Source organism: Rhinoderma darwinii, chromosome 2 (genome assembly GCF_050947455.1).
Source record: "Rhinoderma darwinii isolate aRhiDar2 chromosome 2, aRhiDar2.hap1, whole genome shotgun sequence".
Lineage (NCBI taxonomy): Eukaryota > Metazoa > Chordata > Amphibia > Anura > Rhinodermatidae > Rhinoderma > Rhinoderma darwinii.
The window spans coordinates 11678397-11750485 of record NC_134688.1 but is presented as its reverse complement, the minus strand read 5'-3'; the positions used below and the strand labels follow the sequence as shown (position 1 = coordinate 11750485).

The 72089-nt window shown below is 41.9% G+C and overlaps 1 protein-coding gene across 1 annotated transcript; it reads left to right on the top strand.

Annotated features, from left to right (window-relative positions):
* Window positions 1–36946: 36946 nt before the first annotated feature.
* On the top strand, window positions 36947–67485 carry LRRC32 (leucine rich repeat containing 32). Its single transcript, XM_075849932.1, has 3 exons — window positions 36947–37044; window positions 49816–49909; window positions 65346–67485. The coding sequence occupies exons 2-3, from the start codon at window positions 49820–49822 to the stop codon at window positions 67236–67238; spliced, it is 1983 nt and encodes a 660-aa protein (XP_075706047.1). The 5' UTR covers window positions 36947–37044; window positions 49816–49819; the 3' UTR covers window positions 67239–67485.
* The last annotated feature ends 4604 nt before the right edge of the window (window positions 67486–72089 follow it).

Genomic DNA, 72089 nt, shown 5'->3' with positions numbered 1-72089 from the left:
CAATGGCCAGGGGTTGGCTGGCAAATTTGAGTCTGGGGGGGGCAAGCACACAGCCCTGGTCCAAGTGTAGCGGCCCATTCTGGGGGCACTGGGCAATTGGCGAGTTTGCCCCCCTAACACCGCTACGGAAGAACTCTGCTACCTGTCAACGGAAAAATCATCCGCCAGGAGAAAAAACGACTTTTGATGCCTCACCTTGGAATTAGACTTTCTTGCACTCCGCCATGGGGAAACATTTTTCCCTCTGGCGAATTACTTTTCAGTTGATAGGTAGCAGAGTTACATGAAGGGGAATTATTTTTCCTTGACCTCTAGTTTCTATTGTGGCAAATGTAATTTTTTTAAATTTTTATACTGCTAACTTTTTTTTGATAGGTTCTGCTGGACCGTTTGGACTACGTCGTAGATTCATTGGACTATTGCGATGATCTACTTTTGAAAAAAAAAAATAAAAATGGTGAAAGAGGGTTGCATGGGGGAGTTTTGACCTCAATAATTTTTTCGTTTCTTATGTCTGTTTTTTTTAATACTTTATTATGGCCTTAGTAATGGCAGCTTTCTGATTGACAGCGTTTAATTACTAAGGCTGGAGCTTAGCATTAGCCAGTAACAAGGCTATCACTAACCCCTATTATTACCCCGGTTCCCACTGCCGCCAGGGATACCGGGAAGAGTCGAGTATGATCCAGTACCCGACCATCTGAAATGACGGTTAGGCCGCAGGCTGGTATTATCAGGCAGGGAAGGGCCAAAAACCGTGGCCCTTCCCACCCTCGAAATGCTAGGCTGTCACGATCACAGGGTATGTGGACCCACTAGGACGCTCCGCCGTAGCGAAGAGGCAGCTGACCAGGTCACAGTCTATATGAAAATCAATAGTAACGCTTGGGTACCTGAACTAGTCCAGACGGTGGCTGTGGCTTCAGCATGGATGGAGGCCGGTGCAGCAGGTAGCGCCAGACGTGGCGGGCAGTATCCGATGTGGCAGAAGACACTGGACGTGGCAGAAGACACGACGTGGCAAACAACAGCAGGTGCAGTAGACACGACTCCAACACTGGTAGGCACAGAAACAAGAACAGAACGGGATACAGGAACAGGTAACAACTGGAACGGGAAACACTAAGGGACCATTTGCAAGACTGACATGGTATACACTAACAACGCTCAGGCAAGGATCAGGAGGGCTGGGGCCTTCTTACAGATCAGGAAATCATGGCAGTTGATGATGATTTCCTTTGTGCGCGCGCTGGCCCTTTAAGGCCGGGCACGAGCATGTGCGCGCACCCTACGGGACAAGAGCAGAACGGAGCGGAAGTGAGTGCTGGCGTCTCCTAGGAAGGAGATGGGGACCAGCGCTCATGGATCCACGGCTGCGGCCGTCGGGAGGTGAGTAAACCCAACGGCCAACAGGATGAGGGCCTCCAAGGTAGAAGGAAGGTCGCGGGCTGCCAGTTCGTCCTTGATGTGAGAGGACAGACCCTGCCAGAAGGTCGCCACCAGTGCCTCATTGTTCCATGCCAGCTCGGCTGCCAGAGTGCGGAAGGAGATGGCATACTCCCCATCTGTGGTGCCCTCTTGCTTGAGAGTCAATAGAGTGGCTGCGGCAGAGGATGTTCAACCCGGCTCCTCGAATACGGCACTAAAGCACTGCAGGAAGGTCCGAGGATAAAGGTCCTTGTTGCTCCAAGATTGGGTTCGCCCATGCGAGGGCCTTGCCAGCGAGGAGGGAGATAATAAACGCCACTTTGGCCTCCTTGGAGGGGAAGAGATGAGCCTGTAGCCTAAAATGAACCGTGCATTGGTTGATAAATCTTCTACATGCTCTGGGATCACCGTCGTAGTGAGGAGGAAGAGGCAGGGGAACTGTGGATCTGGAACAAACAGGAGGCGCAACGGGCAGTGGCACAGCAACAGCCTCAGGAAGAAGAACCGGGGGTGGAACAGTGAGTAGATCCAGACGGACCAGGATAGAATTCACCGCCTCAAGGAGTTGATCCTGACGTGTGCGTAGGTCATGCATCTCCGTCTGTATCTTCTGGACTGCGGTCTTGGGCTGGCCAGCGGGTTCCATGGCCTGAGCATACTGTCACGGTCACATAGTATGTGGACCCACTAGACCGCTCCGCCGTAGCACGGATGGAGGCCGGTGCAGCAAGTAGCGCCAGACGTGGCGGGCAGTATCCGATGTGGCAGAAGACACTGGACATGGCAGAAGACACTGGACGAGGCAGGAGACACTGGTAGTGGCAGAAGACACTGGACGTGGCAGAAGACACTGGACGTGGCAAACGCCACTTCACATGGCAAACGACAGCAGGTGCAGTAGACACGACTCCAACACTGGTAGGAACAAGAACAGAACAGGATACAGGAACAGGTAACAGGGCACGGGTAACAACTGGAACGATAAAACACTAAGGGACCTTTTGCAAGACAGACTGGGATAAACTAACAATGCTCAGGCAAGGATCAGGAGGGCTGGGGGCTTCTTATAGACTAGGAAATCATGGCAGTTGATGATGATGACGATTTCCTTTGTGCGCGCGCTGGCCCTTTAAGGCCGTGCACGAACGTGCGTGCGCACCCTACGGGACACAGCAGAACGCTACATAGGCTGCTACTGCTTTATTGTATCTGGCTAGTTATGAAAAATAGGGGGAACCCCACGTCACAATTTAAAAATTGAAAAAAATTATGTGAGATCCCCTCCATTTTTCATAACCAGCCAGATACAATAAAGCAGCAGCAGCAGCCTAGCATTACCAGGGTGGGAATGGCCATGGTTTTTGGCCCTTCCTTGCCTGATAATACCAGCCTGCGGCCACCCCAGTACCCTTCACTTCAGATGGTCGGGTACTGGATCGTACCCAGCTCTTCCCGGTACTCCTGGTGGCGGTGGGTACAGGGGTAATAATAGGGGGTTAGTGACGGCCTTATTACTGGCTAACACTAAGCCCCTTCTTAGTAATGGACGCTCTCGATCAGACAGCTGCCATTACTAAGGCGGTAATGAAGTATTAGAAAACAGAGACATAAAAAATGTATTTTATTGAAATGACAACTCTTCCACACAATCCACTTTAACCATTTTATTTAAAAAAAAGGAATGAAAACTTAAATCAGCGAAGTAGTCCAACGAATCTACGACGTAGTCCAAATGGTCCAGCGGAACCTGCAAAACAAAAATTAGCAGTATGAAAAATAAAGATGAAGATGGCTGCCCCCGCAGACGTACAAACATATGAATAAATAGTTACTTTAGGGAACGTATTAAAATAATTAGAAAAAATAGGGCCATAAAGTAAAACATATCAAATAAAAAAAATAAAAAAATTATAACACCTTTCCTTTAGGCCCCATGCACACGACAGTAAAAACGCCCGTAATTACGGGCCGTAAATATGGGCCCATAGACTTCTAATGGCCACAGGTACCTTCATGTTTGTTTACAGGAAAGTGCCCGGGCCGTTGAAAAATATAGATCATTTCAGACCGTAATTACGGCACGGGCAGGCCCATAGAAATCTATGGGTCTCCCGTAATTACGGGTGACTACGTTTGTGTACCCATAATTATGGGAGCGTTGCTAGGCGATGTCAGGAGATAGTCACTGTCCAGGGTGCTGAAACAGTTAAACAATAAGTGCAGGATTGAGAGAAGGGGCTGCCCTGATCGGCAGTAACTCTTTCAGCAGCCTGGACAGTGACTACCGCTGGACAGTGAGTAAAGACCTGCAACAAAATAAAGTTCATACTTACCCAGAACTCCCTGCTTCTTCCTCCAGGCCGGCCTCTTGGGATAACGTTTCATCCTATGTGACCGCCGCAGCAAATCACAGGCTGCAGCGGTCACATGGACCGCCGTGTCATCCAGGGAGGTCGGACTGGATGTCAAAAGAGGACGCGTCACCAAGACAACGACCGGGGTACGTATGAACTTCTTTTTCTTTCTATCGCTGCGTTCCGCTGTGGAAACTCTGCCCAAAAGGGCTGCCCCTTCCCTCTATCCAGCACTGATAGAGAGAAGAGGCTGCTGATCAGTGCTGGATTGAGAGAAGAGACAGCCCCTGGATAGAGAGAAGGGTCCGCCGATTAGTGCAGTGCAATATAGCAGAGAAAATGGATCTGTAAATATGGGTGGAATAAGGGTTACAACGGACCCGTATTTACGCCAGTATTTACGGGAGGGAAAAGGGAAAAAATACGGTCGAGTGCAGAAGAGAACCTTTCTTAAAGAGAACCTTTCACCTGCTCATACGTGTGCAGAATGTAATGGGGAGGGCTGCACAAACTCTGGGGCACTTTACATTTTTTCCTACCCTCTTCCCTTATTTAGATATCGGTGCCATAATATTTGGAGCCCGATATTTTAAAAAAAACAAGAACTGTCAATGGGGCGGTAATTGTCAAGGGGGCGTGTAACATCGCCGTGACACTGTTCAATCAGCTACGGACAGCGTCACAGCAAGAGCTGGAGAGAGGAGAGCGTGTGCGCGCGAGCACGCAGCTCCGCCACCACTACGGAACAGAAGAGGAGAAGAAGTGTGAATAATTCTTCTTCTGTTCCATGGCATCGGAGCTGTGCACGCACGCACACTCTCACTCTATAGCTCTCGGCAGACAAGGACGACAAGACTGATCTCTCACCTGAAATCACAGTCTTGTACTTGCCTGCCGAGAGCTGTAGAGTGAGAGCGTGCGCGCGCACATGCTCTCCTCTCTCCAGCTCTTGCTGTTGACATTGTCCGTAGAGGATTGGACAGTGTCACAGCGATGTTACACGCCCCCTTGCCAATTACCGCCCTATTGACAGTTCATGGGGTTATTTATTTATGGCCCCGATATCTAAATAAGGAAATAGGGTAGGAAAAAAAGTGTAAACTGCCCCAGAGTTTGTGCAGCCCTCCCCATTACACGCTGCACTCAAATGCACATGGGTAGGAGAAAGGTTATCTTTAAAGTGTAACAACTTTTTTACAAACTTTTGACGTCAGAAGTTTTGATCAGTGGAGTCCGAACACTGAGACCCCCACTAGTCGCTAAAACGAAGCATCAGAACTGCTCAGGTGAGCGGTGTGCCGCTTCAATTCTGTTTGGCTTTCCTTAGAGCAGTGTACAGGCTCAATAGAAAGTCTATGAGTCTGTACACCGCTCACTCGGCTGAAAGTCGATCATAAATTAAGCGGCACAGCGCTCACCCGAGCACTTCTGCTGCTTCGTTTTAGCAATCGTAGGGGTCTCAGTGCTCGGTCCCCCACCGATGAAAACTTCTGACATGTCACTACGACATGATAAAAGTTTAGTTACAGTTTAAAGGCTATGTACACCTTTAAAAACGTATTTAAATGTGTGTATATATATATATATATATATATATATACACACAACAAGAGCTTGAACAGCACATTCCAATAAAATAATACAAAACGTGTATGCAGGTGCAAGAACACCTGTGACTGCAAATATAAAGCAGACATAAAAAATGGCGACAGCACACTGCGAACACTAATGTAACCTAGACTGCGGTTTAGGTTACATTAGTGTTCGCAGTGTGCGGTCGCCATTTCCAACGGAATCAATAGTGCAGTCGACTGCGCTAATGGTGATGGAAACGGAAGATGTGGTTTCAGTTTGGCTTTCCGTTGCGGGGGTTCAGCCTTATAATGCGCTCAGCTTCCTGCCCCATCTAATTTAAAAGGGGTCGGCCAATGCTAGGGGGCCGGGAGTATACTGCAAGGGGGGGTCTGGGCGTTAAAATGACAGCAGAGGGCTCTATAGGGGGGAATTATCCCCCCCCCCCCATAGAGCCCTGACTAGTTACTATACTGCAAGGTTAGGGGGGTCTGAGCATCTGACTGACTTCTCTAAAGGGGGGGCAGAATCCCCCCTATAGAGCCCTCTGCAGTAAGTCAGACGGTCAGACCCCACCCATTCTTCCATTATAGTGATGGGGGGCTCTATGGGGTGGATTATTCCAGCCCCATTAGAGCCCTTTGCTGTCAGTAAAATATGTAGACCCCCCCCCCCCTTGCAGTATACTCACGTCACAGGTCCCGATCCCAGCAGCTTCGGCCGACCGAGTTAAGGAAGGAACGTATCTGTGCATCTCGTCACTTCTCCTCTTCGCTCGACCGGTTTCATGGGATAACCCCTTTAATGATTTCTTGATATGTTGATAAGCCTGCCCTAAATTCAGGCAGTATGGAAGGACGGTCATGGGCATCACAGGACTAATTGTCCATATAGGAGAATGCTCCTGATTCTAAAAATATTCTTCTATGTACAAGCATATAACTACTATAATACTGACCCCCTATATACAATAATATAACACTATAATACTGCTCCTATATACAAGAATATAACTACTATAATACTGTCCCCTATATACAAGAATATAATTACTATAATACTGCCTCTATATACAAGAATATAACTACTATAATACTGCTCCTATATACAACAATATAACTACTATAATACTGCCCCTATATACAAGCATATAGCTACTATAATACTGCCCTAATATACAAGAATATAACTACTATAATACTGCCCCTATATACAAGAATATAACTACTATAATACTGCCGCTATATACAAGAATATAACTACTATAATACTGCCCCCTATATACAAGAATATATCTACTATAATACTGCTCCTACATACAAGAATATAACTACTATAATACTGCCCCCTATATACAAGAATATATCTACTATAATACTGCTCCTACATACAAGAATATAACTACTATAATACTGACCCCCTATATACAATAATATAACACTATAATACTGCTCCTATATACAAGAATATAACTACTATAATACTGCCCCTATATACAAGAATATAACTACTATATTACTGCCCCTATATACAATAATATAACACTATAATACTGCTCCTATATACAATAATATAACTACTATAATACTGCATCCTATATACAAGAATATAACTACTATAATACTGCCCCTATATACAAGAATATTACTCCTATAATACTGCCCCCTATATACAAGAATATAACTACTATAATACTGCTCCTATATACAAGAATATAACTACTATAATACTGCCCCCTATATACAAGAATATAACTACTATAATACTGCCCCCTATATACAAGAATATAACTACTATAATACTGCTCCTATATACAAGAATATTACTCCTATAATACTGCCCCTATATACAAGAATATTACTATAATACTGCCCCTATATACAAGAATATAACTACTATAATACTGCATCCTATATACAAGAATATAACTACTATAATACTGCCCCTATATACAAGAATATTACTCCTATAATACTGCCCCTATATACAAGAATATTACTATAATACTGCCCCTATATACAAGAATATAACTACTATAATACTGCTTCTATATACAAGAATATCACTACTATAATGCTGCCCCCTATATACAAGAATATAACTCCTATAATACTGCCCCTATATACAAGAATATTACTATAATACTGCCCTTATATACAAGAATATAACTACTATGATACTGCTTCTATATACAAGAATATAACTACTATAATACTGCCCCTATATACAAGAATATAATTACTATAATACTGCCCCTATATACAAGAATATAACTACTATAATACTACCCCTATATACAAGAATTTAACTTCTATAATACTGCCCCCTATATACAAGAATATAACTACTATAATACTGCCCCTATATACAAGAATATAACTACTATAATACTGCCCCTATATACAAGAATATAACTACTATAATACTGCTCCTATATACAAGAATATAACTACTATAATACTGCCCCTATATACAAGAATATAACTACTATAATACTGCCCCTATACACAAGAATATAACTACTATAATACTTCCCCCTATATACAAGAATATAACTACTATAATACTGCTCCTATATACAAGAATATAACTACTATAATACTGCCCCCTATATACAAGAATATAACTACTATAATACTGCCCCTATATACAAGAATATAACTACTATAATACTGCCCCTATATACAAGAATATAATTACTATAATACTGCCTCCTATATACAAGAATATAACTACTATAATACTGCCCGTATATACAAGAATATAACTACTATAATACTGTGCTCCCTACATACAAGAATATAACTACTATAATACTGCTCCTATATACAAGAATATAACTACTATAATACTGCTCCCTATATACAAGAATATAACTAATATAATACCTCTCCTATATACAAGAATATAGCTACTATAATACTGCCCCTATATACAAGAATATAACTACTATAATACTGCCCCTATATACAATATAACTACTATAATACTGCCCCCTATATACAAGAATATAACTACTATAATACTGCTCCCTATATACAAGAATATAACTACTATAATACTGCCCCCTATATACAAGAATATAACTACTATAATACTGCTCCCTATATACAAGAATATAACTACTATAATACTGCCCCTATATACAAGAATATAACTACTATAATACTGCCCCCTATATACAAGAATATAACTACTATAATACTGCCCCTATATACAAGAATATAACTACTATAATACTGCCTCCTATATACAAGAATATAACTACTATAATACTGCTCCTATATACAAGAATATAACTACTATAATACTGCCCCTATATACAAGAATATAACTACTATAATACTGCCCCTATGTACAAGAATATAACTACTACAATACTGCCCCCTATATACAAGATTATAACTACTATAATACTGCCCCTATATACAAGAATATAGTTACTATAATACTGCTCCCTATATACAAGAATATAACTACTATAATACTGCCCCTATATACAAGAATATAACTACTATAATACTGCCCCTATATACAAGAATATAGTTACTATAATACTGCTCCCTATATACAAGAATATAACTACTATAATACTGCCCCTATATACAAGAATATAACTACTACAATACTGCCCCCTATATACAAGATTATAACTACTATAATACTGCCCCTATATACAAGAATATAACTACTATAATACTGCCCCCTATATACAAGAATATAACTACTATAATACTGCCCCCTATATACAAGAATATAACTACTATAATACTGCTCCCTATATACAAGAATATAACTACTATAATACTGCCCCTATATACAAGAATATAACTACTATAATACTGCCCCTATATACAAGAATATAACTACTATAATACTGCCCCTATATACAAGAATATAACTACTATAATACTGCCCCCTATATACAAGAATATAACTACTATAATACTGCTCCTATATACAAGAATATAACTACTATAATACTGCCCCTATATACAAGAATATAACTACTATAATACTGCCCCCTATATACAAGAATATAAGTACTATAATACTGTCCCTATATACAAGAATATACCTACTATAATACTGCCCCTATATACAAGAATATAACTACTATAATACTGCCCCCTATATACAAGAATATAACTACTATAATACTGCCCCCTATATACAAGAATATAACTACTATAATACTGCCCCTATATACAAGAATATAACTACTATAATACTGCCCCCTATATACAAGAATATAACTACTATAATACTGCCCCCTATATACAAGAATATAACTACTATAATACTGCCCCTATATACAAGAATATACCTACTATAATACTGCCCCTATATACAAGAATATAACTACTATAATACTGCCCCCTATGAACACTTTATATCTGACTAGAATTGCTCTGTAGTCACGGCAGGGCTTTGAGGATATTGATGAAATAATCCAGGTTTTTATCAGGACAGCAACAAGAAAATTAAACAAAATAAAGTAAATGTCAGTATGTGCATCTGTCTGGATTGTGTACAGTACATTACGATCAGACTGGAATACCCTTGATGCATCGACATAATTCCTGAAATATGTTCTGTATGTAGCGGTTCAGGATCCTCAGGGTGACATTACTCACTCTATTACATATACTGAATACAGAAGCAGTGAGAACAGTATAGAGGCATGTAGCAGAGCTGAATTAGCAATCTAAGCATCTCAATGGGAGAGATTTGTGAATAGTGTCGCAGGATGCATACGTTTAGGAGCCGGCAATGGTGCTGCTCTGCTCCACTGACATTCTCCCACTCTGCAGCATCTGTAAGGGCATGCCCCCACGTGGCGGATTTTCTCCACAACTGTCCGCATCAATGCCGCACCTAATCCGGGTTGCGGATTACGGCTGCGGATCTGCCCAAAATGTGCAGTAAATTGATGCGGACTAGCTGCTGCGGACTGCGGGAAAAGTGCTTCCCTTCTCCCTATCAGTGCAGGATAGAGAGAAGGGACAGCACTTTCCCTAGTGAAAGTAAACGACTTTCATACTTACCGGCCGTTGTCTTGGTGACATGTCCCTCTTTCGGCATCCAGCCCGACCTCCCTGGATGACGCGGCAGTCCATGTGACCGCTGCAGCCTGTTATTGGCCTGTGATTGGCTGCAGCCGTCACTTAGACTGAAACGTCATCCTGGGAAGCCGGACTGGAGACAGAAGCAGGGAGTTCCCGGTAAGTATGAACTTCTATTTTTTTTACAGGTTGCTGTATATTGGGATCGGTAGTCACTGTCCAGGGTGCAGAAACAGTTACTGCCGATCGCTTAACTCTTTCAGCACCCTGGACAGTGACTATTTACTGACGTCTCCTAGCAACGCTCCCATAATTACGGGAGCCCCATTGACTTCCTCAGTCTGGCTGTAGACCTAGAAATACATAGGTCCAGCCAGAATGAAGAAATGTCATGTCAAAAAAGCAAGACGCATCCGCAGCACACATAACATGTGCATGACAGCTGCGGACTTCATTGCGGAATTTAGAATCTCCATTGAAGTCAATGGAGAAATTCCGCCATGAGTCCGCAACCAGTCCGCCACTGCTCCGCAACAGACAGAGCATGCTGCGGACACAAAATTCCGCTCCGCAGCCTATGCTCCGCAGCGGAATTTTACTCAACGTCTAAACGAACACTTCTAAATTAAAGTGGAAGTCAATGGAGAAACGGCTCCGCTGCGGATTAACGCTGCGGAGTGTCCGCAGCGGAATTAAAGTGCAATTCCGCCACGTGTGAAAACAGCCTAACAGTACATATAGCTTATCTGATATATGATTAAGCAATACTCAGGGGCATTGCTAGGGTCTTAACAGATCAGGGGCATAAGCCCCGAGACATGTATTTACCCAAACCCTACCCCACGAAAAATATATATTTTTTTCTACCTATATAGCAGAGATAGCATATTTATAAGTCTAAGGCTCCTATAGATACACCGCTGGATAGAGGTGGATGCATTGTCTCAGCAGACAGTATCACACATGATAGGATTAGATACAGTGGCTCAGCAGACAGTATCACACATGATAGGATTAGATACAGTGGCTCAGCAAATAGTATCACACATTATAGGATTAGATACAGTGGCTCAGCAGACAGTATCACACATGATGGAATTAGATATAGGGCCCAGCAGACAGTATCACACATGATAGACTTAGATACATGGCCCCAGCAGAGAGTATCACACATGATAGGCTTAGATCCATGGCCCAACAGACAGTATTACATATGACAGACTTAGATACATGGCCAAGCAGACAGTATCATACATAATAGGCTTAGATACATGGCTCAGCAGACAGTATCACACATGATAGACTTAGATACATGGCCAAGGAGACAGTATTATACCTGATAGGCTTAGATACATGACCCAGCTGACAGTATCACACATGTTAGACTTAGATACATGGCCAAGCAGACAGTATCACACATGATAGGCTTAGATACAGCGGCCCAGCAGTAAGTATCCTTGTACTAACATATGTTCACCCCCCAAAAATATGTGTGCGTGTGTGTGTATATGAGACAGCATATCTGTAGAACTCTGACCCTATAGCTATGGATAGGATTAGATACAGTGGCTCAGCAGACAGTATCACACATGATAAGATTAGATACAGTGGCTCAGAAGACAGTATGACACATGATAAGATTAGATACAGTGGCTCAGAAGACAGTATCACACATGATAGGATTAGATACAGTGGCTCAGCAGACAGTATCACACATGATAGGATTAGATACAGTGGCTCAGCAGACAGTATCACACATGATAGGATTAGATACAGTGGCTCAGCAAATAGTATCACACATTATAGGATTAGATACAGTGGCTCAGCAGACAGTATCACACATGATGGAATTAGATATAGGGCCCAGCAGACAGTATCACACATGATAGACTTAGATACATGGCCCCAGCAGAGAGTATCACACATGATAGGCTTAGATCCATGGCCCAACAGACAGTATTACATATGACAGACTTAGATACATGGCCAAGCAGACAGTATCATACATAATAGGCTTAGATACATGGCTCAGCAGACAGTATCACACATGATAGACTTAGATACATGGCCAAGGAGACAGTATTATACCTGATAGGCTTAGATACATGACCCAGCTGACAGTATCACACATGTTAGACTTAGATACATGGCCAAGCAGACAGTATCACACATGATAGGCTTAGATACAGCGGCCCAGCAGTAAGTATCCTTGTACTAACATATGTTCACCCCCCAAAAATATGTGTGCGTGTGTGTGTATATGAGACAGCATATCTGTAGAACTCTGACCCTATAGCTATGGATAGGATTAGATACAGTGGCTCAGCAGACAGTATCACACATGATAAGATTAGATACAGTGGCTCAGAAGACAGTATGACACATGATAAGATTAGATACAGTGGCTCAGAAGACAGTATCACACATGATAGGATTAGATACAGTGGCTCAGCAGACAGTATCACACATGATAGGATTAGATACAGTGGCTCAGCAGACAGTATCACACATGATAGGATTAGATACAGTGGCTCAGCAAATAGTATCACACATTATAGGATTAGATACAGTGGCTCAGCAGACAGTATCACACATGATGGAATTAGATATAGGGCCCAGCAGACAGTATCACACATGATAGACTTAGATACATGGCCCCAGCAGAGAGTATCACACATGATAGGCTTAGATCCATGGCCCAACAGACAGTATTACATATGACAGACTTAGATACATGGCCAAGCAGACAGTATCATACATAATAGGCTTAGATACATGGCTCAGCAGACAGTATCACACATGATAGACTTAGATACATGGCCAAGGAGACAGTATTATACCTGATAGGCTTAGATACATGACCCAGCTGACAGTATCACACATGTTAGACTTAGATACATGGCCAAGCAGACAGTATCACACATGATAGGCTTAGATACAGCGGCCCAGCAGTAAGTATCCTTGTACTAACATATGTTCACCCCCCAAAAATATGTGTGCGTGTGTGTGTATATGAGACAGCATATCTGTAGAACTCTGACCCTATAGCTATGGATAGGATTAGATACAGTGGCTCAGCAGACAGTATCACACATGATAAGATTAGATACAGTGGCTCAGAAGACAGTATGACACATGATAAGATTAGATACAGTGGCTCAGAAGACAGTATCACACATGATAGGATTAGATACAGTGGCTCAGCAGACAGTATCACACATGATAGGATTAGATACAGTGGCTCAGCAGACAGTATCACACATGATAGGATTAGATACAGTGGCTCAGCAGACTGTATTACACATGATAGGATTAGATATAGGTCTCAGCTCGCTGACATTGCGGCTCCAGCGCTGGACCCAGGAAAGGTATGTATAAGAATTGTTTTGTTTTTTTATATGTTACTAATTATTTTTGTGTTTGTGTTTTTTTACAGGTTCAGTTGGTGGACTACGTTGGTTTCGAGGACTACTGTGATGACGGCTTTTTTTATTCCCAATAAAATGGTTAATGAGCGTTGTGTGGGGGGGGGGGTTTATTTCAATAAAATATTTTTTCTATGTCCTTGTATTTTTTTAAACTTTATTACTACCGCCTTATTGATAGCTGCTGGCTGATTGACAGCATCCATTACTAAGGCGGGGCTTAGTGTTAGCCGGTCTAGAGGCTAACACTAACCCCCATTATTACCCCGGTACCCACCGCCACGAGGGGTACTGGGAAGAGCCGGGTACGATCCAGTACCCGACCATCTGTAGGGTTGGTCGGGCACTGGGGCGGCCGCAGGCTGGTGTTATTAAGCTGGGAAAGGCCAAAAACAGTGGCCTCCCACCCTGGTAATGCCAGGCTGCTGCTGTTGTGTTGTATCTGGCTGGTCTGGCATTTTTTCCAATTATTTATTTATTTAAAATATAAATAAATAAATTTTAAAAAATGACAGGTTTCCCCCCAATTTTTATAACCAGCCAGATACAACACAGCAGCAACCTAGCATTACCAGGGTGGGGAGGCCACTGTTTTTGGCCTTTCCCAGCCTAATAACACCAGCCTGCGGCCGCCCCAGTACCCGACCATCACTACAGATGGTCGGGTGCTGGATCGTACCTGGCTCTTCCTGGCACCCCTGGTGGTGGTGGGTACTGGGTTAATAATGGGGATTAGTGTTCGCCTCTGCTCCGGCTAACACTAAGCCCCGCCTTAGTAATGGATGCTGTCAATCAGCCAGCAGCTATCAATAAGGCGGTAGTAATAAAGTTTAAAAGAAAATACAAAGACATGGAACAAATATTTTATCGAAAGAACCCCCCCCCCCCCCCCCCACACACACACACACAATCCTCATTAACCATTTTATTAAGAATAAAAAAAGCCGTCGTCGGGGTAGTCCTCAAATCCGATGTAGTCCAACGACCGAACCTGTAAAAAAAACACAAACACAAAAAAAAAACATTAGTAACACATGTGGCAGGCTTAGATACAGGGTCCATGTGTGATACCATCTGTTAGTCCAGGGGTCTCAAACTCGGCCGGGCAAGTGGGCCGCATATAGAAAAAATGGGAAGTTGACGGGCCGCATTACTTTCAACATTATATTACTATAATAATAATACTACATTACTATAATAATAACACTAGGTTTAAAAATTTGAGATAGTTGTCCACATGCTTATTTCAACAATCCAGTTTCCCAGTTTAAGTGTCGCTAAATGCAGTCCGGCGGCTCAGTTAGCAGCGTTTGGCAGACACACATGTCAAGATTGGGCAGCCCCTTTTTAGATAGTGCCACAGTGCCCTCTGTGGATGCTGCCGCAGTGCCCTCTGTGGATGCTGCCGCAGTGCCCTCTGTGGATGCTGCCGCAGTGTCCTCTGTGGATGCTGCCGCTGTGCCCTCTGTGGATGCTGCCGCTGTGCCCTCTGTGGACGCTGCCGCAGTGCCCTCCGTAGATGCTGCCACCGAGTCCTCTGTAGATGCTGCCACCGAGTCCTCTGTAGATGCTGCCACAGAGTCCTCTATAGATGCTGCCACAGTGCCCTCTCTAGATAATGCAACACACCCCTAGATAATGCCACAGTGTCCTCTGTACATACTGCCACAGTGCCCTCTGTAGATGCTGCCACAGTGCCCTCTGTAGATGCTGCCACAGTGCCCTCTGTAGATGCTGCCACAGTGCCCTCTGTAGATGCTGCCACAGTGCCCTCTGTAGATGCTGCCACAGTGCCCTCTGTAGAAGCTGCCACAGTGCCCTCTGTAGATGCTGCCACAGTGCCCTCCGTAGATGCTGTCATAGTGCCCTCGAAGATGCTGCCACAGTGCCCTCATAGATGCTGCCACAGTGCCCTCGTAGATGCTGCCACAGTGCCTCCGCAGATGCTGCCACAGTGATGTCAGGGGCTTGTCCAGAGCTGGAGTCCCGGAGCAGAGCTGCTTCAAGCAATCTGCCTGGGATTCCAGCTCTGCTCCTGACATCACTGTCCATATATGGACATGGATGTCAGGGATAACCCAAGAGCTGGAGTCCTGGGCAGAGCACTAGTAGTCTCTTCCTGGGACTCCAGCTTTGCTCCTGACATCACTGGGACTCCTGCTCTGGGAAAGCCCCTGACATCATTGTCGATGTATGGACAGCGACGTCAGAGGCTTCCCCAGAGTCCCAGAGCAGAGCCTATACTAGCGCTCTGCCGGGGACTCCGGCTCTGGGGAAGCCCCAGACATCATGTGTCCAAACATGGACAGCGATGTCAGGGAATTCAACAGAGTCCCGGAGCAGAGCCGATACTAGCGCTCTGCATGGGACTCCAGCTCTGGGGAAGCCCCAGACATCGCTGTTCATATGTGGACAGCGATGTCAGGGAATTCCAGAGTCTCGTAGCAGAGCTGATACTAGCAGTTCTGTGTCCCGCGGGTCGCTGATGACAGCCCCAGGGGCCGCGGCCCGTGGGCCGCGTGCTTGAGACCCATGCTATAGAGGGTATTTTCTTACAATTGTATTTATTTAGGGGGTCTCATCTAGAATCTCTTTTGGTTTAGGGGGCCTGATCTGGGGTTTGTATTCATTTTTTTTGGATGTGATGAAAGGGATTATATGCACATTGTAATTCAAATGGTTGGGGGCGTGTCCTATATAAAGGGGCGGAGCATAAAGTAAAAAAATGTGTTGCTTTCTGCGCCATTTTTCGAAATCTCCCTGATGTCCCTTCTCAACAGTTGGTAAGCATGCATTACATAAGCAGCGGCCCTCCACTGCCAGCTTCTAACACTAATGTATGGCAGTGCCACATTCGCTTTCGGAATAATTTATATAAAAAAATTAAATAAAAAAGTCAGACCCCTGTGATTACAATCATACGCGCTCATCTCCGCCAATGGGTCCAATCATTTGTTGTCAGAGACCAAACAAGTATTTAATGATCAAAAGACTTTTAACCTGGGGCAAAAAGATTCAGTTACATCAACAGCCGGCCACATCTGCATCGCCCTCCTGAAGGCCCGTGTTTCTGCTTGATCTCACTCAGGTGTTACTATGTAGATACAAGGGGAATCCCGTGGAAGGGAAAATGGGAAATTATTTTCTGTTTGGTAAACCTCGAGGCTTCTAGAAATGTTAATTTTAAAATGACAGATGTAGTAGAGCTGGGTTTGTCATTTAACTCTTCGGGGCTGCGTTTTTTTTTTTGTGCATCATGATATCCACCTGAGTTAAGATAAGTAGGTTTATCTGCAGTCCTATGTAAAATCAATACAACACATTGTAATATCATCGTGAAGCGTATCAAATACCAAAATCAGCTCTGCTACATCTGTATTTGATATTACACTATAGGCAGCTGCTGTCCGTCATTCAACAGGACATTAGTTCATTTCATATCCTTTAGGGCTGAATTATACATGTGACTGATTTGTGTTCCCCATACCTACAGTGTATTACAAAAATTAATAGAACTAGTTAAAGGGTGTGTATACTTTTGCAAAACAAAATTAGGCTCCGCTGTCTCTATAAAAACTTTCGAAACAGTCCATTAAAATCTCCTACCGTCTTGTGTATGCAACTCATAGTCAGACCTCTGGGTTTTTTTTCTTGGTTACAGACTATAAACGAACTTTGATCCCGCAGTCATATGTTACATAATAAGAAGCTAGATCCATCAACAGCAGCTTGTTCGTGGTTACTATATGGAAAATATATCATTAATATGCTGGATTTTACATTTGAAGAATACATAGTCAATGCTTATCAGAGATGGAGATTCACTTTAGTGGCATGTAGAGATATATAAAACATAGAAACATATACACTTTTTACTCAAATCTTTATACTGTAATATTGCCGTACAATGACAAATAATAATAGCATGTCCATATAATACGGCCATATACCGCTATACTGTGCCTAAATAATACCTAAATATAGGGTATAAATAATACTACCATATTGTGCCCACACAACACTACCATTTATTTCCCACACAATACTGCCATATACTGCTTTACTGTGCCTAAATAATTCCTCCATAGAGTATCTAAATAATACTGCCATATAGTGCCCACATAATACTACCATCATTTTTTTTCATGATACTGACAAATAAAACTGCCAGTCAGTGTCCAAATTATACCGCAATGCAATGTGCCTAAGAATACCTCTATAGAGTATATAAATAATACTACCATATAGTGCCCACACAACAATCCCATTTATTTCCCACACAATACTGCCATATACTGCTATACTGTGCCTAAATAATTCCTCCATAGAGTATCCAAATAATAGTACCATATAGTGCCCACCTAATGCTGCCATAAATTTTCTTCATGATACTGCCATTTAATGCCCAAATAAAACTGTTAGTCATTGTCTAAATGATACTGCCATACAATGTGCCAAAAAACCTACCTCCATAGAGTGTGTAAATAATACTACCATATAGTGCCCACATATCAAAACCATTTATTTCCCACACAATATTGCTATACTGTGCCTAAATAATTCCTCCATAGAGCATCCAAATAATGCTACCATATGGTGCCCACATATCGCTGTCATTGCTTTCCCACACAATACTGCCGTATACTGCTATATTGTGCTTAAATAATACCTCCATAGAGAATATAAATAATACTACCATATAGTGCCCACATAACGCTGACATATATTTTCTTCATGATACTGCCATCTAATGCCCAAATAAAACTGCTAGTCAGTGTCCATATTATACCGCCATACAATGTCTGAAATTTAATGGGGTTAATAGTGCTTTATGACCTACAGTAGGGCAATGAAAGGGTTAATGATTAGGTCTCTGGTGGTCTACGGCAGCGAAGATTTCCATTCTACATTCTACACTCTCAGGTTGCTCCTGGGGGGGCTAGCTTTGGGGGTCCTGGGCAATTGCTCAGTTTGCTACACCCTAAAATTGACCTGGACCCCGGGTAAAACTGATTCACTAGGTTATGCCATATGCAGGGCCTGAGAGGGGCGGTGCATGACAGAAGGATTCTCCCTCTGATGTTCTTTGAATCCTTGTGTCATGCTCCGCCCCCTCAGGCCCTGCAGTAGGCATAACACAGTGCATCAGTTTTGGCCAGGGTGTCATTTTATACTGGTTTTTGCTTTGGAAAACTTTCTAGATGTCACATGGAGCTAAAAAAAATGTTGTCATTCCTGATCAGTACCCCCTCCCACTATTGACCGGAGTAGATTTCTATTACAATTCTCACCATGAAGAGGTTCCTTGTGCTGTAATTGGTTTGGTACTGGCTAAATTGGGATCTGGAGTTTAAGGAATCTTCCTGTCCCTTAAACTAGAACCCCTGCAAGGTTGTATGGACTTTCCTGGTCAGATTCTAAGGTCAGGACCCCCAGAGTATTCACCGATTAGTGGCAGGTGCAATGTAGGGATTAGAGGAGGCGTAATCAGGAATGGAGCAGAAGGTGAGACAAACCAGAGGAAAAGTCACCAGGAGACAGGCCGGGTATTTATACCGGGGGGGGGGGGTCAAATAACAAGTGCCAAGTGACAATTCCAAAGGAGCAGGACAAGGTGAGTTCCAGAGGCAAGCCTAAGGCCATAGTCAGTATGACCATGGAGACCCGGTTGCAAGCATAACCACAGGGGTTTCAGCAGTGGAAAACTTCATAGTCACTGTAATGGCAGGAAGGAGGTGAAGGGAAAGTGAGCTCTAATCTACCCACCGCCCTGTCCCTGCCTACTTGCAACGACCCGCCCTAGGCGACGGGGTACAACTGGGCGGCGGTCCCTACGCTGTCTAAGTGCACGGGAGAACAAACAGGGAACACGCAAGGGAAGGGGCAGTAGCCACGGAACGCCGCGAGGAAACGGAGCGGTGAATGAGTAGTCAGGACCAGGATGAAGTGGAGTATACCAAAGTGAGCACGGAGAAGGAAGCAAGCCAGGGGCAAAGCAAAGCAGGTTAAGCGGAACTGCAGCAAGGCAGAAGCACGGCAGGAGCAGGCTGGAGCAAGCAGCAGTGAGGCCAGGAATCCAGAATTACAAGCACTGAGGAAGAGAACACTGCAGGTAATAAAGGACAGGGGGCGGAGCTAACTCCGACTGACCAGGCCGCGATAGGCTCTCCCACTCCTGAGCCTGCCACCCTGGTTGGTGGGAGATGGTGTCAGTCGAACAGGTCTGGCCTCAGGTGTGGATTGATTAATCCCAGGAGTATACCTAGACGTAGTACCTGGCAGATCCCTAACAGTCACCAGGGGAAAAAAAAAAGTTGGCAACCACAATGAGTGTCCTTTCCTATACTTTGAAATGTTTGTGTGATCTACTGGACCTGCTTAGATGTTCTTATCTTTCTATAAATTATGTAATTTGAGTGGCCACTTTATTAGAGACCCCCCATCTAGTAGAACGTTTGACCTCCTCGGCCTTCAGAACTGCAGTAATTAATTTTGGCATAGATTCCACTAGGTGTTGAAATTGTTCTGCAGGAAATTTGGCCAATGCGGACAGGAGAGCTCCTCAGAGTAAAACGTCAATCTGCCATTGGGTAAACAGCTGCCATGAAGGGATGAACTTGGTCGTTCACAATTCTTAGGTAAGTCCTACTGTTCCAACGTCCATCCACAGGTATGAGGGGACTAGGGTGTGCCACCAAAACATTCTCCACACCATTACTCCACCTCCACCAGCCTGAACTGTTCACACCTGATAGGACGGGTTCATTGATTCATGCTGCTTGCACCAAATTCTGACCTTCCCATCCGCATGGTGCCACAGAAATCTGGATTCATCTGACCAGGCAATGTTTTTTCATTTCTCAGTGATATAATTTGTGCGATCTTTTGCCCACTGGAGTCTTGCCTTCCTGTTTTCATTAAGCAGCAACGGCCCTGGTACTGGTCATCTGTTGTTATACCTCATCCGTGTTCAGACACATTAGTGGGAGCGCCACCGTTGTATTCGACTGTGATCTGCTTGACTGTGCGACGCCTGTTCCTCAGAACGATTCTTGACATCTTCCTCTGACCCCTTTCGTTGACGAGTTGTTGACATCCACACGATCCCTTTCTCTGGATGTTTTTCCTCCATCACACCATTCTCCGAATACTCTCGACACCATTACATGAGATAATCCATCAAAGTTGGCCATTTTTTAAATACTGGGCCAGGCTAGTCTAGCATGATGACCATGACTCGTTCCAAGTTCCTCACATTTCCATACAGGGAAGCTCCAATAGTGATAAAGTGGTCATTCAGTGTAGAGTATATTGACCACGTCTGACAGAAAAGTTCTACAAAAACTTTGTGGAGATCCGTAGAGATGTCAAACAAACCTTTTTCCTTTTTGGCAAACTAGGAAGGTAGTTTTATGAAAAGACAGGGCGGATTTCAGCTTGCGGTTTCCTATTGGGTTTAGCAATAAGACTTTTGGTCAAAGGGTCTATGAGAATTTGATTCATGAAACAATTAAGAAGAAGGGAAAGTATTCAATCATCAAAGGTATTCCTTGTTTAACGCAAGACACCCACATCTGGCACCGAGCACGGCCATGAGTAAGACGAGTCATTCCGAAGCCGCAAGGCTTGTTAACATACATAGGGAACCAATTAAGATATGTTTCACCAGCAGATTTTCTGCACTGATTATAATTCTTCACTTTCCTTTGCAGAACGAATCTCCGGCTCAGCATTTACATCCATACATTACTGTGCTTAGCTTACCGTATATATGAGCATTGTTGGCACAACGGTCTTGGCACTGAATGTATTGGCACCTCTATGAGTGCTATAGGGTACATTTATATAGACATTTCTAGTACCTGTTAGGTGATTGGCAGAATCTGATTGTCTTATTTTATGGATGTTGTTACAGTGTTGGCATCTGGGATTGACTACAGTATGAACACAATTGCATTGGCGCTACAGTCATTAGGTGGTCAGCCCATAGCAGGGACATCACTGGCCCTAGACACGTGGGCTAAGACACAGTATTATAGTATGGATGTGATATATTAAAAGATTACAAACAGTAGCACTAAGTGTAGTACCACAGTAGTACCATCAACAAGGGACTTAGTTGAGACATTCTGGTAGAGGTCCTCGGACGATCGTCCCTGGGGCAATTGCCCCTTTAACCAATACTTTAATTCATTCCTGTCCAGTAAGATTAAAATATGACTCTGTCGATACTACTTCCTAGTGCACTGGCAATCTTATTGGATGTTCTGACGCCACCTATCCATAGACAGGTAACCTCGAGGCTAACCAATGACGTCCTCTATGGTCCAACTTGAGTTTTTCCTACATTGTAATTTAAAGTAAGACCTGAAGGTTATAATGGATGGGTATGTAATAAGTACTACTTCTACATGACCCAAGGCCCTTAGATTCCACTGTTATAGACCAAATTGCATGGCCGGTTGACACTACTGTTGCAATACTGTAAGACATGACTGATAACTTTGTTCAAATCCAGAACCTAGTGGTGGCTAGCAGTTCTAGCATTATATAAATGGGTGAAAAGGGTAAATCATTCCCTTACTGCATCAGTAATCCAAGTCTCTAAACATAACCCAACACAAGAAGAAGGTGGCAATTTGGACAAATTCAACACTTAATTTGGGTTTGGCCTCTTCATACTTATTCTAGTCAAGGTGGTCAAGAGATCTTCATCTATCATTGCTGCTTGAGGGAAGGGGATAAAGAACCACTCTTAGCGGTAGCAGAGTGTTCAGAGGGGCTTTTCTTTTTCGCCCCGTTGGTAATATTCACACACTGCAGTATCCGAACACCTCATTACCTTGAATGAGGCTGTCACGTTGGGTACGTGGACCCACTGGACCGTACTGCCTTCATGGTATGGCAGCTGGCCAACAGGACACGGGTCACAGTCTTTAGTTCATATAGGTGTACCTGTGGTAGCTCAGACAGTAGCAAGACAGGCTCGGCTTGGACTAGGCAGCAGGCAGGCTCCAGGCGTGGTGTAGCAGGACAGGCGTGGAACACAGCACAGCACGACTTCAGCTCAACACGTTACTTGACCAGGATAGCACGGGATACAGGTTACAGGTGGCAGGAACAAGAAACACTGGGAACTGGGAAGCACTAGGAAACCATTTGTTTAAATGGACTAGGGTAGACAAAGTGAGGAGTGGGAGAACCTATCACAGCCTGGCCAGACAGAGCTAGCTCCCGCCCTCGGTCTATTTATATCTTCATTTCCTGCTCTTCCTTTGCCTGTGATTCTGTCTGGTTTCCTGGCTCTGCTGTTCCTGCTTGTACTATTGACCTCTGCTTAAATTTGACCCTGGCTTTACGGACTACTCTCCTGCTCTGCGTTTGGTACCTCGTACACTCCTGGTTTGACTCGGCTCGTTCACTACTCTTGTTGCTCACGGTGTTGCCGTGGACAACTGCCCCATTTCCCTTAGCTTCTGTGTACCCTTGTCTGTCGTGCACTTATTGAGCGTAGGGACCGTCGCCCAGTTGTACGCCGTCGCCTAGGACGGGCCGTGCAAGTAGGCCTGAGTGGCGGGTAGATTAGGCTTCACCTGTCTGTCTCCCTACCCCAACTTTACAGCATTACTAGATATTCATAATGCCCGTCACGGGTGTTAAATGCAGTCTTCCATTCGTCACCTCGGCTAATCTGGTTAAGGTTGTAAGCCCTACGCAGGTCTAGTTTAGAAAAAATCTTGGCACCACGTATACGATCAAACAGTTCAGAGATCAATGGCAACGGATACCTATTTTTCACCGTGATCTGGTTTAGACCTCGGTAGTCGATGCAAGGACGCAGAGAACCATCCTTTTTCTTGACGAAGAAGAACCCGTCTCCTGCCTGGGAAGAAGATTTTCGCATGAAGCCCCTCCACAAGTTCTGTTTAACATAGGCGGACATGGACAGAGTCTCTGGCAAGGAGAGAGGATATACCCTACCATAGGGAAGGGAAGCACCAGGAACTAGGTCGATAGGACAGTCATATGCCCGATGTGGGGGCAGCATCTATGCCTCTATCTTGCTGAAGACGTCCGAAAATGCAGAATAATGACCAGGCAATCCTGCCAAGGACTGAGGCAGAGGAGGCTGAGCCGAACGAATCTGTGCCAGGCAACGGTTGAGACACTCGGGCCCCACTGGAGAACCTCTCCAGAGTTCCAGTCAAGGACTGGGACATGTAGTCGGAGCCAAGGCAGACCCAGCAGCCCGGGGTTGATGGCCTTTGGCAGGACAAAGAACGAGAGGAGCTCGGAGTGGAGGGCTCCTACTTGGAGTCTCAGCGGCTTGGTCACAGCTATAATTGGGTCTGGCAGAGGTAGTCCATTTACAGATGCAACCATCAACAGCCTCTCAAGAGGGGTAGTGGGCAATTGGAGAAGATCCACAAGGTCTCTACGAATGAAATTAGCAGTGGATCCAGAGTCCAGATATGCAGAGACCCGATGCGTTTTCTCGCCGGACACTGTGGTCACGGAAATGGACAATTTAGACGAAAGTTCTTCTTTACCCAAGGTTGTCTCTCCCACCAAACCTAGGCTCTGGGGCTTTTGGGGACGCAGACGCACAAGATGGCCTCCGAGGCCACAATATAGACAGAGTCCCACCTGGTCCGTCCTCAGACTCCTTAGGAGGATCGGCATCTGAGGACAGCAGGGGTTTCTGCAAAGTAGGGACCGGACTAGGGAGTCCTTTCTCCCAACGAGCTTCTTGGAGCCGTTCCCGGATCCTTATATAAATCCGGGCGGCCAGAAGGATGAGGTCATACAGGGTAGACGGTAGATCTCGGGCGGCAAGCTTGTCCTTAATCTTAGGAGACAGTCCCTGCCAGAATGTAGCCACCAGTGCCTCATTGTTCCACAACAGTTCTCCCGCCAGGGTGCGGAAGTGGATGGCGTACTCGCCCACGGAGGTGTCTCCCTGGCGTAGGTTCAGCAAGGAGGCGGCTGCAGACGAGACCCGTCCAGGCTCCTCAAACACTGTGCAAAATGTCCGGAGGAACCCCTGGAAATCATGGGTCTCTGGTCCCTGTCTCTCCCAGATAGGATTCGCCCATGCAAGGGCACTGCCTGTGAGGAGAGAGACAATGAAAGCGACCCTTGCGCCATCAGATGAGAATGCCCTTGCATACAGGCTAAAGTGGATCTGGCACTGGTTCAAAAATCCACGGCAGGTCCTTGCGTCTCCATAATATCGGTCAGGAAGTGGCAAAGAAAATCTGGGATCAGCACTGCCAGGAGGTGTAGTTAGAGGATCAGTATTGCCAGGAGGTGTAGTAGGAGGATCAGCAGCTTGCACCTCCAGCCGACGTTCAATAATGTTCAAGGTCTGGAGGAGTTGGTCCTGTTGAGACTGGAGGTCAAGCATATCCTTCTGCATCTCTTGTGACGTCATCATGGTCTTGGATTGACCAGCAGGGTCCATGGCCTGAGCCTACTGTCACGTTGGGTACGTGGACCCACTGGACCGTACCGCCTTGACGGTATGGCAGCTGGCCAACAGGACACGGGTCACAGTCTATAGTTCGTATAGTGTGCCTGTGGTAGCTCAGACAGTAGCAAGACAGGCTCGGCTGGGACTAAGCAGCAGGCAGGCTCCAGGCGTGGTGTAGCAGGACAGGCATGGTACACAGCACAGCACGACTTCAGCTCAAAACGGTACTTGACCAGGATAGCACGGGATACAGGTTACAGGTGGCAGGAACGTGAAACACTGGGAACTGGGAAACACTAGGAGACCATTTGCTTAGACAGACTAGGGTAGACAAAAAGGCTCAGGCATTGAAGGGAGGGGCACAGCCCTTCTTATAGCCCAGGGTGCCCTGGGAATAATCAGCTCAATCTCCCACCAGTGTGCGCTTTGGCTCCTTAAGTCTGGACTGGGCTCGCGAGCGCACCCTGGTGGTTACTGTGGAACAGGACGGCCGCATGTGCAGACATCTCTGGAGAAAAGGGCGTCGACTGGATGGAAGGAGTTCGTGGTCAGCGACCACGTACGTTACAGAGTTGGTTCTATGTAGAGGGCCAGGTCAAGATGTGGCATTGTGCAGTAAAAAAGCCAATGGCTCCTTTGTTCTAGAGATGTGTGATGGTCCTGGAGGTCAGATCTCCAAAGATTAGTGTATTGGCAAATCCTAGTGGCATGTCCCAGTGTCAATTCAGACGTATCTTAACAACCCCACCTCCCCCACAATCATTGGGAATCTAGGTTCATGGTGATGATTCATGGTGCTTATCTAATATCTGGGGTCAACTTTGATGTCCTGTGAAGTGGACCAACCAAAGTGTCTCAACATCAATCGTTGGCAGTTGTGTCTCATTGTAACTATTTTTTCTCGACACCTCCTTCGATTGGTCATACATAGTTTCTAAGATCTGTTTTCTGTTACCTTGTATGTTGCAATTTTGGAACTGACCTCATAAATTCCTTGACCTACTGATGTTCTCCATTTGCGAGCTGTTTTACGAGATTCTTCTCCATGGGCTCTCCTATACCCAACGCTTGTTAAACTCTGCAAAACTATTCTATTCAGAAGATAAGAAAAGTCAAATAAAAGGCTCCAGAAACAACAGCGGAGAACTGAATACCTTGCAGATGTCAGTTTTATGTTTTCAGTACAATTTTTAATGGATAGCAGCTTTTCGCCGAGTAATAGAGATATGTTTTTCTTTCCGATCACCTCCCATAATTCAAAAACCTTCAAGTCAGGTCACTGGTATTCCAACAATGACCTGCTCATAAAATAATGAGTCTGAATATCTGGGAAGTTGTAGTGAATAAATGTGGTAGGAATCCCTTGAGCAGAGCTAATGGGACCTTCTCCAGATTTCTATCAGATTCTTGACTGCTCTACCAACGACCAAACCTCAACCGTCTTCATCATCAATAATCTCAGCACCTTGAAGGCCTTAAAACTCAAGACAAAAAGTTTACACTTTTCTTCTCTGTCAATTTTGGGGTCTGAAAATCCTCTTCCAATGTAATGGCTAAGAACTTGGTTTATCGAGTTCACTAATAAATGACATTGTTATTGTGGGATATCAAGTGGCCATCCAGATGGTTCAGACAGAAAGCAAAAGAAAACCAAACTGATGAGATAAATCGTCCTATGTAGAGATGCTCTTAAAGGGAATGTGTCGCAAATTAAACATTTTTTAAGTAAGTTACTTAATTTTATTACATTTTTCACAGTTTGTTTTTTTTTGCTGTATTTTTTGTTTCCTCCACAAGTTGGGAAGTATTAGAAATTAAATAATAATTTGACATGTTTTCCTATGTTGGCCACCAGAGGGAGCACTTCCCAGAATTACAGCAAGGTAAATCAGGCAGAGCTGCCTGACTCACAGCTGCTGTAAATGTGGGAGGGAATCTCACCCCACTCCCTATTTTTGGCTACAGGCCAGGAAAAAGTGTCTTCAAATTGCTAAGCACTGTCCGGCTCCCATTTTGGGAGTGTTTTTACAATGGCAGCTGGTAGAAGCTATAGGATACACCAAATGGCTAAGAATGATGAAATTCAAGAGGGAAGACCCTGTGGTGAATAACTTTTCAGTTGACAGGTTAACACGGCGTGTATTTGATGAAGTTTTTTTGTGCATGTTACGTGCTGAAAACCGCATCAAAAAACGCTTGACTACGCTTTTCATTTACAAAAAATGGTAAAGTGCAAAGTTAGTACATGCAACGCGCTTTTTTACACACGCGTTTTTAAAAAACGCGTTGTGTAAATAAAGGAGTGTCAATTCCTTTGCACGTAAAACACGACAAATTTTCCCATAGTCAATGGGAGTCCAGATTATGCACCAAAAAAAATGCAAAAAGCGCGCACAAAATGCGTAAAAAAATAAATGAAAAAAGCGTCAAACGCTTGATTAAGCTTCCCATTTACATCAATGTTTTTAAAAAAATGTGTGGCATAAAAAAGAAGCGTTAGATCAATTCTTTGGTGTATAAAATGCGCCAAATGTTCCCAGAGTCAGGAAGCCCTAAATTGCAAAAAGCGTACACAAAAACCACAAAAAAAAGAAAAACGTATAGCACACTGAAGCATTTTACTGAAGTGTGCGTGAGGCTAACTTTTTTTTTCTGTAGGTACCGCTGTACCTATGGGACTACGTCGTAGATTCGTTGGACTACTGCGATATTCTACGGGTTTTGTTTCAATAAAATGGTTAGCGAGGATTGTGTGGGGGAGTTCTTATTTCAATAAAAATATGTTCTTATGTCTCTGTGTTTTTTTAATATTTTACTAGCGCCTAGATTATGGCAGTTCTCTGTTTGACGATGTCCATTACTAAAGCGGGGCTTAGTGTTAGCCAGTAAAAAGGATGAACCTAACCCCCCATTATTACCCAGTTACCCATGGCCACCAGGGGTATTGGTAAGAGCCGGGTACGATCCAGTACCCGACCATCTGTAGTGACGGTCGGGCACTGGGGCAGCCACAGGCTGGTATTATGAGGCTGGGAAAGGCCAAAAAGCGTTGCCCAGGGGGGGGGGGGAACAGACACAAACACAGATTAAATAAAAAATGGCAGCCCCAGTTAAGTAGAAAAGGAAAACATTTTTTTACAAAAAGTAAATAAAGTAAATATAACATTTTATTGAATAAAAACACATAAATTAATTAAAAAACAAATAATCATGACACCTTTCCTTTAAGAAACAATCTGGGCAAAACTGATACACTGAACTATGTAGTAGAGGGTCTGAGGGGGGAGCGTGACACAGCGATTCAAAAAACACCAAATACGGGATTCCAGTATCATGCCCCGACGCCTAAAGACTTGCACTAAACATAACACGGTGTTCCTTTAATAAAGTAAGTCTGTTTTGCCCTGATTTCAGATAATGTCAAATATTGCTGTTTCTAATATTTTATATTTTTGTCCATAGAGGGCAGTATTATAGTAGTTATATTCTTGTATATAGGAGGCAGTATTATAGTAGTTATATTCTTGTATATAGGAGCAGTATTATAGTAGTTCTATTCTTGTATATAGCGGGCAGTATTATAGTAGTTATATTCTTGTACATAGGGTGCAGTATTATAGTAGTTATATTCTTGTATATAGGAGGCAGTATTATAGTAGTTATATTCTTGTATATAGGAGGCAGTATTATAGTAGTTATATTCTTGTATATAGGAGCAGTATTATAGTAGTTATATTCTTGTATATAGGGGGTAGTATTATAGTAGTTATATTCTTGTATATAGGAGGCAGTATTATAGTAGTTATATTCTTGTAGGTAGGAGCAGTATTATAGTAGTTATATTCTTGTATATAGGAGGCAGTATTATAGTAGTTATATTCTTGTATATAGGGACAGTATTATAGTAGTTATATTCTTGTATATAGGGACAGTATTATAGTAGTTATATTCTTGTATATAGGAGGCAGTATTATAGTAGTTATATTCTTGTATATAGGGACAGTATTATAGTAGTTATATTCTTGTATATAGGGACAGTATTATAGTAGTTATATTCTTGTATATAGGGGGCAGTATTATAGTAGTTATATTCTTGTATATAGGGAGCAGTATTATAGTAGTTATATTCTTGTATATAGGGGCAGTATTATAGTCGTTATATTCTTGTACATAGGAGCAGTATTATAGTAGCTGTATTCTTGTATATAGGAACAGTATTATAGTAGTTATATTCCTGTATATAGGGGGCAGTATTATAGTAGTTATATTCTTGTATATAGGGGGCAGCATTATAGTAGTTATATTCTTGTATATATGGGGCAGTATTATAGTAGTTATATTCTTGTATATAGGGGCAGTATTATAGTAGTTATATTCTTGTATATAGGGGCAGTATTATAATAGTTATATTCTTGTATATAGGGGGCAGTATTATAGTAGTTATATTGTTGTATATAGGGGCAGTATTATAGTAGTTATATTCTTGTATATAGGGGCAGTATTATAGTAGTTATATTCTTGTATATAGGAGCAGTATTATAGTGTTATATTCTTGTATATAGGGGGCAGTATTATAGTAGTTATATTCTTGTATATAAGGGCAGTATTATAGTAGTTATATTCTTGTATATAGGAGGCAGTATTATAGTAGTTATATTCTTGTATATAGGAGGCAGTATTATAGTAGTTATATTCTTGTATATGGGGACAGTATTATAGTAGTTATATTCTTGTACATAGGGGCAGTATTATAGTAGTTATATTCTTGTATATAGGAGCAGTATTATAGTAGTTATATTCTTGTATTTAGGGGCAGTATTATAGTAGTTATATTCTTGTATATAGGGGCAGTATTATATTAGTTATATTCTTGTATATAGGGGGCAGTATTATAGTAGTTATATTCTTGTATATAGGGTGTAGTATTATAGTAGTTATATTCTTGTATATAGGGGCAGTATTATAGTAGTTATATTCTTGTAGATAGGGTGCAGTATTATAGTAGTTATATTCTTGTACATAGGGGGCAGTATTATAGTAGTTATATTCCTGTATATAGGAGGCAGTATTATAGTAGTTATATTCTTGTATATAGGGGCAGTATTATAGTAGTTATATTCCTGTATATAGGGGGCACAGTATTATAGTAGTTATATTCTTGTATATAGGGGCAGTATTATAGTAGTTATATTCTTGTATATAGGGGTAGTATTATAGTAGTTATATTCTTGTATATAGCGGCAGTACTATAGTAGTTATATTCTTGTATATGGGGCAGTATTATAGCAGTTATATTCTTGTATATAGGGGGCAGTATTATAGTAGTTATATTCTTGTATATAGGGGCAGTATTATAGTAGTTATATTCTTGTATATAGGGGCAGTATTATAGAAGTTATATTCTTGTATATAGGGGACAGTATTATAGTAGATATATTCTTGCATCTGGGGACAGTATTATAGTATTATGTTGATGATTATGGTAACAGTTAATGAAAACCCAAAATTTAGTCTCCGAAAATTTGAATATTATATAAGCCCAATTTCAAAAAAGTGATTTTATACCGCTGCAGCCTGTGATTGGCCTGTGATTGGCTGCAGCCTGTGATTGGCCTGTGATTGGCTGCAGCCTTCACTTGGACTGAAGCGTCATCCCGGGAGGCCGGACTGGAAGAAGAAGCATGGAGTTCTCGGTAAGTAGGAACTTCTATTTTTTTACAGGTAGCTGTATATTGGGATCGGTAGTCACTGTCCCGGGTGCAGAAACAGTTACTGCCGATCGCTTAACTCTTTCAGCACCCTGGACAGTGACTATCTCCTGACGTCGCCTAGAAACGCTCCCGGAATTACGGGTGCACACACGTAGTCACCCGTAATTATGGGTGCACACACATAGTCACCCGTAATTACGGAAGCCCCATAAACTTCCATGGGCCTGCCCATGCCGTAATAACGGCCCGTGATTATGTGCGTTTTTACATTAGTGTGCATGGTGCCTCAGTATTACTGTAGACCTAGAAATACATAGGTCTAGCCAGAATGAAGAAATATTATGTTCGTAAAACAAATACGCTCCGCAGCACACATAACATCTGCGGACGTCATTGCGGAATTTTGACCCTCCATTGAAGTCAATGGAGAAATTCCGCAATGAGTCCGCAAAAAGTCTGCTACACGTCCGCAACAGCCAGTGTATGCTGCGGACACCAAATTCCGCACCGCAGCCTATGCTCCGCAGCGGAATTGTCCGCAACGTGTAAATGAACCCTACTAAAAAGCTGTGGAAGGCAATGGAGTAACGTGTACGCTGCGGATTTCCGCTGCGGACTGTCCGCAGCAGAATTCCAGAGCAATTCCGCCACCTCTGGTCATGCCCTAAGGCCTCATGCACACTTCCGTCAGCCGTTGTACGGCCGCTAATGACGGTTCCGTCAAACACGGGCCACACACACATGGATAGCTTCCGTGTGCAGTCCGTTGTTTCACGGACCAAATTCAATGAAAAGGCCGAGACTGTTCCGTCAAAAACGGGCAGGAGTAGGACCTTCACTAATTTTGACAGAACGGCCGCACGGTTCCGTTAAAACAACTGAAGTGTGCATGGCCCCATTGAAATTAATGTGTCAAGGTGCTATCCGTTGAAAAAACGAATAGAACTGTAAAGATAGGGGTAGGGAAACGGACAAGTGAGCCCTAATCCACCCGCCACTCTGTCCCTGCCTACTTGCAACGACCCGCCGTAGGCGACGGGGTACAACTGGGCGGCGGTCCCCATGCTCAGTAAGTGCACGAGACAAACATACAAGGGAATATAAAGGAAAGGGGCAGTTGCCCACGGCAACACCGTGAGCAACAGAGTGGTGAACGAGCCAAGTCAAACCAGGAGAGCACGAGGTACCAAACGCAGAGCAGAAGAGTAGTCAGAAAGCCAGGGTCAGTATGGAGCAGGATCAAATAGTAGGAGCTGTAGCTGGGCCAGGAAACCACACGAGAAGAATCACAAGAAAAGGAGGAACAGGAAAGGCAGGTATAAATAGACAGAGGGCGGGAGCTAACCGAGTCTGGCCAGGCTGCGATAGGCTCTCCCACTCCTAAGCCTGCCAGCCTGAGTGGTGGAAGCTGGAGTCAGTCTCAGAGAGATAGACTCAGGTGAAGACTGATTACCTATGGAAGTTAACCCCGAAGCTGTGCCTGGCAGATCCTTTACAAGCACCCTGACTAAAAAAAAACTGAAGTGGGCATGAGGTGTCTTTCTTAACCCTTTCATAACCACTGGATAGTTTGCAGATAAAATTGTAATGTTCCCTATACTCCCTGAGACAGGATGAGACATAAAAAAAATGTCATAAATGTATCTCCCACAATGCACCAGACCCTGAATCAACAATGAGATCTGATGTTTTAACGCCTGAGAGTTAACAGGAACCCAAAAGAATGCTGAATGCAGCTCTGGATATGGCATTATCACACTAGATCTCCCAGCATTTCCATTTTTTTTTGTATTGTCCCTTGAAATGGACATCAAAGGGGGCTGGGCCTATGCAAATTTGACCAATAATTAGTGTTTCTGGGTGTCCTTGAGATTAATGGCTTTCGGTTTTACAGTAGATGGTAGAAAAAAAGTTAAAGGAACTTTTAGTATATTTTTGCAAACAATTTTCTTGCTCCAATGCATTTGAAATAAATAAATGAAACAACTTTGTAAAAACTCTCTAAAAAATTCAACTACCATTTTAGGTATACAGCTCCTATGCTGAGCTATGTGGCTCCGTGGTTACAGACTACAAACAATCTCCTTTGTAGTCTGATCCTGCGATCATTTGCTAATCCATCAAATATAGCTGCTGCACTAAAGATCACCGCACACAACCATCCACACTGTAAAATGTCTTTTTTATAGGAGCGCACACTCACTTACATACTCACACCCACAAATATATAGAAGGATATGCCCATTGTTTGTGAGGCCTTTACCCTGTAAACCCACAGATAACACTTCATGATATCACCACGTTTGGTCACTGCGATTCAAAGGGAAACTTCTGCAAATATAGGGGGAAAAAAAAATGGCTACCACTCCCTCATGCTGGAGTGTGGCTTTTTGTTTTAACCTGAGGGCCCAAAGAGTTATGGGGGCCCACAACTCTTCACCTATAAATTAAACCATACATCTTTACGGCACTGTTTTCTTATACAAAGCTTCAAACCCCCTGCTTCCCATCATAGTGAAGTGATAATATCCTGAATGCCTGCAGTCACCACTTGGGGGATCTCAAACAGATTTATTCAACTTATATTGATTTCAACAGGAGCTGTAAAAAATCCATATGAGGTGAGCTCCCCCTAGTGGCAGGTTTAAACAGTCAGGAAAAAAAAGGTCAGTCTCCGACGACCTGGCCACTGTTACATAATACAGATGTGTCATCCAATGAGTGTGGACTGTAGTGACAATTACCACAGAGATGCTGCACCATGTGACATGACATCACTATGGATGAATCATCAAAATATACTGCTGGGTCTAGATTCATGCAGTTTCATATTTGTTATGCCGCCCCCTGGTGTTCTTTTAGTTACCGTTTCAGATTTTCCGCTAATTGTGTCAGGGCTGGTGGTCACACATGCTCAGTAGCTCAGTCCCACCGCGAGGATCCTCTTGTACACGGGCAAAGGAGTGATTCCCATTATTGTGCAGGCAGAGAATAAAAACCAGAGCACTAGAAGCAACTTCTTACTGACACTGAGCGCATTAGGTGGATGATCTGGGAGGGAATCAAAAGAACAGCAGGGGGTGCCATAATAAGTATGTAACAGTAATATCTACACACGGGAGCATACATATATAATTTAATTTTTATTTATTTTAAATATTCCAATTGAAAACGTGTTGTATGTTTTTGGTGATCTAACAGAGAAATCTAATATTTATTTGTGTGACAAAAGCTTTTACTTTTTTACTTTACCTTTACCCTTTTCCTGTAATGATCCTGAGTTACATCATGTATTCCAGAGCTGCACTCACTATTCTGCTGGTGGAGTCACTGTGTATATACATTACTTATCCTGTACTGATCCTGAGTTACATCCTGTATTATACTCCAGAGCTGCACTCACTATTCTGCTGGTGGAGTCACTGTGTACATACATTACATTACTTATCCTCTACTGATCCTGAGTTACATCCTGTATTATATTCCAGAGCTGCACTCACTATTCTGCTGGTGGAGTCACTGTGTACATACATTACATTACTTATCCTGTACTGATCCTGAGTTACATCCTGTATTATACTCCAGAGCTGCACTCACTATTCTGCTGCTGGAGTCACTGTGTACATACATTACATTACTTATCCTGTACTGATCCTGAGTTACATCCTGTATTATACTCCAGAGCTGCACTCACTATTCTGCTGGTGGAGTCACTGTGTACATACATTACATTACTTATCCTGTACTGATCCTGAGTTACATCCTGTATTATACTCCAGAGCTGCACTCACTATTCTGCTGCTGGAGTCACTGTGTACATACATTACTTATCCTGTACTGATCCTGAGTTACATCCGGTATTATACTCCAGAGCTGCACTCACTATTCTGCTGGTGGAGTCACTGTGTATATACATTACATTACTTTTCCTGTACTGATCCTGAGTTACATCCTGTATTATACTCCAGAGCTGCACTCACTATTCTGCTGGTGGAGTCACTGTATACATACATTACATTACTTATCCTATACTGATCCTGTGTTACATCCTGTCTTATACCCCAGAGCTGCACTCACTATTCTGCTGGTGTAGTCACTGCGTACATACATTACTTATCCCGTACTGATCCTGAGTGACATACTGTATTATGCTCCAGAGCTGCACTCACTGTTCTGCTGGTGGAGTCACTGTGTACATACATTACATTACTTATCCTGTTCTGATCCTGAGTTACATCCTGTATTATACTCCAGAGCTGCTTTTACAACTCTGCAGTCTTCAGAGCTAAAATCTTTCAGCATTCTCTTCATGTTTAGTGTCTACACAGAGTAAAGCGTGTGTACTAGGCACTATGCAGTCATCTGATGCAGAAACAACAAAGTGCTGCCTGTATTACAGTAGCACAGCTAAGCTACTAGGGGGATATCTGTCTACAAGCTTGCTGACTGTTTCCAGTAACAACCAGCAGATTGTAATTATAAAATGTAACTTAAAAAGGCTCTGTCACCACATTATAAGTGCCCTGGATCTTCTACATAATCTGATTGGCGCTGTAATGTAGATAACAACAGTGGCTTTTATTTTGAAAAACAAAAATTTTTGAGCAAGTTATGAACAACTTTAGATTTACGCTAATTAGTTTCTTAATACCCAACTGAGCGTTTTTAAGTTTTGACCAAGTGGGTGTTGTAAAGAGAAGTGTATGACGCTGACCAATCAGCGTCAAACACTTGTCTTCATTCATGTCCATACAGTCCATCTGTACTCACAGCACAGCGTTATCTCGCGAGATCACGCTGTGCAGTGTAAGTCCCACAAACTTTACCGAAGTGTCGGGAGTGTGAATAGACATCGCGTCCTGGCTGGAGGTGATGTCTATTCACTCTCAAGACACTTCAGTAAAGTCACTGTGGGAGTAAGTGACAGTACAGCGTGATCTCGCGAGATCACGCTGTGCTGAGTACAAATGGGCATGAATGGAGAGAAGTGTATGACGCTGATTGGTCACTGATTAGTCACTGATTAGTCAGCGTCATACACTCCTCTGTACAACGCCCACTTGGTAAAAAGTAAAAACACGCCCAGTTGTCTATTAAGAAATTTATTAGCATACATCTAAAATTAGATTAGATTATGTAGGAGACAGGGCATTTATAATCTGGTGACAGGGACTCTTTAATTAGTACAAGATAAATTATGTAATTTATTTACAATGCGACTCTACTTCTTCTGTAGATTATATCTATGTGTAATAGCTGGATATTCTGGGCAGTCCCCTGACAGAGAAGATCATAATATAGGAGCCTGATATATAATATGAGACAGCCTGCAGTTACATTATATTGATCTCAGCGCACATCTGAGTAGCTTCCCTGTCCTGTTCCCTCCTATTAAGGGTATGTTCACACGAGGGCGTCCGTTACGGCTGAAATTACGGGGATGTTTCAGCCTGAAAACATCCCCGTAATTTCAGCCGTACCGGCATGTGCAGGCGCTTGAACGCCGCGTCAATTACGGGCGTAATTAGCGCTGCTATTCATTGGAGTCAATGAATAACGGCTCTAATTACGGCCAAAGAAGTGACAGGTCACTTCTTTGACGCGGGCGTCTATTTACGCGCCGTCTTTTGACAGCGGCGCGTAAATATACGCCTCGTGTGAACAGACAAACGTCTGCCCATTGCTTTCAATGGGCAGATGTTTGTCAGCACTATTGAGGCGCTATTTTCGGGCGTAATTTGGGGCAAAAACGCCCGATTTACGTCCGTAAATAGGCCGTGTGAACATACCCTAACACTGCTAGCACTAAGACCTGGCTCCATCCCTGGAGTCCCATATAAGGATAGCAGGATATTTCCCTGAAAATGTCTTAGTTCCTGTTCAGTTTTGCAAAGTTTCCAGTGACGCTTCCCACATAGGAACAGCAAGCCACAGTGATGAATGACTTCAAGGACCTGGCAAAATCCTTATTTCATAGAAAGCCAAGGAACCCAATCACCCTCCACTTCAGATAAGGTAAAAAAAAAAAGTTCTTATAGAAATGTTAATTTTTAAAAAAAAATTACAGATGTAGCAGAGCTAAGTTTGTCACATTATACTGACTGTTCTTACATAGGACTGCAGGGAAATAACTAGTAAATTATCACGGTGCACAAAAAACACAGTAGCTTGACCAGTTCAGCTCTGCTACATCTATACTATAACATGCTTTGCCTTGATAGGGTGGATGTGACAAGAGAGATGTAGTAAACTATAAATTATAACTTTTTGCATCCTGTTTGTTGCATTGATTATTATATTCTTGTCAGTATCTTATAATGTGATTGTAGAACGGACGGAAAATGTCGCAATCACAGATGTTTATACAGATGTAGCAGAGCTAAATGTGTAATTTAAGTCTGCGTGGCTGCATTATTTATAGTGGGATAGAAAACTTAGTTAAGATAATGCAGGAAGTTTACTGGCAGTCCTGTGTAAAACCAAAGATAGCAGGAGGGATTGTGTCAAGTAACAAACTCTGCTCTGCTGCATCTGCATATTGTTGGGATACATAATTTTTGAATGATGCTATCTATCTATCTATCTATCTATCTATCTATCTATCTATCTATCTATCTATCTATCTAATATCTATCTATCTATCTATCTATCTATCTATCTATCTATCTATCTATCTATCTATCTATCTATCTATCTATCTAATATCTATCTATCTAATATCTATCTATCTATCTATCTATCTAATATCTATCTATCTATCTATCTATCTATCTATCTATCTATCTATCTATCTATCTATCTATCTATCTATCTATCTATCTATCTATCTATCTATCTATCTATCTATCTCATATCTATCTATCTATCTCATATCTATCTATCTATCTATCTATCTATCTATCTATCTATCTATCTATCTATCTATCTATCTATCTATCTATCTATCTATCTATCTATCTATCTATCATCTTTCTATCTATCTATCTATCTATCTCATCTATCTATCTATCTATCTATCTATCTATCTATCTATCTATCTATCTATCTATCTATCTATCTATCTATCTATCTATCTATCTATCTATCTATCTATCATCTCCGGCCATCTAGACTTGTAGTTCTGCTGCACTCGCTGTAGGTCCGATGGTTAACAATGTTTAGTATGTGACAGTCTCAGCTGAGATAACAAACCCCGGCAGGATACATTGTAGCAGAGCTGTGGAGAAGATAAGGATCCCATAGATAAGATGTTACATGCAGCCACTAGTGGACACTTCTCTGGTTACACGTCATTATGATCCGTCTCTTTAAGAGCTGATTGTGTATATATATATATATATATATATATATATATATATATATATATATACAGTGACTGCCTATGTACATCTTGTAGCTGCTGTCATGTGGACGCCTGTCTGCAGCTGCTCCATTATAACACTGATTCAAAGGGAAACAGAGTTACCATCGTACATTCAGTCATAGACACTGGATATTGGACCAATTTGGGTTGGTCGGCTGACAATTTAATGTCCATAGCCCACCATTAATATTAGACGGTCAGCAGATCCTACCGATATCTATCTATCTATCTATCTATCTATCTATCTATCTATCTATCTATCTATCTATCTATCTATCTATCTATCTATCTATCTATCTATCTGTCTGTCTGTCTGTCTGTCTATCTATCTCATATCTCTCTCTCTCTATCTATCCTTCAACTATTTTTCAATATACCTGGGATAGAATTATCCCTGTGTCAGAAATGCGCAATCTTTGGCAACTTCTTCCTACATTAAAAGCAGAGGTTTCCGCAGACAGACCCCCAGCGATCAGATCATTTTTAGGGTATCTGTGTAAGTAAAGTGGAATAACGCTTTTAACTTGAGTGATGATCTTACAACCAACATTATTAGAGGTCATGGTTTAGCCTGGCCGGTCATCCTCGGGGAGGTCTCACCAACACCTATGGTTACTATTACTAAGTTCGGCTTGACCTGCGCTGATTTCATTATCGGCTTAATAAGGATCAAATGTTTCTTGGTGTTATCTAACATTACATACGACCACCATCATTTCTAGTACTACTACTGTTGAGTGTAAAGGGTGATCGGGAGGGAAATCCTGTTGTGGGGGGACAACAGGCGTTTGTTTTAGAAGGATGTGAACAATTGTTTTGGTTTCCATCCAAGCAAAATCTTTGGGCATTCAGGTGCCGAGGTGAAATCCACAGCCCATTCTTATCACCATGTCTGATATCAGGAGAGGCTTCTCCTATGTGATGGCGCCAATGATAGTTGTAACTTGTCCTTATCTACCGGAGGTAGACGTAGGTGGGTGTTGATCTCTGACTATGGGACTCTTCTGATCCCTAGGGACTTTGACATGTTTTAGATATGCTATAGGTCACCATTCTCATTGTCTCCATTCTCCTCCTCCTGCTCCAAAGACTTGGATGGTCAAACTCCAACCTGTCCACTCGCAGTTTCCCCAATGGGAGATGTTGGGGGTCAGACAGATAGTAGTCCTTGGGGCTATACCAGGGAGTGGAGTCTATAGGATTATCTGCTCTTCACCTTTAAACACCCCCCCCCCCCCCACACATGCACAGGGATATGGACAATCACAAAAGGAATTCTCAGGTCGCTTCCACGGAGCAGTCAGCAGCTGTCAGCAAGAAGACAGGAAACTCGAAGTACGGTACAAGAAAAGATCGGGGCTGGCGGAGTACTTGAAATCATGGGTCAATAGGCTAAAATGCTCAGCCATAGGCTGAGTAAAGTCTCATATACACGACCGTAGCTGGGTGCACGGTCCGTGATTACGGCACGGATAGGCCGAGGAGTGTCATCCGCCGGGCTGTCCGCTATTATGGACCGTGCACACACAAGATGTGCATTGACTTCAAGGAGCCCGGACTGCAATTGAGAACCGTAAAATGAAAACCACAATCGTGTGTATTAGCCCATAGGATAGAATGTTTCCTATACGATCCACAATTGCGGATAGTATGTGGCCGCAAAACTGTATGTAGTATGTAGTGCACACTGGCCCTTTAAGAGTAAAGAGAAAGCAGCGGCGCCAGTAGGAAGCAGTGGAAGACGTTGGCCGCAGCAGACAAGTAAGACCAACTTTGGGATGGGCATGGTTACCTTAGAGCTGTGGCCATGCCCTGTAGAACACAGCGTAGCGACAACCTCAACCCTGAATGGAGTGATAGAATTTTCGGCATCGTCGCATCTTAGAGCAATAATGACGGAAAGTTCTCTGGTAACCTGTAAGTCTACAAGTCACAGAGAATGGAAACCACCTTAAAAAATTATTTTCAGTAAAAGCAAACGGTGGAAATTACTAACCATGTAGCCGGTGTAGCAGAGCTGAGTTATCTAGTCTTAAGCAGAAAGACGACAACCAGTCATTGCATGTTCCCGGCCGGTAATACCATAATTATATCATTAGACGCTGTAGTCACATAACAAAATGGCTTTAACGTGAAATCACTTGGTGCTAATTTAATGAGATTACGGCTCCACATGTGACATGGAAACCACCTAATTCATTTAGACTGTGCACCTATCCATCCAGAATTTAAGGGGAACACCGAGCTACAGTATAGAGGTGGTAGTGTGCAACCCTGTGGTGTAAAGTGGTGGGGAACCATAGAGGCGGCTCAGGGACCAGCACTAATAGACAAAGACCCAGAGATATAAAGACTTGAGATCAAAGCTACAGAGATCAGAGATCCAACCAGAGATGAAGGGGCCTGTAAAAAAACCAAGAAGAGATCTGAGAGATATAGAGATCGCCAAATACAGAGACCAGAGGTCAAAGCTAAAGAAACAGGTTAATGTCAGAGCCGGCACCAGAGCTCAGATATGGAGAGGACAGACATGAGTCAGAGATAGAGAAGAACCCAAGTCCAGAGTCCAGGAGGTCTACACCAGAGATCAGAGGTATAGGACACAGAATAGGGATATAGAGTCCAAAGAATAGGGATACAGAGACGATATCTCAGAGAAACAGAGGCCAGAGCACAGAGATACTGGCCCATAGCTCTGATATGCATTGACTATAACTCCTAGGCCCAAAGACCAGGGCACAAATATGAGTTTAGAGATGTAGAACCCAGAAGCAAGAGCCTAGGTCCCTAGACCTGTATTTAGGAGACATAGCCAAGTGCTCAGATATATAAATACAATAGCTAAGAGATACAGGACCATAGCTAAGAGATACAAAGAGCATAGCTCAGATATACAGAGACCATAGCTCAGAGGTACAGGACCATAGCTCAGAGAAACAGAGACCATAGCTCAGAGATACAGAGACCATAGCTCAGAGATACAGAGACCATAGCTCAGAGATACAGAGACCATAGCTCAGAGATACAGGACCATAGCTCAGAGATACAGAGACCATAGCTCAGAGAAACAGAGACCATAGCTCAGAGATACAGAGACCATAGCTCAGAGATTCAGAGACCATAGCTCAGAGATACAGAGACCATAGCTCAGAGATACAGGACCATAGCTCAGAGATACAGGACCATAGCTCAGATATACAGAGACCATAGCTCAGAGATACAAAGAGCATAGCTCAGAGAAACAGAGACCATAGCTCAGAGATACAGAGACCATAGCTCAGAGAAACAGAGACCATAGCTCAGAGATACAGAGACCATAGCTCAGAGATACAGGACCATAGCTAAGAGAAACAGAGACCATAGCTCAGAGATAGAGAGACCATAGCTCAGAGATATAGAGACCATAGCTAAGAGAAACAGAGACCATAGCTCAGAGATACAGAGACCATAGCTCAGAGATACAGGACCATAGCTCAGAGATACAGGACCATAGCTAAGAGAAACAGAGACCATAGCTCAGAGATACAGGACCATAGCTAAGAGATACAGGACCATAGCTCAGAGATACAGAGACCATAGCTCAGAGATACAGGACCATAGCTCAGAGATACAGGACCATAGCTCAGAGATACAGGACCATAGCTCAGAGATACAGGACCATAGCTCAGAGATATAGAGACCATAGCTCAGATATACAGAGAGCATAGCTCAGAGATACAGGACCATAGCTCAGAGATACAGGATCATAACTCAGAGATACAGGGACCATAGCTCTGAGATACAGGGACCATAGCTCTGAGATACAGAGACCATAGCTCAGAGATACAGAGACCATAGCTCAGAGATACAGAGACCATAGCTCAGAGGTACAGAGACCATAGCTCAGAGGTACAGAGACCTTAGCTCAGAGATACAGAGACCATAGCTCAGAGATACAGAGACCATAGCTCAGAGAAACAGAGACCGTAGCTCAAAGAAACAGAGACCGTAGCTCAAAGAAACAGAGACCATAGCTCAGAGATACAGAGACCATAGCTCAGAGATACAGAGACCGTAGCTCAGAGATACAGAGACCGTAGCTCAAAGAAACAGAGACCATAGCTCAGAGATACAGAGAGCATAGCTCAGAGATACAGAGACAATATCTTAGACATATATAAATACCATAGCTCCAAGATACAGGACCATAGCTCAGAGATATAGAGACCATAGCTCAGAGATACAGGACCATAGCTCAGAGATACAGAGACCAGAGCTCAGAGATACAGGGACCAGAGCTCAGAGATACAGAGACCTTAGCTCAGAGATACAGAGACCATAGCTCAGAGATACAGAGACCATAGCTCAGAGATACAGAGACCATAGCTCAGAGATACAGAGACCATAGCTCAGAGAAACAGAGACCGTAGCTCAAAGAAACAGAGACCATAGCTCAGAGATACAGAGACCATAGCTCAGAGATACAGAGACCGTAGCTCAAAGAAACAGAGACCATAGCTCAGAGATACAGAGACCATAGCTCAGAGATACAGAGAGCATAGCTCAGAGATACAGAGACCATAGCTCAGAGATACAGAGACCATAGCTCAGAGATACAGAGACCATAGCTCAGAGATACAGAGACCATAGCTCAGAGGTACAGAGACCATAGCTCAGAGGTACAGAGACCATAGCTCAGAGGTACAGAGACCATAGCTCAGAGATACAGAGACCATAGCTCAGAGAAACAGAGACCGTAGCTCAAAGAAACAGAGACCGTAGCTCAAAGAAACAGAGACCATAGCTCAGAGGTACAGAGATCATAGCTCATAGATACAGAGACCATAGCTCAGAGGTACAGAGACCATAGCTCAGAGGTACAGAGACCTTAGCTCAGAGATACAGAGACCATAGCTCAGAGGTACAGAGACCATAGCTCAGAGGTACAGAGACCATAGCTCAGAGGTACAGAGACCATAGCTCAGAGATACAGAGACCATAGCTCAGAGATACAGAGACCATAGCTCAGAGATACAGAGACCATAGCTCAGAGGTACAGAGACCATAGCTCAGAGGTACAGAGACCATAGCTCAGAGATACAGAGACCGTAGCTCAGAGATACAGAGACCGTAGCTCAAAGAAACAGAGACCGTAGCTCAAAGAAACAGAGACCATAGCTCAGAGGTACAGAGATCATAGCTCATAGATACAGAGACCATAGCTCAGAGGTACAGAGACCATAGCTCAGAGGTACAGAGACCTTAGCTCAGAGATACAGAGACCATAGCTCAGAGGTACAGAGACCATAGCTCAGAGGTACAGAGACCATAGCTCAGAGGTACAGAGACCATAGCTCAGAGATACAGAGACCATAGCTCAGAGATACAGAGACCATAGCTCAGAGATACAGAGACCATAGCTCAGAGAAACAGAGACCGTAGCTCAAAGAAACAGAGACCATAGCTCAGAGATACAGAGACCATAGCTCAGAGATACAGAGACCGTAGCTCAAAGAAACAGAGACCATAGCTCAGAGATACAGAGACCATAGCTCAGAGATACAGAGAGCATAGCTCAGAGATACAGAGACCATAGTTCAGAGATACAGAGACAATATCTTAGACATATATAAATACCATAGCTCCAAGATACAGGACCATAGCTCAGAGATATAGAGACCATAGCTCAGAGATACAGGACCATAGCTCAGAGATACAGAGACCAGAGCTCAGAGATACAGGGACCATAGCTCAGAGATAGAGACCTTAGCTCAGAGTTACAGAGACCATAGCTCAGAGATACAGAGACCATAGCTCAGAGATACAGAGACCATAGCTCAGAGGTACAGAGACCATAGCTCAGAGGTACAGAGACCATAGCTCAGAGGTACAGAGACCTTAGCTCAGAGATACAGAGACCATAGCTCAGAGATACAGAGACCATAGCTCAGAGAAACAGAGACCGTAGCTCAAAGAAACAGAGACTGTAGCTCAAAGAAACAGAGACCGTAGCTCAAAGAAACAGAGACCATAGCTCAGAGATACAGAGACCATAGCTCAGAGATACAGAGACCGTAGCTCAGAGATACAGAGACCGTAGCTCAAAGAAACAGAGACCATAGCTCAGAGATACAGAGAGCATAGCTCAGAGATACAGAGACAATATCTTAGACATATATAAATACCATAACTCCAAGATACAGGACCATAGCTCAGTGATATAGAGACCATAGCTCAGAGATACAGGACCATAGCTCAGAGATACAGAGACCAGAGATACAGGGTCCATAGCTCAGAGATACAGAGACCTTAGCTCAGAGATACAGAGACCATAGCTCAGAGATACAGAGACCATAGCTCAGAGATACAGAGACCATAGCTCAGAGGTACAGAGACCATAGCTCAGAGGTACAGAGACCTTAGCTCAGAGATACAGAGACCATAGCTCAGAGATACAGAGACCATAGCTCAGAGAAACAGAGACCGTAGCTCAAAGAAACAGAGACCGTAGCTCAAAGAAACAGAGACCATAGCTCAGAGATACAGAGACCATAGCTCAGAGATACAGAGACCGTAGCTCAGAGATACAGAGACCGTAGCTCAAAGAAACAGAGACCATAGCTCAGAGATACAGAGAGCATAGCTCAGAGATACAGAGACAATATCTTAGACATATATAAATACCATAGCTCCAAGATACAGGACCATAGCTCAGAGATATAGAGACCATAGCTCAGAGATACAGGACCATAGCTCAGAGATACAGAGACCAGAGCTCAGAGATACAGGGACCAGAGCTCAGAGATACAGGGACCATAGCTCTGAGATACAGGGACCATAGCTCTGAGATACAGGGACCATAGCTCTGAGATACAGGGACCATAGCTCAGAGATACAGGGACCATAGCTCAGAGATACAGGGACCATAGCTCAGAGATACAGTGACCACAAAAGAGAGCCCAGTCCTTAGTGATACAACACTTTACCATAATGTCCTAAAGATGTTCACTGCTTTGGCCAACCTCTTTTTTTATTGTGGGTCTGAACCTCATCTTAGTGGTGTCAATATCAGTTGAGTCCTCCTGATCAGCTATTTGAGGCAGAAGACCCGTCAATAAAGTCCATTATATCCTACAAGACCCCTTACAGTCCTCTAGTGTCTAGAGCAGCCCCCACCTATAGCGATTAGAGGGGCTCCTCCATTTAATAACAATACAAGTATGGGAACCGACCCAGAACAACTCATAGAACCAGCGATCAATGCTACAAATCTTCCTGGTTGATTCTCTACAATAACTAAACTTTTCCATAGATATTTGTTCTGTTACTGTTTCCGTCTCTGCAGATACAGACGAGGACATGAGAAAAACATGGCAGCAATAACCATGACTGATGTCATTGTCATAAATCATCATCATAAATAGATGGTTTGATGTAGAAGATGCCCACACGTAGATTCCCACCTTCACATTTCCGGAAAAACAAGTTTCCTTCCTGACTGTTGGAAATGTCTTTGTACCTGTTAACGGCGCCGCGCAGACATTGTAATGATATGGAGTTTAAGATGTTTATTATTCTTATTGAGAGAATTCAGAACACACCCATGTCTTACCCGCCTTCCTAATCGATGCCAAAATCATCTACAGGTGTCTGGTCCCACCCAACATTTTGCTACGTATATTACAGGGGCATCGACCACAGGAACGCAATTCAGCCATATTTGTTAGGACTCCCACAGTTGGGACTTGACTTTAGGAAATGGGGTCTCGTAACTTATTGACTATCAAGACCTTAGCGGATAAAAGTGGGCGTGGCCACAATTTTTCTGCCCAATTCGATGATTGGGGCGATAATTCGGCTATGTAGGGGCTGCATACGAAGGCATTTAGGGGGGTTTCTTAGTGCCTCGAAAGTCCCCACTGAGCTGTTCTGGAATAAAGAACTAATTAAAGGCTGAAATTCTTCTACTATGAAATTATTCTACTAGGGGGAGCTCACTGCATATAACGTTTTCAATGAGAGCTGTAACACTTCCTATACAGTGCCCCCTAGTGGAAACTGCAGGTAGACAGAATTGTATCATGTTACACTATTGATGTGTGAAAGGAACCAGAGGATCCGGAGCCGCAACCTTTCTAAAAATTCTGGACCTATTTATTAGATTAAATAAAATTATAGGTACATTTTCCTGCCCGAGACCCCCACTTACCCCTGCCCCATCCTAAACAATATTATAATACAGTAAATGATTATGTGTTAACTATTAAAGTACTGCAGACCTCCAGGGATATTAGCTATTATCCCATAACCACTATGTATAATGGAAATCAATATTAACCACTTTTTTACCATACACCATCAGAGGTATTATGTGTTCACTGCTAAATCACTCTAGACCCCTAGGATTATGACAGGCATACTAGCACTAACCCCAAAATCACCCTATGTAAAAACGTATGATGTCATTTATGTAGAAAGTTGGCAAAGACCATATAATAGGGGCATTCTGTTGTCTCCGTATTGGGCACCAATGCACTTCGAAATCCCCTATTAAAAATCCTACGTGCATTACACAGAAAGACCATTGATTTTAATAAACATCATGTAATGCTCTTTTTCCCCTGTGGTGATGCTGTAGCAGAATCAAGGCCTTGCTGCTGGATTTCCCTGCAAATCACTTGTGATTATCGTGGGTTTCATTTTCAGGGAGTCTTATAAAAAAAGGGGTTGTCAAAAATGAACATCCCCTTTAAGGAGTTAACCTATAATTTAACACAATGAGACTCATTTATCAAAACCTTCTACCACCAATCACAGTGCGACTTCTCGATAAATGATTGTCCTCTTGTGCTAATCTTTTTAATACTCTATGAGGTCACTTTGAGTTCTAATAGTCTCCAATACTGGCTGACAACCAGGAATGGCAACCATTTCATCTCCCATAAGGGTTGTCACATGTAGCCATATGAATGTAATATGAATCTGCAACGCTATGCTGAGTCACAATTTTCTGCTCTGCCTGGTTATGTATCAGAAAAGTTCTTAGAGCCATGAACCAGGAAGCCCGGTATGAACAGTGCTTTAGGTCCCAGTGCTATGGGACTTCATATATTTTTTTGTAATTAAACAATACAAGCAAAGTTCTGAGCTACAAAAAAATTACATTAGTCACTGGTGAGTTTCCTGATGACATGTTGACTAATACCTTGTCTTTAATTAACCCCGTATTTAACGTTACCTGGAAATCACCTTAAATATACAGGAAGTCAACTGTGAAACTTAATTATGTCACAAGAAACCAGATGACAGTGCACATGGCTTACAAATATTTTTTTTTTACAATAAGAACATTTCTGTGCCTCGTGAGTGGTGGGAGGGTAATGGGGGTGCGTTCAGGCCCTTATATCTGAGGAGACCACTGGCTCTCTGGCCAAATAAGACAACATCAGCACCAAAGACACAATGAATATCATGCCAATTGTACAAGAACGTAATTACCTGGACACAGTAATGTGCATAGAAAAAGAGGGCCCCATCGCAAAGACCCCCTTTATGGTAATGGGTTAAACCACCAGAAGTGCCTGATGTATGCTTCCCCCTCCACCCTTTCCCATGACCCTTGGAATAATTCCTCACCCCCTTGTTTGCTAACAAAGCAGTTCCTCTTAAGATGGAAGTGCGGAACAGGTTCTCACCACCAATAGCAAAAGAGATGGGACCAATCAGGACTGGGACCCTCTCTTCAAAGGCACATGGCAGCCACATGGTCAGCTTCTATATACACCCATACCTAGATAGGCCAAAGGGGCCCAGGAGCTTCAAGCTATGGCAATTTTAGCAATTACATGTGTATTTATACAGCACAATTCCCTCACTTTGTCTAATAACAGGATCTGATAGATGCCTGACTGATATATTCAGATTTTTTGGGATTTTTATAGAAAATTATATAACAATTTTTGTATAGTTAATACATAATCTGCTGCTATCCTATTGTCTCTTTATCTGCTGAGTCTTTTGGTTATGGTCTTGTGAAATTGCAAATTATATTGTGCGGTAAACACGTTCCGGATAATCATAATTTTTGGATTATCAAATAACGGATTACAAAAATATAAAAAAAAAAATCTAAAGGGGTAGAGAAACTATTTATCGTAACATTATAGCAGTCATAAAAGCTGTGTTATTTGTCGCAGTAGTTGAAGTAGTGTGAAGCATGAACTCTTAGCATCAGGGAGCTTTGTCTTGGGACCATACCAACATGAAACTTTTGCGCCAGAATGGCAGGATCTGGTACATAAAATATATAAACCACCATTTTTATGGGATTTGTGGCTATAAGAGCTCAGATAGGGCACATCCTGTTGAATTGGTAAGAAGCTTCACTTTTCTTTAGATGCAACACGTTGGAAATTAACCAATTTTATCTCAGGGGTCCACTGAGACCCCATAGCGGTACTCTTTATTCAGTGACTGAAGAAAAGGGTAGAAACGGATCTGATACAAGCTGCCAAAAACAGGGCAAGTTTTTTGCTATTCAACAGTATTATTGGCTTGTAACTGGACCAAATTGCTGAAAATTAAATCTTCATATGACTTCCAGTTTGAGCTCCACTTTAACGACTATCAAAATTTGGAGGTTAACCAGCTTGACTCATAAGATGTAGATTACATTATATCTTCATGTACATTCATTTCCTTATGGGATTTTTTTGTTTTTTTTTACTAAGCTGAAGAAACTAAACACAATTTGAAAACAGGAAACTTCATGGGTACAACTGAAGAAGAAAGCAAACAACCAGAATGTCTTTTGTTGGAATGCTTGAGGAAATGACAGTCTTTTTTTGGCTTAGTTGGTGTGAATCTCTGATAAACACATTTCTCTTGGAAGATATCTCCCCATCAGACTAGGGGGTCCTGACTCTACTCCCTGAAGGGCACATAGTAAGGACCACAAAATGGCTATAAATCATGGGTCTGTCCTAGACTAGAGAAAAGTGCATGTTATGTGATTCAGCTAATTTTTCTGAGAAAATAGGCAATGTTTGGGAGCTAAGAAAGTGCTAGTAGCTAAAAAACTTAGACGGATAGATAGAGAGATAGATAGATAGTTAAAATTCACTTTGTTCCGCTAAATAATCTGATTAACCCTTGATCTGCTGTGTGGTTGCGTCTCGTTTCGTGTATACAGCTGGGTGCTGCCTCCAGTAGATTCCGTCCATGTTTTACTGTGGAACTTATTGCCGCATTCTATGTAAAGAAAAACAATGCGACTTCCTTCTCAGAGGACGTCTGTATAGAATCCGGCACAACGCTTCATTAGTCTTAGGGATGGAGGCCACAAGACATACAATGTTATAATATCTATAACCTGCGGCTTTCCAGCTGTTGGGTAACTACAACTCCCAACATGTCCAACCTTAATGCTTCTTTTTCTTTCACAGAGCCATGCTCCTCTATCTTCCACTACTACTGATGATGGTGAATGACGGGTCGTCAACCTACCGCGCCGAAGGGAAACCACCTTGTGAAATATCGGTATGGCCTGAGTCCGTCTTATTATGTCTTCTTAAGAAATACTTTGTGAATCAATTCTTCACAATATTCAAGAGCTCTGCTTGTAGTCACTGAATAGGAACCTTCATACGTTTGCTAACACCGGTGCATGGCTCATTACAGGAGAGACTGCTGATAACTGTTATGTAACCAGCCAAACAACTGTGGTCAGGACAATTTCCATCCCATGAAAGTAAACAATCAAGATTTCCATTCAGTGACTACCAACAGAGATCTTAAAAGCCATGAAGAATTGTTATAGAAAATATATAGAAAAATAAGATAGGTTTCCCCAATGGAGCTTTATTTGCTGGAACTGGAAAACCCCTTTAGCTGGTTAATCTGGACATACCGGACATCTCGTAATAGTGCAAACATGTACATCCGCACCAGCGCAAGGAGGAAGTCACTGCCCAAGGAGGAAGTCACTGCCCAAGGAGGAAGTCCACCTGACATGGTGAAGATCTAAGACACCTACAAGGCAGTACAATCCCCTCATAGAGGAAACACATGATATTATCAGCCAGGGTATCCTCTGTGATCAGCTAGCTCTGGGTCCTATAGAGAACAGCTTTCTATCTATCTATCTATCTATCTATCTATCTATCTATCTATCTATCTATCTATCTATCTATCTATCTATCTATCTATCTATCTATCTATCTCATATCTATCTATCTCATATCTATCTATCTATCTCATATCTATCTATCTATCTATCTATCTATCTATCTATCTATCTATCTATCTATCTATCTATCTATCTATCTATCTATCTATCTATCTATCTATCTATCTATCTATCTATCTATCTCATATCTATCTATCTATCTATCTATCTCATATCTATCTCATATCTATCTATCTATCTATCTATCTATCTATCTATCTATCTATCTATCTATCTATCTATCTATCTATCTATCTATCTATCTATCTATCTATCTATCTATCTATCTATCTATCTATCTCATATCTATCTATCTATCTATCTATCTATCTATCTATCTATCTATCTATCTATCTATCTATCTATCTATCTATCTATCTATCTATCTATCTATCTATCTATCTATCTATCTATCTATCTCATATCTATCTATGTAGTACACAAGAAAATGGCGACCGCAAACACTAAAAACTTCCGCACCATATAAAAGCATTGGATCAGTTCTGGCATCCATTTCCTTCCGGCGTTTCTCTACCATGCCGTTGGGAAACAAAACCGGATAGCCGGATATAAATGAAGGGTTCCCTACAGAGCATGCTCACTACACTCTCCCATGAAAGTCAGTGAGTTCTGACATCCGTTTCCCTCCGGCGTTTCTCTACCATGCCGGAGCGAAACAAAACCGGATAGCCGGATATAAATGAAGGGTTCTCTACAGAGCATGCTCACTACACTCTCCCATGAAAGTCAATGAGTCATTTTCTGTCTTAGGTTTCCTATGACCTGGTGCTTACCGTAAAGCAAACATCTAGGACTGCAGCTCCGGAAGAAACAGCTACAACTATAGCAGGAAACAGAATGTCTACTTTGGGTAGATACAAAATCTTTGTGACTCCTCAAGACTTGTAAAGCTACACAATTGCCCAACATTTCAGTTCTCCCTAGGCTGGATGTCATGGCAATTTCTTTAATTTATTTATTTTTTGGGGGGAGGGGAAGCTGATTCAGGGACCCTTCTGCTTGTTGGGTGTCCACTTCTTTCTATCAGGAGGTAACTAGCTTACCATTAAAAAGTTGGTTTTCATGACGTACTTCATTTCCTATATAGCACAAGAACACAATTAAATTGACAGGTGTACAGAACAGGTAGTGTCAGCCTGCTGTGTGCCCTCTAGTGGTCACTATGAAAACAGCAGTACTTTTAGGTTATAAAAACATTTATTTAATTGCAGATAATAGTTTACCTGATTTCTATTGAACTCTGCCACCTAGTGTAAACATAATTATAAAAATTGTTTAAACATATTTTTGCAGATATCTGAACACGAGGGGTGGGTGTTATGTTAGAGAAGCAAATATTTCACAGCACATTGAATTCATTATTCACAGCTCTATTTAACTTTATATTGACAACCATATATTGGTCTAAAAAATGTGCCCCCACACGGGAATTTTCCAGTGTCATGCATTGTGAGGTTTGGTCCCTCTACACAGTAAATGCATTGTATTTGTTTATCTCTGGAGAAATATTTTCTACAGAAACTGATTAGTAAGTGATCCATGACAACAGGATTATGCAAGCAGTAAAAATGAATTAAAACCAAACATAACACGTCCTGTAAGCAGAACAAGAATCCAGATTAATAAATTACTGTGAAAAACTCTCTATAAAACAACATCTGTTGCTGATTTTACTCTCTGTGCTGCAATACATGGACTGTCTATTATTAAACATTGCTCAATACCTTACATCTAATATTAATCATGTACTGACCTCAGGTTACATTTATGTCTCACACCACAGTCGTAACTGACAACACCCCGGAGCAATTCTGCCTTAGGAACATGATTGTACAAGAATATAACTGAAATATTACTGCCCCTATGTAAAAGAAAACAATTACTATAATACTGCCCCTATATACAAGAATATAACTACTATAATACTGCCCCCTATATACAAGAATATAACTACTATAATACTGCCCCCTATATACAGGAATATAACTACTATAATACTGCCCCTATATACAAGAATATAACTACTATAATACTGCCCCTATATACAAGAATATAACTACTATAATACTGCCCACTATATACAAGAATATAACTACTATAATACTGCCCCCTATATACAAGAATATAACTACTATAATACTGCCCCCTATATACAAGAATATAACTACTATAATACTGCTCCTATGTACAAAAATATAATTACTATAATACTGTTCCTATATACAAGAATATAACTACTATAATACTGCCCCCCTATATACAGGAATATAACTACTATAATACTGCCCTGTATATACAAGAATATAACTACTATAATACTGCCCCCTATATACAAGAATATAACCACTATAATACTGCTCCTATATACAAGAATATAACTACTATAATACTGCCCCTATATACAAGAATATAACTACTATAATACTGCCCCTATATACAAGAATATAACTACTATAATACTGCCCCTATATACAAGAATATAACTACTATAATACTGCCACCTATATACAAGAATATAACTACTATAATACTGCCTCCTATATACAAGAATATAACTACTATAATACTGCCTATGTACAAGAATATAACTACTATAATACTGCTCCTATATACAAGAATATAACTACTATAATACTGCTCCCTATATACAAGAATATAACTACTATAATACTGCCCCCTATATACAAGAATATAACTACTATAATACTGCCCCTATATACAAGAATATAACTACTATAATACTGCCTCCTATATACAAGAATATAACTACTATAATACTGCCCCTATATACAGGAATATAACTACTATAATACTGCTCCCTATGTACAAGAATATAACTACTATAATACTGCCCCTATATACAAGAATATAACTACTATAATACTGCCCCTATATACAAGAATATAACTACTATAATACTGCCCTTATATACAAGAATATAACTACTATAATACTGCCCCCTATATACAAGAATATAACTACTATAATACTGCCCCTATATACAACAATATAACTACTATAATACTGCTCCTATATACAAGAATATAACTACTATAATACTGCCCCTATATACAAGAATATAACCACTATAACACTGCTCCTATATACAAGAATATAACTACTATAATACTGCTCCTATATACAAGAATATAACTACTATAATACTGCCCGTATATACAAGAATATAACTACTATAATACAGCTCACGACATTCTTTTGGTTAAAAAAACGGGCCCCATTGCAGGGGCCTGTTCTTTTTCTACCAAAGGCAAGTCGCGGCAGTTGCCGGGCCCCCCTTTCAATTAGGTTTGGCCGGGCCTCTCACATCAGTACCCATAATACCCCCCCTGATGGCGGCCCTGGGTACCATGATATAGTGCTGGACAGAGTACCGTTAACAGGCGGTGCCACGGTAGGGGGGCCCAGAAAATTTAGCTGTAGGGGGCCCTGAAATTCCTGAATATAACTACTATAATACTGCCCCTATATACAAGAATATAACTACAATAATACTGCCTCATATATACAAGAATATAACTACTATAATACTGCTCCTATGTAAAAGAAAACAATTACTATAATACTGCCCCTATATACAAGAATATAACTACTATAATACTGCTCCTATGTACAAGAATATAACTACTATAATACTGCCTCCTATATACAAGAATATAACTACTATAATACTGCCCCTATATACAAGAATATAACTACTATAATACTGCCTCCTATATACAAGAATATAACTACTATAATACTGCCCCTATATACAAGAATATAACTACAATAATACTACCTCATATATACAAGAATATAACTACTATAATACTGCTCCTATGTAAAAGAAAACAATTACTATAATACTGCCCCTATATACAAGAATATAACTACTATAATACTGCCCCTATATACAAGAATATAACTACTATAATACTGCTCCTATGTAAAAGAAAACAATTACTATAATACTGCTCCTATATATAGGAATATAACTACTATAATACTGCCCCCTATATACAAGAATATAACTACTATAATACTGCCCCTATGTACAAGAATATAACTACTATAATACTGCCTCATATATACAAGAATATAACTACTATAATACTGCCCCTATATACAAGAATATAACTACTATAATACTGCCCCCTATTTACAAGAAAATAACTACTATAATACTGCCCCTATATACAAGAATATAACTACTATAATACTGCCCCCCATATACAAGAATATAACTACTATAACACTGCTCCCTATATACAAGAATATAACTACTATAATACTGCCCCCATATACAAGAATATAACTACTATAATACTGCCTCCTATATACAAGAATATAACTACTATAATACTGCTCACTATATACAAGAATATAACTACTATAATACTGCCCCGTATATACAAGAATATAACTACTACAATACTGCCCGTATATACAAGAATATAACTACTACAATACTGCCCGTATATACAAGAATATAACTACTACAATGCTGCCCGTATATACAAGAATATAACTACTATAATACTGCTACTATATACAAGAATATAACTACTATAATACTGCCCCCTATATACAAGAATATAACTACTATAATACTGCTCCTATATACAAGAATATAACTACTATAATACTGCCACTATATACAAGAATATAACTACTATAATACTGCCTCCTATATACAAGAATATAACTACTATAATACTGCTCCCTATATACAAGAATATAACTACTATATTACTGCCCCTATATACAAGAATATAACTACTATAATACTGCTCCTATGTAAAAGAATATAACTCCTATAATACTGCTCCTATATACAAGAATATAACTACTATAATACTACCCCCTATGTACAAGAACATAACTACTAGAATACTGCCCCTATGTACAAGAATATAACTACTATAATACTGCCCCTATATACAAGAATATAACTATTATAATACTGCTCCTATATACAAGAATATAACTACTATAATACTGCCCCCTATATACAAGAATATAACTACTATAATACTGCCTCTATATACAAGAATATAACTACTATAATACTGCCCCCTATATACAAGAATAGAACTACTATAATACTGCCCCTATATACAAGAATATATCTACTATAATACTGCCCCTAAATGCAAGAATATAATAACTATAATACTGCCCATATATATAGGAATATAACTAATATAATACTGCCCCTATGTACAAGAATATAACCACTATAATACTGCTCCTATATACAAGAATATAACTACTATAATACTGCTACCTATATATAATAATATAACTACTATAATACTGCCCCTATATACAAGAATATAACTACTATAATACTGCCCCTATATACAAGAATATAACTACTATAATACTGCCTCCTATATACAAGAATATAACTACTATAATACTGCCCCTTATATACAAGAATATAACTACTATAATACTGCCCCTATGTACAAGAATATAACCACTATAATACTGCTCCTATATACAAGAATATAACTACTATAATACTGCCCCCTATATACAAGAATATAACTACTATACTACTGCTCCTATATACAAAAATATAACTACTATAATACTGCCCCCTATGTACAAGAATATAACTATTATTATACTTCCCCCTATATACAAGAATACAACTACGATAATACTGCCTCCTATATACAAGAATATAAATACTATAATACTGCCCCTATATACAAGAATATAGCTACAATAATACTGCCTCCTATATACAAGATTATAACTACTATAATACTTCCCCCTATGTACAAGAATATAACTACTATAATACTACCTCCTATATACAAGATTATAACTACTATAATACTGCCCCTATATACAAGAATATAACTACTATAATACTGCCCCCTATATACAAGAATATAACTACTATAATACTGCCCCCTATATACAAGAATATAACTACTATAATACTGTCCCCTATATACAAGACTATACCTACTATAATACTCCCCCTATGTATAAGAATATAACTACTATAATACTGCCCCTATATACAAGAATAGAACTACTATAATACTGCCCCTATATACAAGAACATAACTACTATAATACTGCCTCCTATATACAAGAATATATCTACTATAATACTGCGCCTATGTAAAAGAATATAACTCCTATAATACTGCTCCTATATACAAGAATATAACTACTATAATACTACCCCCTATGTACAAGAACATAACTACTAGAATACTGCCCCTATGTACAAGAATATAACTACTATAATACTGCCCCTATATACAAGAATAGAACTACTATAATACTGCCCCTATATACAAGAACATAACTACTATAATACTGCCTCCTATATACAAGAATATATCTACTATAATACTGCGCCTATGTAAAAGAATATAACTCCTATAATACTGCTCCTATATACAAGAATATAACTACTATAATTATCTTTTTTATTTGAAAACTTGCAACAAATTATTACAATACCTTTGCAATACACTCATAACAGATAAAGAAAATAAACGTATGTCTCTTAATAACATCACAATCATTAAACAAACCATAATATATGAATATTGCTCCAGTATAGATTGTTTCTACTTTTTTCCATGATATTATTCTAGACAGTATTGCAGGAGAGTTCTTCTTTATTGGTGACCGGGCAGCATCGCGCACACCACAGAGGGTACACGGTCACCACATTTATGACATATAGTAAACCTCTATGATATAAACGGAGTTCGGGCTAGAAGTCTCCATACAGCACCTGAGAGCTTCACTGTCCCACTAGATGTGGTGACTGCAGGGACACAGCAGGGACATTACTCTGTAGATAAGTCTCTTGTATAAAGATGACATTGGTTTTGTCGTCAGACAGACGCTGGAATATCGCCTGCCGCCTGCTCCTATTCTTCACACTGTTCACATTAATAGGAGGTGATTTTCAGCCTCATCCTGGTTACATGTCTTTCCTACTTTTTTTCCTTCTTCCACTGCTATGTCCTGTAACACCCCATCTTTTGGTGGACATTGGGGGGTCAGCGTCTTCATCCTGAGGTTCGTCATCTGGGTTGTGTGAGGAGACTTGCTCCATCTCTGCTTCTTCTTCCTGGTCATCTTCTCCCAGCGCACAGTTACGTCCCCCAGTTATCGCCAGCACTGGAGACTCCGGTGATTTCTTTGCAGCAGTGATTTTTTTCCTAGAAGAATCATCTGTTTTACTTCTCCTTTTAACCGTCTGAAATCCCTCCTCATCGATACTGGTCGCTGCGGCTGGATCAGCTGGTTTTTTACTGGTCGCTGCGGCTGGCCCAGCTGGTTCCTTACTGGTCGCTGCGGCTAGATCTGCTGGTTTTTTACTGGCCGCTACGGCCGGATCAGCTGGTTCCTTACTGTTCGCTGCGGCTGGAACAGCTGGCTCCTTAATGGTGTTGGGCAGATGTTTAGATGTATTGGTGACAGAATGACTGGATATTTTGCTTTTAGCATGACCTTTATTTTCAGTGGCTGGTGACACTTGTGCAGCATCCACAGATGGGAAATTCGTCTCTGGAGCACGATCTCTGGTACTTTGGCTCACATCCTCGCTGGGGCTTCCAGGTTCTAGGGTCGTATCTACACATATGGAGACATCCTCCTGCTCTTCCTCCATGGCTTCTTTAAAGGTCTCCTCTTTATTTTGTTCTGCATGCGGACACTCCCGGAATGTATGTCCAGGTCCTAAGCACAGGTTACAGATGACAGGTCCTGTACAATCGTCCTTCACATGCCCAAACTGACCACATAGTGAGCACTTAATACGGGAACAGTTGAATGCCAGGTGTCTGCCCCCACATCTATGGCACAGTCGCGGTTGACCAGGGTAGTAACATACGCCTCTCTCCGAGCCCAGGTAGAATGAGTGCGGCAGATGTCTGGTCACTCCATTCTCCTGAACCAGCTGGATCTTGACAGAATATCCTCCATTCCAGATCTCCTCCTCATCATAGATCTTTGTTGGCAGTCTCTTCACCTCACAATATCTGCTCAACCAGTGCTGCAAATCTGCCAGAGCCACCACCTCAGACTGGAACAGGACGGTGGCGGTGACTACCTGGGGTTTAGTCAGCTGGATGACATGTAGATGCTCCCACATCGCGTGCTCCTTTGTATCATTATAAATACTCCAGAATAAGTCTAGACTATATTGCAGCTTGAAACTGATGTCATAATTCCTGCTGGAGGGAACGTGGATCAGAGCGAACACCTCAGAAGCTTTAAACTTCATAAACTCCTTCAACAAAACTTTCCCAATGTAGAGTCTGGAGGGGAGGTTTTCCTCTGGTCCTGAGTACCTGATTCTGACCGCGTTCCTCCTCTGAGGTGGGGGGTTAGTCGGTCTTGTGACGCTGGAGAACAGTCTCCTGTACTGAGGTCTGTCAGCAGGTGGGTCAGGACTGGACCTCTCCTCAGCTGATTGTACTGCAGATCCTCCGTTGTCTGCTCCTGATCGCTGTTTAACCTGCACTTCATTCACTGACACTGCGGATGGCTGAACCTCCAGAACAGGGTCTGCAATGTCCGCCTCAGCCTGTGCCGCTGGTTCATCAAATATCAGACTGTCAATCACCACGCTGAGCGAGGTCTCACTTATAATATCAGGACATGAGGCACTTTCTTGCTCACTCCCAGGAGTGCCACTCGCATTCACTTCATCTGTACTGCACATAGAGTCTACTGCAGTTAACCCCTCGTCAGCTGGCACACATTTCTCTGCAGCTTTAGCAGCATTTGTGTTGGCTGATTGCACAGACCCCACACATGATGAGAGATGTGATCTTCCAGCCACTGCACACTCATATCTTCCAGGGTTTCCCTGCTCCACAATATTATACACAGTCTTATAGTCAGTGTCTTATTTTGCAATGATATTTTTTCTCTTCACAGTTTGGGCTCTGGTCTCCCTTTTGTTCTCCATTGCCCGGTTCTTTATTTTGGGTACTGTGCATGATTCTTTCTGCAATCTCTCCTTCAATATAACCAGCTCACGTGTGCAAACATCCAGACACTCACATTTCATCAGCTTTGCCTTTGGATCAGTCTCTTGGTTAATTTCAGTTCTCAATTTGCGATCTTGCATTTCCATTTTAAAGATATTTTTCTTTGTCATTTTTGTGCACAATTCACCAACATCATGAGATTCAGTTGACTCACCAGCCACCATTTCCAGATCATCACCTCCACCATCTCCATGCTGCAGGCCAAACTCCAGACTCTGGGCTTTCCCAGGATCATCAGCCCAGGACCCCTCCCCTCCACCTGGGTCAGAAGCCATGCATAGTCCTAACAGGGAGCTCACAAGCACACGTCTATCCTCTCCTATGGACAAGAATATAACTACTATAATACTGACCACTATGTACAAGAATATAACTACTATAATACTGCTCCTATATACAAGAATATAACTACTATAATACTGCCCCCTATATACAAGAATATAACAACTATAATACTGCTCCTATATACAAGAATATAACTACTATAATACTGCTCCTCTATACAAGAATATAACTACTATAATACTGCTCCCTATATACAAGAATATAACTACTATAATACTGCCCCCTATACACAAGAATATAACTACTATAATACTGCCTCCTATACACAAGAATATAACTACTATAATACTGCCCCCTATATACAAGAATAGAACCACTATAATACTGCCCTCTATATGCAAGAATTTAACTACGACAATGCTGCCCGAGATAAACATGAATATAAACCTGAATGGCTATGGGCTGGGATTACTGTAATATAATATACAGATATATGCAGACCTCTGTACATGGGCACTGAGCTGGACATATATGTTTGTGTACTTAAGACATTTTCCGAGCAGTGAAATTCAGGAGATAACAATACACAGGACTCAGCCAAATTCCTGTAAGAAAAGGAATCTGTGTAGAAGCGTTGGGAGTTTTTCCTGCGGGAAGCTCTCGTAAGCTCTGTGCTGCTGCAGATTGTTGGGGCTATAGTGAGGAAATGTCCAGCAAGACCTGATATATATGAAGCGAGTTTTACAAAAAAAGAAATAAACTCCAAGAATCTGTCACGTTTTTAAAGCTCCTGAAACTGGCCAGAGTGGAGCAGACATCCTGAATTCTAGGAAATCTGGAGAGATACAATGTCACGCGCCCGAGTGAAACGGGAGAAATCGCTTGTTACATTGTTTCCATCAGCTTTTGATGTTGAAGTCTCATATACATGGACTTAATGTGGTATACGGTCCCTATAGATTATTATTGGGCCATACTGTAACTCCTTATATCTCTGATTTTATATGGAATCCAACAGAGTTTGTAGGATTTTCCAACAGGCGAGAATATACCCATAACATGGAATCATACAGAAGCCCCCTATGGCAGGTATCTCAGGAGCGCCATCACAGGGGAAATTATGTATTACTCAGTGCCCCCTATGGCAGTACTAGTAGTGCCCCCTATGGCAGTACTAGTAGTGCCTACCTGTGGCATAACTTGAAGCTCCTGGCCCCAATGCAAAATCTGTAACAGCCTCCTACCTACCATATGCCATTTATAATACTGGGTTTTTTTTTTATGTGGCAGAGGGGCTTTCGAACCCCTTTTAGGCACCACAGCTTTAGTGCTACTGCAACTTCCTATAGGACTCCAATGGGGCACGGCAACGTCCATGTCAGGACAGAAGTTTCCACCTGATGACATCTTGACACATAACACAGGCGTCCCTTCTCTCTATAAGAAGCCTGTAGTCGATCCCCTATTCTTCATGATCAGGAGTTCCCTCTGGACCATTTGTGCCAAAGGGTCAAATTATAAGGCTATTTTTCTTACTTGCTGGATTATCGGGATTTACAGACCATTCGGTGTTGGATTAAAGCGGTTCTCCTCTTTGAACAATTCCTACTCGTTAGAAGGGTCTCTTGAGAATTAGATGATCACAAAATGTCTTCCTACTGGGACAACCGGCGATCAATCTGTGGGGAACTTGGCAGTAACTGTTCAATTTCTCAACAGCACCACCACAGGGCAAACTAAGTATTACACAGTGCCCATTCTTATTAATCTGTGTAATACAGGACAGGTCAGGTCCTCCAGAGCGATAGATGCTCTTTGTAGCTGCTCTCCTCCCTGGCCAAGAGATGAAGGTCCTGAATAGAGGACCCCCAATGTTTTTTTATCAGAGTACCCCTTTAATAGTGGCCATGTGCATGTTCAGTAAAACTAAAGGATGGGCCCCCTGAGGTTGACTTCTTGTGGTGGGTCCGGTCTGAAACTACTTCTCTATTCTAACATCTCGGCCAAGTAATAACAAATTCCCAGTGATAAGAGGCAGCGATGGTCTCTCCGGAGAGTACTTAGGAAGTGTTGCTCTTGGAATGTAAAGTCCATCTTCAATGGAAATATTTACCATTCTTTAACTGCGTCCGATCACTCCCAGCATCTGTTCTCTAGCTGTAAGCTCCACAGGAGAACATCAAAGTGTCCAGTACATAAACATCGCCTGCAAGCATGTGTTTTATGTCTTGCAATCTTGTAGACCCGAGACTTCTCCTAGTAAACCCCATAACATAACACAGAGCAATTAATAAATCATCGTCCACAATTTATAAATCCACACACCCTCCTAATCCAAGATGAATATGTTCAATATACTGGAGAAGATACTAAAAGGAGAAATTGTCTCGTTACATTGTTGCAGATCCTTCCGGAGGACCCATACATTACACGGACAGCCCATTGATTTTAATGAAAACTGTGTAATGCTTAATTTCTCCTGTGGCGGCGCTGCAGGGGAATTGAGCACTTCTTGTCTAGACTGGAATTAACAGTAACAAACCTTCGGCTATGAAGTAACATAAGTCTGGACAGGTTTCAATAATGTTTTTGTTCTCTGACAGCAAGTTGAGATCTTGACACTGTTGAGAAATTAAAATGCAAAGTATATAAAAAAATCTGCGGAACTATTCATTACAATTATCAAGATATTTCCTTTTATAAGTGGGAACAATTGTGATTATAGAGAAGGGCAGCAGCAAATTCCCTATGGTTTCCGTGGGGCACCACCAGCAGAATACAGGAGCTGTTAGTGTCAGTCTGTATCTTGTAGGATTCCCCTATATATCGCTACATCGTGTCAGCCGCAGTGCACCGCTCTGCTATCAGAATTGATCCTGGCGATCAGTTGATTGCCATGGATTATGACTGCCGATAACAGCGGCCACTGCAGGAAACATGAGGTATTACATGGCACCCATTAAAATACATGGTCTTTGCTGTGGCTCTAAGTTTTGGCTAATAAAGGAAGGTCCCCCCTTTAAGAAAAGTATGGAAGGAGTCCATGGTAGGTGGGGAAAGGGGTATCCGTACTGAACGATGTCCGCCTTCCTCTTGGCTCCTAGTCACTAAGGTGACCTGTACCTGTGGTCACAAGAGGTTTGCTGCTTCCTAGTGGCAGCTCTTAGAAGATGGTTGGTCCTAAAGGTGCCCAGACACATTACATGAATGTCGGCCGAACGTATGGGAGTGTCTCAACTCTCCCCCACCAGCAGATGTCGGGGGTAAGAAAGATTGGGCATGTCGGATATTAACATGCCCGATCCTTTGTACTTACGAGAGATAAGCTGCCGCCAGAGGAGTGTGTCAGCGGCTTATTCCCCTCTCCCCATTGAGGCCGAGCCAAGCTTGCTTGTGTATGGGGGGTCGGGAGGAATAGCTATCAGTCGACTGACCGCTATCTAAGCTGTATGGCCACCTTTCATTGAAGTCAATGCCATGCCTCACTTTTTGCAATAGTTTACGATATTATGGGTGGGACAATTCAATTTATCAAAACTGTAACATTGCCTGTAATGCCAACATCGGGCAGCAGGTGGCGGTCGTACCACCCCCCATGACTTCCCCTTTAAAAGTCATAGACCTACCATACATTTAATATTCAATGCAAACACAAATATGTATACAGTATATAATCATGTGAACATGTGTAAATCTAGCGAGAGACACGATTGTATTATGCAACTACATCTGGCACCGCAATGTTTGTGGGGCCTCATGTGAAGCAGATGTCTCTGTACAGCTACAGCAATTAGCACAAACTCCCATAGCTTTGGTCACGGGGATTTTTCTTCCATCCTTATGTGAGATTGCCAAGATCCCAAAATATTGAAGATCAGGCTATGATAGATCACTCGAGCCGAGCCACACACTGGACCTGGAATATGAGCTACGCTGGTTGTAATTTGTTAATAACCACATTTGGTGCTCGTTGCACAAAACTTCTGTAGGAAAACAACTGTGGAGAAGGACTAAAGGTTTTGGCTGCTGTGTCTATTCATTTGTCCAGGTTCCTTGGGAAGGTGCAAGTGGATTGAATTTAAAAGTATTTTAACCATAAAGGCAGTCTTCAATTTACTATGGGGCCCATAGAGAATGGGGGCCCCAGCTGAGGTGGTCCTATTTATTTTCCTCTAGGTTGTGTAAACATGGAGCACTCTCCAACTTTGGGTTAAGGAAACCAAACCATGGGTCACTTCACCCTTCTTTCCTACCAGAGATGGCAAAGGGAGTGGGCAACACCAAAAGGGGGAACTCCATTTTGCCACTGACATAAATGGGTTGTATCATCAAGGCAACCCTTGTACATATGCCTTATTAGGACATATGGACATCATAGGGGAGTCCTCTGCTATAAGCCAGAGAGGAAAGTTGCCAAGTACGAGTGGCTCCTGCTCTGGCAGTTCCGGCCCATCCATGTATGACATAATCAGCCAAAATGACTGCTCTCCACTGGACCTTGATGAGCCGCTGATCGCCGAGGTGGCTGTTTTAGAGAAGGGGTCTTCTTAATGAGCACCCAGTCCTCTACCAAACTGGTCAATCACTGCTTCTGCCTTGTTCAAGCTTAACTCAATAAGATCAATTCCTGAGTGATAATCAATGTTCTATTACAACATATTCTCATGGGAGTACTCGCATAAATTACATCTCTTAATCTTGCAGGGTTCCATAAATTCTATTTAGGAATGAATGAGTCTAGGAGGTTTGCCCCTCTCTGAAAGAGTCTATGGGGTGGAGCTTAAGAAAGTGCTTTGACCAATCCTATTCACTGTGGCAGTTTATATGTGATAATTATGTAGTCTAAGAGGGATAAATAGGGGCAGAGCCTCTAATGAATATTCATGAGCAACCACTTTGACTAAATACACATCTGAAATTCGGGAGGATCGTAGTGTAAGTTATATGACAGGTCTAAACATTTTGGTGAGAGATACCTACTTAGATACCATCCAAGTAATTCAATATAATGCCAGCTCGTCAATATCACTGAAACAATCTGACAAAAAGTATAGCCCTATCTAATACAAGACAATAGGGCATCATTGTTGTTTGAACATGGTGGATATCAGGAACGTCTATTCAAAATGTTATCTAACTATACTGCCATCAATGTCTTTTTATGGGGAAAAAAGTTGTAGACATGGTCGGAAAGTTTTGTGATTGTCTCAAAATGTTTTCCTTTATAGGGAAACATGGGACAGTTGTGGCAACAATTTTACCCTGACCATTGCACAACCAAAAGTCTCCATGCCCTAGCCGAATATCGGTCAAAACTTCTATGAGTGAGTTGCATGAAATGCTTCTATATCTAAAGTTGCACCTACTAATATTTTTCTATTTCTTCTTTCTCCACCAGATAAATAGTATAGCATACTGTCAGAACAAATCTTTTCAAGAGATTCCATTGGGACTTCCCGCGAACATTAATGCTCTCTATATGTCTAAGAATGATCTTCGCAACCTCACCAAGACCCCATTGTCTTTGTATTCCTTCATAGAGATCCTGGATCTGAGCAACAACAAAATACATTTTATCCAGCCTGATACCTTTGAGGACATGGTCAATTTGAAAGAAATTAGTCTTTCTGACAACTATCTAGACAGAATAATGAGCTATAAGTATCCAGGCATCGGACTTTTACCCAACGTCGAAAAGTTGGACCTGTCAAAGAATAGCTTGTACACAGATATGATCGGATACCTTCTAGAAAATGCTCCTCTCCTCCGCTACCTTTCTCTGTCGGAAAACAGCATCACAATGATTTCTCCAGAAATGTTTTCAGGCGCCCCGTTTCTTGAAGAACTGGACCTTCAAAACAATATCATCATGGACATCGAGGAAGGTTCTTTTGAGCACCTTCTTTATCTCAAAAAACTTAATCTTGCCATGAATTCCATCACCTGCATATCCCAATTTAACCTCCGACAACTTCAAAGTCTTAATCTTAGCAAGAACAGTCTACAATCATTCTACACATCCGAGTCCGATGAAGAATATCAATTACGATATGTTGACCTCAGTGACAACAAACTAGTACGTTTTCCGGTTTTCCCAAACGTCAACAATGTCATTTTCCTCAACCTATCCATGAACCAAATTCGCTGTGGAGAAGAGGCACCTCATAAAGAATACTCATGGTTGGAAGAGGACCGGGGAAGGAATGCAAGCATGGTTAATTTACTAAAACTCACCCATCTAGACTTGAGTTACAATAATATCCAGTCCATCACTGAAGATATTTTCACCACCATGCCAATGCTGAAATTCGTCAACCTTAGTAGAAATTGTATCCAGTCTTTCTCATTTGGAGACATAGTTCAACTGAACTCATTGGAGGAACTTGATTTGAGTGAAAACTCAATACAGAACATGTCACTGGGGGCAGGCTCGTTGCCATCTTTACAAGTTCTTCACATACAAAATAACCAACTTCAGGTGGTTGAGTCTAGAACCTTCCAACATCTTCCCAGCATCACCACCATTAACCTTCAAAACAATAATGTTGACCTGTGTGGCATGAACTTGGAAACAGCCAAACAAAACCCCGGAACCCATGTCTGTCCATTATTCTATAACATCCCGACTTTACAATATTTAAACCTCAGGCAGAACATGCTGGAAACTCTACCACAATATGCATTTTATGGCACTCCTTTGACTTTTCTTGATATCTCCATGAACCTTGGCCTTACCATTAAACCAAATGCCATAAAGGGATTGGAAAGTTCTCTTGAAGCTCTACATATAGAAGAAAATTCTCTTGTTCAGTTGAATGTTGATTTGCCTCTTTTAGTCCAACTCAGGTATCTAAATCTTTCTGGAAACCAATTGACATGGCTTCCTTCTTGGAACAAAAATTGTAGATTGGAGACACTTGATCTAAGCAACAACAGCTTCAGTAATCTCAAAAATAGCAATATCCCTGCCTTGGAAAACACTTTAAAAACTCTTTCCTTGTACGGAAACCCCCTCAGTTGCTGTGGAAACTCTTGGATCACCCACATGGTCAGAAGGAACATGGTGAGCTTCTCAGATCTTGATGCCACCATGTGTCAGAGCTCTAATGGTGAAAGAATAGAAATACTTCTAGGTCAGAACGATTCAGACAGCTGTGAAGAAGACGAGTTAATTGACATGAATATTGTCATTATTATAACTATAGTCCTGGTCTTGCTGGTCACTGCCGTAGGTGTTGGATTTTTGGTTGTTTATTGCAAACAAAAAGTTAACCAGCAATTCAAAGCTTAATATGAAGGATCTCTGTGGAGGACTTGTAAAAGATGCCTTACGGCAGGCAGTGGACCCTCCGAAGTGACCTAGAAATACATCTCAATCTTTAAAACTCAAATGACTTGTTTCGAGACCACCCAGGGACACTTTTGATAGTCTTATTGTCACCATTTTTGGTGATGGTCTCTGTTGGGTAATGATGAACTCTTTTGCATTGCTGCAGAAACAAAAATCTTTGGAAATAATTCTTTATTTTGTACTTCCTATGGCAGGTTACAATATAAAGGAAATCATTTATAAAATGCAGGTTGTTCTTATGTGTTTTTTTTACATTGTATAGCATAAAAATAACAAAAAGCAAATGTAATCACTTTTTGGGGGGGGCACAAGAAGACATCAAATAATAGTCGTCCAATTTGGGAATAGGCAACACGAGCAGCTGTCCGTCACTTCTAGCACCTAAGTCTGTAAATTGGTAAAAATCATAATTATATAATAATGTGTTATCTATGATTTTACATAGGACTGACAGTAAGCCTACTGCGTTATGCTCAAGTCAATGATTATCACACTACTAGGGACAAACTGGCCCAACAGGGTAGCACAGCATACTCCGGCGAGCCCAGGCTCTGACATCAACAATGGGTCTCAAGGTCCAAAAGAAGACAACCCCATTTAGAGCTGACTTTGGAGCCAATCACTTTCCCCTAGGATCTTTTTCTTTTGGGTTGATCACATATAACCTATTGGACCTTTTTGATGATCTGTCATGTGTGTACAATGAGAACAAAAAGATTATGATGCAACTCAGAGGCATAGCTAGGTTCTCCAGTACCTGGGGCAAAGATTCAGTCTGGCGTCCCCCCCCCCCCCCCAAACCTCTTTCCCGACATTTCCTTCCCCCTCGCCAAGTTTGTTTTCCCTAACGATTAATGAGGTGTCATTTTTTTCCCACATTTTTTTTTTATGTAACTCGAGCATAAAGCCATTTGTACATTTTACAAGCAATAGAGTTCTATATAAAACACCAGAACCAAGCTCATTACATATATACAGCACCAGAACCAAGCTCTATACATATATACAGCACCAGAACTAAGCTCATTACCGTGGTAATAAAGGGAAAAGGGAATGGGAGGAAACCTCCAGCTCACCAGTCTGATGCTCCTGTGTTGAGGATCGCCCGGACCATCCGTGACGGCACACGGCAGGCAATAGCAGAAAAAACAAAAGGATCCAGCGATTCGTGGTATAACAAGGAAACACTCGGTTTCCACTTTATTGGATATAAGCAAACGAAAGCTTTGAAAGAAACACCAGGAGAGAAAACAAGGTGGTGGTATGTGGCAAATAGATTAGCCTACGCGTTTCAAGCACTAGCTGTGCTCTTAATCATGGCTAGGTCAAGCTGTGCTCTATGATTAAGAGCACAGCTAGTGCTTGAAACGCGTAGGCTAATCTATTTGCCACATACCACCACCTTGTTTTCTCTCCTGGTGTTTCTTTCAAAGCTTTCGTTTGCTTATATCCAATAAAGTGGAAACCGAGTGTTTCCTTGTTATACCACGAATCGCTGGATCCTTTTGTTTTTTCTGCTAAGCTCATTACCTATATACAGCAATAGAACCAAGCTCATTACATATCTACAACACCAGAACAAAGCTCATTACATATATACAACACCAGAACAAAGCTCATTACATATATACAGAACCAAGCTCAGTACATATATACAACACCAGAACAAAGTTCATTACATATATACAACACCAGAACAAAGCTCAATACATATATACAACACCAGAACCAAGCTCATTGCATATATACAGTGACAGAACAAAAGCTCAGTAGATATGTACAGCACCAGAACAAAGCTCAGTACATACAGTGAAGGAAATAAGTATTTGATCCCTTGCTGATTTTGTAAGTTTGCCCACTGTCAAAGACATGAACAGTCTAGAATTTTTAGGCTAGGTTAATTTTACCAGTGAGAGATAGATTATATAAAAAAAAAAAAAAGAAAATCACATAGTCAAAATTATATATATTTATTTGCATTGTGCACAGAGAAATAAGTATTTGATCCCTTTGGCAAACAAGACTTAATACTTGGTGGCAAAACCCTTTTTGGCAAGCACAACAGTCAGACGTTTTTTGTAGTTGATGATGAGGTTTGCACACATGTTAGATGGAATTTTGGCCCACTCCTCTTTGCAGATCATCTGTAAATCATTAAGATTTCGAGGCTGACGCTTGGCAACTCGGATCTTCAGCTCCCTCCATAAGTTTTCGATGGGATTAAGGTCTGGAGACTGGCTAGGCCACTCCATGACCTTAATGTGCTTCTTTTTGAGCCACTCCTTTGTTGCCTTGGCTGTATGTTTCGGGTCATTGTCGTGCTGGAAGACCCAGCCACGAGCCATTTTTAATGTCCTGGTGGAGGGAAGGAGGTTGTCACTCAGGATTTGACGGTACATGGCTCCATCCATTCTCCCATTGATGCGGTGAAGTAGTCCTGTGCCATTAGCAGAGAAACACGCCCAAAACATAATGTTTCCACCTCCATGCTTGACAGTGGGGACGGCGTTCTTTGGGTCATAGGCAGCATTTCTCTTCCTCCAAACACGGCGAGTTGAGTTAATGCCAAAGAGCTCAATTTTAGTCTCATCTGACCACAGCACCTTCTCCCAATCACTCTCAGAATCATCCAGATGTTAATTTGCAAACTTCAGACGGGCCTGTACATGTGCCTTCTTGAGCACTGCAGGATTTTAATCCATTATGGCGTAATGTGTTACCAACAGTTTTCTTGATGACTGTGGTCCCAGCTGCCTTGAGATCATTAACAAGTTCCCCCCGTGTAGTTTTCGGCTGAGCTCTCACCTTCCTCAGGATCAAGGATACCCCACGAGGTGAGATTTTGCATGGAGCCCCAGATCGATGTCGATTGACAGTCATTTTGTATGTCTTCCATTTTCTTACTATTGCACCAACAGTTGTCTCCTTCTCACCCAGCGTCTTACTTATGGTTTTGTAGCCCATTCCAGCCTTGTGCAGGTCTATGATCTTGTCCCTGACATCCTTAGAAAGCTCTTTGGTCTTGCCCATGTTGTAGAGGTTAGAGTCAGTCTGATTCATTGAGTCTGTGGACAGGAGTCTTTTATACAGGTGACCATGTAAGAGCTGTCTATAATGCAGGCACCAAGTTGATTTGGAGCGTGTAACTGTTCTGGAGGAGGAGAACTCTTAATGGTTGGTAGGGGATCAAATACTTATTTCTCTGTGCACAATGCAAATAAATATATATCATTTTGACAATGTGATTTTCTTTTTTTTTTTTTTATATAATCTATCTCTCACTGGTAAAATTAACCTAGCCTAAAAATTCTAGACTGTTCATGTCTTTGACAGTGGGCAAACTTACAAAATCAGCAAGGGATCAAATACTTATTTCCTTCACTGTATATACAGCTCCAGAATCAAGATCAGTACATAAATACAACACCAGCACAAATACAGCTCAATTTAGTGCAACCCCTGCAGTATAGGTTTGCACTAAATTGTATACAGCTCCCAGCATGGCCCAAACAATGATAAGGATATGCTGGGAGTTGCTGTTTCACAAAAAAAAAACATATCATAATCATACCACCAATCATCTCGCTGCAGATCATACAGTTACTCCAGTACGGATTAGAGGCAGAATAAACATTTACATTAAGTGACTCACCGGTGACTCTTTTTTTTCTCCATCCGGTCCAGATCTCTATGATGACTTCTCCCGGCCACAGCCCATTTCTGCAGTTTGCAACTCAGATATCTTCAGCTTCTCACTCTTCAAACTTTTCTGCACCTATAAACAAAGATACAGTTATCAAGGTGCCAGACACTGCACACCTAAATATAATAGCACCATACACTGTGACGTACACACACACACCGTGCCCCCTGTAGATAGTGCCCCCCATAGAGCCCCCTCTGGATAGTGCCCCACATACAGCCCCCTGTAGATAGTGTCCCACATATAACCACCCCTGTAGATAGTGCCCACATATAGCGACCCCTGTAGATAGTGTCCCACATATAACCACCCCTGTAGATAGTGCCCACATATAGCGACCCCTGTAGATAGTGTCCCACATATAGGCACCACTGTAGATAGTGCTCCAAATATAGCCCCCTCTGATAATAGTGCCCCACATGTATCCCCCCTGTAGATAGTGCCCCACATAAATGCCCCCTGTAGATAGTGCTCTACATATAGCCCACCCCTGTATATAGTGTCCAACATATAGCCCATCCCAGTAGACAGTATCCTACATATATCTCCCCCTATAAAGTGATCCACATATAACCCACCACTGTATATAGTGTGTCACATATAGCTCCCCCTATGGTGCTCCATAAATAGCCTACCCCTGTATATAGCCCCCCTGTAGATATAGCCCACCCCTGTAGATAGTGCCCTGCATATATCTCCCCCTATAATTAGTGCTGCGCATATAGCCCACCCCTGTATATAGTGCCTCACTTATAGCTCCCCATACAGTGCTCCACTAAAGCCCACCCCTGTGTATAGCCCCCTTGTAGATAGGGTCTATAGCCACCCTTGTAGATGGAGTCGACCCCAGTATATAGCACCCCCCCCCCCCCCGTAGACAGAGCCACTCTGTAGATAGAGCCCCCCTGTATATAGCCCCCACTGTAGATAATATCACTCACACTTTTATTAGGATACAAAAAACAAAACTTTACATACTCACCTTAATCCCGTTCCCATGCCATCTGGTGGCAATGCAGACCTGCTCTCCTCTGAGCAAGTCTGCTGGGGTTAAACGACGCAAGCGGCGCGATGATGTCCTCGCACCG

What these genes read in the sequence shown, in the direction of transcription:
- LRRC32 (XM_075849932.1), top strand. Translation starts at nt 49,820, where the DNA reads ATGCTCCTCTATCTTCCACTACTACTGATGATGGTGAATGACGGGTCG. An exon ending in AACCACCTTGTGAAATATCG is followed by an intron (nt 49,910 to 65,345) that starts GTATGGCCTGAG and finishes TTTCTCCACCAG; the next exon opens with ATAAATAGTATAGCATACTG.